This window comes from Marmota flaviventris, chromosome 3 (assembly GCF_047511675.1).
Source record: "Marmota flaviventris isolate mMarFla1 chromosome 3, mMarFla1.hap1, whole genome shotgun sequence".
NCBI classification, from domain to species: domain Eukaryota; kingdom Metazoa; phylum Chordata; class Mammalia; order Rodentia; family Sciuridae; genus Marmota; species Marmota flaviventris.
Window position 1 is genome coordinate 127,583,729 of NC_092500.1, and position 72,089 is coordinate 127,655,817.

Consider the following 72,089-nt stretch of genomic DNA (forward strand, 5'->3'; position numbering starts at 1 on the left):
ATATATTTTCTCTCATATGTGAAAAGTAGAAAAGAAAAAAGAAAAAATGGGGGGAGTGGAAACTCATAAAAATATAGACCAGTAGAGGATAGGAAGGGGAATAAGGGAGGGAAGAGAGGAAGGAAAGGGAAGGTAAAGGAAAGGCAAAAAGATCACAAATTTGAGTTCAGCTTGGGCAATTTAACAAGAACCTATATCAAAATACAAGAAAAAAGGTTAGGAATATAAGAGTGGTGGAGCACCCCTGGGTTCAATCCCCAGTACAACATAAATAAATATATAAATAAATAATTTTCATAGCCAATAGCTATAGAAAAAATATAAATGCATAACAATAAATGGGACACTTTAAACATTTAGATATTTTTTAAATATTTCAAGTAAAAGTTAACTTTTTTGTTCATGAATGTGCACATTAAACAAGACCTGTTATATCTTGGGTCCTGACTTGACTCTTCAAATCTTAAATTGACTGTTGAAAGATAGAAAAAGGGCAGGAAAGAGAGGAAGAGAAATCAAGAAAAGCAAACAAGTTTGCCTTGTTTATTTTTTCTTATTCTGCTTTTGCAAGCTTTGCAACAAACTATGTTGAGATTATATTTGTTTCACTTGATTTGTCATTTGATTAGAGAATAAAGATTCTAGTCATCTTGGGAGGACTATAGTCCTTGAGGTCAATATTGACATCAGAGATCAATAAAAAGTATTGGGCAGAGATCAATAAAAAATTTTAATCCTCCCTCCTTGGGTAAAGGAAAGCCTGAAATGGTTTAAGTTAAGATGCAGGATTCATGAATTCTATGCCACTACTCAAGGACTTTGGGATCCTGCCTCAATAATATACAAGTTGCAGAATGTAGATTATTTTTCTATATTAACATCAAAAATATCTCCACATACTTAAGGAAGCAGTCTTGAATATATGGAAATCTATTGTGAATAAATGCACACTGAACTCATAATATTGTGTTATAAAAAGAAATTTATATTTGTTCTTCATCCTCAGTTCTTGGCACAGAGCTTCTAACACCTTAAAACTTTCTGGGCCATAAGGGTGATAAAAGCATTTTTTGTTACAATATTTGGGTTTTCCACCCCAAATTCCCAAAATATCTTAGGAGCAAAAAGATGAAAGTAGCCTTTTTTGTTATTCATAACATGCCCCTCTCAACCATGCCTGAACTTAGGCCAATTATGTGACTCTTGATGGTCCTCAAGATAGTTCCAGAATGGGAGCTGCTTGCCAGAGGAACCAATCATGTGAGTAAACGGTTGAAACATTCAATCCCACCCAGGGAGTGAAAAGGACTGGAAACCAAGTGCCATCACCAATAGCCAATGATTTAATTAAACAGACCTCCATAACTGGACCTGCATAAAAAGTGGACTTGAACTCAGCAGAGCACTTGTAGTGATAGGAGAGTCATAGCTGTAGCACGTGGTGAAACAGACTTTGAGAAACAGGATAGAGACCCAGAAAGTTTCTCACATGGTTGTTTTGAGATAAAATAAATCATAAGGGGAGATGGAGGAAGTGGTTATAACATGTTGCTATATTTTTTCTAGTTCCCCTTAGAGATGAAGAAATAAACTCAATGATTAGGTCACCTGATTGTGCAGGAAGAGAAAACATTTTCCTCAGCTCTGTATAGGACAAGCAAGTTAAAGAGCTCTTGACTTCCTTACCCCTCTCCAATTTAACCTTCTCTATTGGTGTTCTCTAAGACATAGGTACAGGCAACGATTTTTCAGGTAGGACCAAAAGCTGGATATACAAAAGCAACACTGACAATGTATTATATCCAACTAAAAAAATTTCTACACAGCAAAGGAAAAATCAACAGGGTGAAGAGATGACCTACACAAAGGGAGAAAATCTTTGCCAACTGTTAATCTCACAGATGGTTGTTATCTGAACTATAGAAGGAACAACAAAAAAACACTTAAGAACAACAAAATACAATTAATCCAAATAAAAATGGGTATATGATCTGAATACTCACTTCTCAAAAGAAAAATACAAGTGACCAATAAATGTATTTTAAAATGCTCAAAGTCCTTAGCCATCAGGAAACACAAACCAAAACTGAAATGAGATACAATCTCACCCCATTATTATCAAATGACTATTATCAAAAACAACAAAAATTAATAAATGCTGGTGAGGCCATACAGAAAAGGGAACTCTTATATACTGATGGTAGAAATGTAAATTGGTACAATCACTATAAAAAACAATATAGAGATTCCTCAAAAAACTGAACATGGAACTAAAATATGATCAATCAATCTTACTCCTGGTATATAGCCAAAGAAAATGAAGTCAGCATACAAAAGAGACACCTGCATGCACTATTCACAATAGCTGAAATGTGCAATCAGCCTAGGTTCCCATTAACCAACAGAAAGATGAAGAAAGTATGATAATAATACACAATGGAGTATTATTTAGTCATAAAAAGAAAAATGTCCTGTAATTTTTGGCAAAGAAGCAACTGGAGGAAATCATGGTAAGCAAAATAAACCAGACATAGGAAGACATATATTCTCCTATTTAGAAAATGACATTAAAAGCTTGGCCTGAATGTAAAATTTTGATTACTAGCAACTGGGAAGGCTGCTGTGGTGGAGGGAGTATAAGAAGAACATAAGGATATGATCAGTCCAGGTTGTATGGGCTTAAGAAAATATCACAGTGAATCCTATTAATATGCTTGATTAATGTGTTGATTAAAAAATGGATATTTTTGAAGAAAATTTAGAATTAAAGGATAAAATAACTGAAATAAAGTACTCAATGACTGATTTCAATACAAATTAGGCTGTGAAACCCAGACAAGTAAAAACACATAGAGGCATAATAGAGATCCTGTGGGCACAGTTGCTAAGTTTGAAGGTTCCAGGACCTGTGCCCTTTAAATATGACAAATCCTGCCAATGATCTGTCCTCCCAGAATCAGTTCCCTGAATGGAAGGTTTTTTGGACAACAGCAGCCCAATGTAGAACAAGAACCCCAAAGCTCAGTTCTGGCCTTGTTCTTGGAGACTGGTCTCCAGGAAAGGGTATGGGAATGCTGCTGCAGGGTACTGTCCTTGCAACAGAAAACATCTTTCAGGTGTCCAAGTGCAGCAGTAAACCCTGGGCCTGGGTTCAGAAGGTGAGCAAGAGAAATGAATGCACATCCTGAGGTTGCTGCACAAGGCCAGTCTGCCACACTTCAGTGAGGCTGAGGATCTTTAGTTGCTACCTGCCCTGATTTTCTGTTCTGCCCCTTCCCCATAAGCAGGAAGAACATGGGTCTTAGGGACTGGTGGGCTATGACAGCATCCCTTTACAAACAGCATCACAATTCTTCCAGGTCCTTGAACAATGACTGTGTGACCCAACTTAATGAATCCACCTGTTGGTGAGAATCCTGGCAGAACATAACACCAAGAATTTTGTGACACAGAACCAAAATTGTTTGCAAATGGGGAATCTCTCACAAAGCCCTTCTGGCTGCAAGAGCAAGCTGCAGTTTATTTGGCAGGGAATACATGACCTGGTTGAGAAAAGACGTCAGCAAAAACATGGATGGGAGACTGTCCTGCACAGGGAAGTCTGACAACATGCTCCTTTATATTTTCCACATTATCTAAATGAGGCTTCGGGTTTTCCCTGCATGGAAATTTTAGAATTACAATGAAATAAAGTCTTACTATCTGTCAATAGCACATGCTTCTTTAGGATAGCTCGGAGAATGCTGCTTCTGAAAAACAATTTTTAGAAGATTTGTTAGCAAAACAGCTTTACCTCATGAATCTAATAGACTGTACACATCTAGTGTTCTCAGGTTTTTTGGTGGGAAGTCAGCCCCTCTGCTAACATCTGCAAACACTATTCTGTGCCCTGAATTACAAAGCACTAAAAAGCTAGGAAAAAAAAAAAACAATTTTGAGGGCTGGAGTTGAGGCTCGATCCTCAGCACCACATAAAAATAAAAAGATAAAAGTATTTTGGCCATCTACAACTAAACAAATCTTTTTAAATAAATAAAAGAATTTTGAATGATTTTACATAAATAAGTGATATATATTTAAGGAGACAGATATATTTAACTTGATTTAAGCAGTATACTATGCACACATATATTGAAACATATATGGTACCCCATACTTGCATACAATTTGATAATTTATGCATCAGTTAAATAAGAATTTTATTTAAATTTTTAAAATTAAATATTTCTTCTTAGTTTATTTTTTAATATTTTATTTTTTAGTTATAGTTGGACAAAATACTTTTATTTTATTTATTTTTATATGGTGCTGAGAATCAAACCCAGGGCCTCGCACATGCTAAGTAAGTACTCTACCACTGAGCCATATCACCAGCTCCTTAGTTTATCTTTTATGGAACTTGTGATTGTGGCTTTAAGGAGCCAACAAATAACACCCCTCCCTTACCTCATCACTACCCAAATAGATGAAGGTATATGACAAGATCTCACCATTACTTCAGTACTGACAAAACCTAGAAAGTATGATGTGACTTAAATGTCCAACATCAGTGCATTTCCAACACTTTTCCCTGTACTAAATATACCCAGACCATGATAGACAACTCTTTACCTATCCTGCCAAGACACTCATTTTCTCTTTCAATCAAGACTTACTGAGTGACAACTTGGGGCAAGATACTATGTAACCTCTGAGAACTCAACAGTGAACAAATCAAAGTCACTTCACTCAAGAAGTTTATGGTATAATTGATAGGGAGGAAAAGAATTTTAAAAAATTAGACACTACCACACACATATTAGAATGGACAAACTCCACAACACTAGCAATTCTAAATGCTATCAAGAATATGTAACAATAGAAGCACTCTGATTCAATGCTGATCAAAATGCAAAATGATAGCCACTTTGGAAGACAGCTTGGCAGTTTTCCACAATACTAAGCATAGTCTTAACATGCAAGTCAACCCAAATGAATTGAAAATATGCCCAAACATAAACTCATACAAGAGGTCAAATAAAAACTTCATCCATAATTGTCAAACATTAGAAGCAATCAACATATATATCAATAGATTAATACACTGTGGTAGAATATTTTCTGCAATGAATAAAAACGTCAACATGGAGCAAAATATAATGGATTAAATTAAATGCACATTACTAAGTGTAAGAAGACATCTGGAAAATCTGTGTAGGATCCAACTTATGACAATCTGTAAAAGACAAAAGCATAAAACCATAAAAAGCTCAATCATATCTAGGAGTTATCAGAGAGAAAGAAAAGCATAAATAGGTGAGACAGAGAAATTTTAGGCCAAGAATACTATTCTCTATAAGAGTGTGCTATGAATATATTCCACCTCTGTGCATATTTCTAAGAATAATAAATGCAGAGTTACACAAAAAGGCATGTAAAAGAAACAGCTTTATTCAGAATAGAAATAATTCAAAGTTTACCAACTGGAAATTAGATAAACAGGTCATATTACAATGAAATACAATTTCATAAAAAACTGAATCTACCAATGTAAAAACACAAACATATTGAGAAAAATAAAGTGGAAAGAAAAGGCAAACATTGTTATTTGGTTTATATGGAATTTGAGAGCTGGAAAAGCAGGTATCAGATCATTGCATTCATAGGGTTAACGCAGAGAACAATAGGCAATGATGGAAATCTTTATTGTAGATAGGCATGGTGTTTACAAGTTTGCATTCACTCAACAAAATCATGGAGCTATACTCTGAAAGTGTGTTCCTTTTACTCAAATAAACCATGTCTAGATAAAATCTAGTCACTAAATGTAATGTTTTCTTAAATCCATCAGGACTTAATCTGACAAATAATTAGAAATTTGTCAGTCTTCACAATAAAAAATCACAGAATGTTATACAGTGAAAACAGTCGATTCTGTGACTCAGAAAGAACTTAATTAACCAAATCCTTCTCATTGCTCTACTCTGCCATCCATGGTGTTTGTATATTTTGAAGGCTAGTTCCCCTCTTGGTTACAAAATTGTGAACAGGACTCTTCACAGGACTACTAATCTGTTTTAGTCAGCTTTTTTGCTACTGTGACCAAAATACTTGACCAAAAACAATTTTAGAGGAGGAAAAGTTCATCTGGGGCTCATTATTTCAAAGGTCTCAGCCAACTCCCATTGCTCTGGGCCTAAAGTGAAGCAGACCATAAGAGAAGATAGGTTTAGAGAAGGAAAGTGGCTCTGGACATGCCCACCAGGAAGCAGACTCCTTCCACCACAACAAAATACAAACCTGAAAGGCACACCTTCAGTGACTCACCTCTTTCAGCCACACCCTACATGCCTACACTTACCATTTATTTAGTCCCTATCAGGGGATTAATGCACTGATTGGGTGAAGGCTCTCACAGCCCATTTATTTCAACTCTAAACTTTCTTTCATGTCACACACATGAGCTTTTGGGAGACACTTCATATCTATACTGTAACAGAATCCATGTTTCAGAATTTAACTCATCTGAGTAAAATTTATATCCAAAGGGCTCTAGAGGGTTGTCAGTTGTCAGCAGATCTCCACTCTCAGAGAAATCAGCCAGCTTCAACATTATCATTTCTAGAAAATGATACTCATGTGAAAGTATTCTCCCCAGTACTGAACATTCTACCCAAAAACCTTAAAGCTTAAAACCATAACTACTGTGTTACTTCTTACATCTTTTTTATGATTAGCGCTCAGTAGGATGGTTTCTGATTCTATATCGATCTTTAAACACAAACCTCACATAAAACCTGTTCACACACATTGATGTAAAGATGCTCTAGAGAAAAATAAGTAAAAGACACAGAAACACACTCATACAACACAAGGGAGAGTGAAGAGAAGAGTTCCAGCACTGGCTAGACACAGGATAAAACATTTCACTCCTGTTCAGTTACTATCTTTATTGAGACAGTAAAAGGCATTTTGAGTAAAATGTATCTTTTGAAAATTCTGTACCATCATTATGGTACAGAAATAATATGGAGTAAACTCATTGTATATAAAGTAAAAAAAACCCCACAATTATTGTATTACATGCTCTGTAGGAAGTAAACTGATAAATTTCATACGCAACACTAACATTTCCTCAAAAGTGGAATAGTTGACCACATACCAAAAAGTCTATGAAATGTCTTTCATAAAGAAGAACTTATGAGATTGAACTAGAATAATGAATGCTAATTCAAACACATGTCCATGAAAAGTGTTGATTCATAAATAGATTTTCATCATTTCACAAACTGATCATTGAAGACCTTTACAAAGTATATATTCCAGCCCCATTGCAATGATAGAGGACGAGAATGTACTATAACACAACACTCTTCACTATGACTTGGTTCACCTAGATGCCAAAATCTGAAACAGAGAAAAAGGATGAAGTTATTCTTCCAAGACTGCTTTTAAAGGGGTTAAAGTCAGTTATGGAGTCAGAGGCTGGGCTGTAACTTTGTGGAAGTCAGGGTCTGATATGCCCAGACAAACCATTCCCAATTCTCATGCAGTTTCTCCTCCACCAACACCTCTGGCATTTATCTTGAAAATTGTGCCCCCATCACTCATAATTTCTCATACATTATTGCACTAAACATTTGACCAAAAGTTACCCATGGGCTCTCCTCTAAACAAAGACCCTGTTGCCAGGAGAATATGAATCCATGGGGCTTTCTTATATGATGAAGAGAAGTCACTACAGTCCCATGTATCAAAACAGGGTTTTTTTCCCTTTTTAATGAGATGATTTTGAAGTCTGAAGAAATGGTTAAATCTCTAGATCTACTTATTCCTGTTTTCTAGTCAAATAACTTAATTTCTTAGATTCTCAGTTTGCCCATCTAAAAGCTGGACCAGAGTAACAGCACTATATATTTCACAAAGAAGATATAAGGGTCAAAGGGTGTGAGTATACTAATGTATTTAAATGCCTTTAAAGATTACATAAATATGAGATATTGTAGTAGTATACAAATTTAGGATATTTGCTTTATGAGGAATATTAAATCACAATAATCCATAATGATTTAAAAACATGAATTTTTATTACAGAGAATAAATAGAGTTTATAAAAGCAAAGTAGAATCCACCTGGTTCTAAAGACTGTTGTTGGGTGACCTTAGCTGAAACTATCTATACTCTTCAAACTCAATTTCCTCATTTTTATAATAGGAAAAATATTCTGTGCCTCCTACGCTTCTGAGATAATTCAATGAGGTAATAAAATTGATTAACTGTGTGTGCAAAAGGACAAGAGTGAGCTGTTGTAGTTTCAAAACTGATGCTGGAACACTCTAAACTTCCTACATAATCCAGGACCCAGGATTCCATTATCTAATTCTGTACTCACGTGGCACTATGGTTGTATGGGGTCTGATCAACCCATTGCCAGTGTCCTTGACCCTCTGGATCTGATAGCCCCACAAAATAAGCAGCGTTTTTGTCCATATCCTGACTGATGAAATCCTAAAGGAAAGGAAAAAGAAAAGAAGTCATAGGCTTTAGATAGTCAGCTTGAACTGAGTTGTTTTTTTTTTTTAATTTGCCAAATCATGCTATGTACTGGTATTAATATAACAGAATAATATAACAAAAGCCCATTCTCGTGTGTAAATATGATTCACCAATAAAAATATTGGAAAAAAATTGGGGGATTTATTTCTTTTTTTCTTTTCTTTTTTTTAATTTTTTATTGGTTGTTCAAAACATTACAAAACTCTTGACATATCATATTTCATACATTAGATTCAAGTGGGTTATGAACTCCCATTTTTACCCCAAATACAGATTGCAGAATCACATCGGTTACACAACCACATTTTTACATAATGCCATATTAGTAACTGTTGTATTCTACTACCTTTCCTATCCTCTACTATCCCCCCTTCCCTACCCTCCCATCTTCTCTCTCTACCCCATCTACTGTAATTCATTTCTCTCCTTGTTTTTTTTCCCATTCCCCTCATAACCTCTTATATGTAATTTTGTATAACAATGAGGGTCTCCTTCCATTTCCATGCAATTTCCCTTTTCTCTACCTTTCCATCCCACCTCATGTCTCTGTTTAATGTTAATCTTTTCCTCCTGCTCTTCCTCCCTGCTCTGTTCTTAGTTGCTCTCCTTATATCAAAGAAGACATTTGGCATTTGTTTTTTAGGGATTGGCTATCTTCACTTAGAATAATCTGCTCTAGTACCATCCATTTCCCTGCAAATTCCATGATTTTGTCATTTTTTAGTGCTGCGTAATACTCCATGGTGTATAAATGCCACATTTTTTTTTATCCATTCGTCTATTGAAGGACATCTGGGTTGGTTCCACAGTCTAGCTATTGTGAATTGTGCTGCTATGAACATCGATGTGGCAGTATCCCTGTAGTACGCTCTTTTAAGGTCTTCAGGGAATAGTCCGAGAAGGGCAATAGCTGGGTCAAATGGTGGTTCCATTCCCAGCTTTCCAAGGAATCTCCATACTGCTTTCCAAATTGGCCACACCAATTTGCAGTCCCACCAGCAATGTACAAGAGTACCCTTTTCCCCACATCCTCACCAGCACTTGTTGTTGTTTGACTTCATAATGGCTGCCAATCTTACTGGAGTGAGATGGTATCTTAGGGTGGTTTTGATTTGCATTTCTCTGACTGCTAGAGATGGTGAGCATTTTTTCATGTACTTGTATGTCCTCCTCTGAGAAGTGTCTGTTCAGTTCCTTGGCCCATTTGTTGATTGGGTTATTTGTTATCTTATTGTTTAATTTTTTGAGTTCTTTGTATACTCTGGATATTAGGGCTCTATCTGAAGTGTGAGGAGTAAAAATTTGTTCCCATGATGTAGGCTCCCTATTTCCCTCTCTTATTGTTTCTCTTGCTGAGAAAAAAACTTTTTAGTTTAAGTAAGTCCCATTTGTTGATTCTTGTTATTAACTCTTGTGCTATGGGTGTCCTATTAAGGAATTTGGAGCCCAACCCCACAATATGTGATGGGAGCCAACTTTTTCTTCTATCAGATGCAGAGTCTCTGATTTGATATCAAGCTCCTTGATCCATTTTGAGTTCACTTTTGTGCATGGCGAGAGGAGGGGATTCAGTTTCATTTTGTTGCATATGGATTTCCAGTTTTCCCAGCACCATTTGTTGAAGATGCTATCCTTCCTCCATTGCATGCTTTTAGCCCCTTTATCAAATATAAGATAGTTGTAACTTTGTGGATTAGTCTCTGTGTCCTCTATTCTGTACCATTGGTCCACCCGACTGTTTTGGTACCAGTACCATGCTGTTTTTGTTACTATTGCTCTGTAGTATAGTTTGAAATCTGATATCGCTATGCTGCCTGATTCACAGTTCCTGCTTAGAGTTGCTTTTGCTATTCTGGGTCTTTTATTTTTCCATATGAATTTCATGATTGCTTTATCTATTTCTACAAGAAATGCCATTGGGATTTTGATTGGCATTGCATTAAACCTATAGAGAACTTTTGGTTATTTCTTCTTTATTATTTTAATTGTAACATCTATCAGGTAACATGATAATTTGATACATATACACAGTGCATAATGGTCAAATTGGCATAGTTAACATTTCCATCTTCTTTATATTTTCTTAAAGATTTCACTATCAACTAATTATACATATTTAAAGGTACAGTGTTATTTTTCAACCGAAATCTTTCTGGTCAAACAGAAATGACAACAAAAGTAGACAGTTCCATAAGAACCAGATGGGGACCTCAGAACTGCAGGTCTTTGAGCACAAAAGGATCAAAGACATCATCTGTGAGCCTTAATTTTATTAAATATGGAAGCAATTCCTATCTACAATCATAATGAATTTCCATCTCAAATTCACTTTCCCTCTTTTCTTCACTGAGAGAGCATTCTTCAAAGTTTTGCATAAAAAAATTCTTACAAATTTAATCATTTTATATTTGTGACATCATGATTTATTTTGTACCAGAAATTGAACCCAGGAGTACTTAACCACTGAGCCACATCCCCACCCTTTCTTATATTTCAATTAGGGAAAGAGTCTTGCTAAATTGCTTAGTGCCTTCCTACATTACGAAGGATTGCTTTGAACTTGAGATACTCCTACCTCAACCTCCCAAGCCCCTGGGATTAAAGCATGCACAAAACCCAGCACTTCACACATTCTTAAAATTTCATTCCTGATTGCTGATTGTGAGTCTGTTGATTTAACTTTGCCTATTCAAGTTAATTCTCCTTTCTGTTAAGCAGTTGATCATTCATAAAACAGTTAAATATTGAAATAACCAACTGCTGCTATACGCAGAAACATTTTTATCTTTTCACTAACCCCCCAGGTCCTACATGTTGAATGCCACAATTTCCTTGGGCGTAGATTAATTACACTGAAGAAGGAACAAGGTGTGGCATGTGAAGTCTGAGGGAGCCTCTCTCTCCTATCTGTCTTATGGGAAATCTTCTGCCACAGCATCAATATCCCTTCTTAGCAAAGACATGTACAAAAGTCAGACAGGCTCATGACTCCATTGTCCCTTAGAAAGTACCTGCTCTTCCTTGCTGTTGATCACCACCAGGTGAGCCTCCATTCTAGAGCAGTTCTCCTGACTGTTATTCCAAGATTTTGCATCAGTAGAAAAAAAGTAGCAACTGTAACTAAATGACTTCCAATTCTCTGGGCAACAGGTCCAGACTTTTCCTTTATAGGCAAGAAGGGCAAAGAAGTGTGTTATATAAAAATGTATTTTTAAAGTGTGTGTATTATTAAATTTAAAGACCTAGGGAAATAGCATGGAAGCTGCAGCTCCCATATTCACCCAGATATAACAAGGAGATCCCTTTCCTCACGTGCCAAGGAGGCAAGTTACTTCCACCAGGCAGTAAGGTGTCAGGGTCCCTTTCATCTGCTGGACTGGTATCAGGAAAAATAAATAAATAAATAGATAGATAGATAGATGAATAAATAATAAAATATAATGTTTAAATAAAACCTAGACTTCAAAACCTCAAAATGGAAATATCCAAGTTTCAACACAAAATAATTAATCATACCAAGGACCAGGAAGTTCTCAATTTTATTAAAAAATGATAATCAATAGCAGTAAACAAAAAAAAAAGATAATAAAAATGTTAGAATTATCTGACAAAGATTTTAAAGCAACCATGATAAAAATACTTCAACAAGAAGATTCAAACAATTTTGAAAAAAAAATAAGAGACCTAAGTAACTTAGAAAATTCCTGTGTCAAATTAAAAAAAAAAAATAGGGCTGGAATGTGGCTCAGGGATTTGGCAACCCAAGGTTCAATCTCAGGTACCCAACACAAACCACCATCCCCAAAAAAGAAACAAAGGAATGCTGACTCTCAATGGCATGGTGGAGGGGAGAGCATGGGAGTAATGAAGGAACTTTAGATAAGGCAAATAGGAGGGAGGAGAAGGGAGGGGGCAAGGGGGCAGGAATGACAATGGAATGAGTTAGACATCATTACCTAAGTACATATATGAAGACACAAATTTGTGTGAACACACTTAGTGTGCAATCAGTGACTTGAAAAATTGTGCTCTATATGTGTAATATGAAATTAATTGCATTCTGCCATCACGTATAACAAATTAGGATGAATAAATAATTTAATAAAAAAGAAAAAAAAAGTAGACTCAACAAAAAAAAACATGTAAAAAGTGGAAATTTTATCAATGAAAATATAATAACCTTTTAAAAGCTTAGCAGACTTCCTTTGGCCTCCATCTGACACTCCTTCCTGAGTCTTCAGCAGGAAAGTTACCCAGATCAAATTTTGGACTTATCAAGCCTCCACATTTCCATGAGTCAAGTTCTTAAAATAAATATCCATGTTCATATTGCTTCTTTTCCTCTGGAGAGCACTAACATAATACACTACCCTAATAAATGGGAGCATGATTCCTCTATCATAAAACATTAGCTGCATGTAGCAACCTCCTTATGAACTGTATAGTGTGGGAATAGGAGAGGGAAAAGTAGCTTCACAATGAGAAACCTGACAAACACTACTTCAGGTGATCAAGTTCAGCATCAATAGTCAACATTCACTTTGATAATATATACCCTTGCAATAATGTGATGAATAGCATTTTATATCTGTGACCTTCCTCCCCAAAACAAATAATCCCCCTATAATCATTAGAAAAACATCAAATTTAACACAAAGACAACCAATAATGTACAGAATGGTGTTCCCCTAAATGTCAGAGTAATCTAACAAGAAAGTTCTGAAAAAATATCATAGCGAAGAGGAACATAAAGAGAGATGACAAATAAATGGAAGGTGGATGACTGCACAGGATTATAGTATAGAAAAAGAACAAGAGTTAAAAATTGGGAAAATCAAGAATGTTGGACTAAGGAAGTGGCTCAGTGATAAAGACGTGCCTAACATGTGTGAAACTCTGAATTCAATTCCTACTACCAAAGGGAAAAACTCATAAATATTGGTTCACTTGTTGTAACAAATATCCTTATGTAGGAATAGCTTAATAATAATGGGCACTGTGTTGCAAGGTAGGGTTAAAATAGAATCTTTTAATATCATCTGCTCAAATTTTCTGTCAATTTAAAAATGTTTTTAAAACTTGTTATTTAAAGGTAAAAAATCACATTCACAATAATATATTCATCTTCACTTTTATCAAATTGTTTGACATGTGATAAAAACACTAGCCTTGCAGAAACCTCAGATAAAAGAAGTCTGAAGAAATACAGTAACAATATATCTTTTTTCAAAATCAAGCTTCACATGGATAACTTTCAATATCCAAATAAGAATGTTAGATTCTGGGCTGGGGCTACAGCTCAGTGGTACCGCGCCTACCTCGCACATCTGAGGCATTAGGTTCAATCCTCAGCACCACATAGAAATAAATAAATGAAAATATTATGTCCATCTACAACTAAAAAAGAAAGAAAGAAAGGATGTTAGATTCTATGATTGTACACTTGTAGCTTAGAATGACCAGGAGACTCCACTACTTAGTGTGTTCTACCTGGAAATCATAAATACTGATTTGGGAATCTTACATACTACAGTCATGTGAATTCTAGGCACATGAAGTTTTACCTTCCATGGTTGAATTGATTCTTACACACTTCAAGTTTATGTGAATCATTTCCTTTATAAATCTTTTATAATTTTTGTCTTCAAGCAGCTGAGAATTTTTTTGAAAGAAAGCTGGAAAACAGAACATAAACCAATCATTTTTCTGGTAGCATTAGGTCATTGCTGTTTACATTGCTTTCTTGAATTCTATAGACAAAATCTACACATCTCCAATTACCCAACTAGAGAGAGCCTGACAGAAAAAGATTACCTTTGATTCCTCAGTCAATGGAGTCTTAATTCTAATGCTTTGGAAATATTAGGTGTCTCCAGGAATAGCTAAAAGATGAAGAGTTGAAAGAAGACATGAAAGTGCCATCATACTGGGATCTGAAGGATGTTATCCATAGTCTCCTTCCAGAGTTAACCCAAGATGCAAATCATGGCTAAATTTTGTGAGAAGGGAGTGGAAATTATTTAAGGAAGTACACAACCTGGGATTTTGGGAAAAGGAAGAATTTGCTAATTTTAATCAATTCTGGATGATCTTAAAGAACAGAAAAAATGTTTTTCAAAAACCCAAAGATTGATCAAGAGGACATTTTTCTTCATCTCTTTTGTGTGTCTCTCCCAATGCAGAACCAACTCACCCCCACCTCTAGAAATTGGATTTTCTGGGCTGCAGTAGTATCTCAGTATCACAGCACTTGCCTAGACAAGGCCCTGGGTTAATCAACACTACTGCAAGAAATTAAATTTCTTCTTTCCCTCTAACTTCCTATTTATTAATTTACCCACTTCATTCAGGCTTTGACTTCTATCATGTCATTAAAACTATCCATGAAATTGATCGTTAGTAATTTTCTAGGACCACTTGTTAGTCATTTTTTAATGTTCTTCATGCAGTCATTCATCCAGGTCTTTCTCCTCAGCTCTTGGTACACTGTTCTCTCCTGTTCCTGCCTCACTTTTCTTACTGCTGTTTCTTATCTTCTTCCTTCAGCTCTCTTCCTCCATTCACCTTTTTTTAAATGTAGCATGTCCAAGAGTTCTTTCCTAATCCCTACTTATTGCTTAAAGTCCTCTTCTTGAGTGATAACATATATTCCCATACTGGGGCTTGCTATCATTGTACGAATGACTTTCAAAATTCCAGACTTTTCTCTCCTAAAATCTAGGCAAATATGCCTCCCACTGGACATGTACATTGTGGGTTAACACATTGTTCCCAAAACATAAATAATTATCTCTCAAAATAAACCCGCTATTAATCCTACACTGCCTATACCTTTGAACAACTTCTTCACTGCTGAGTTTAGTACTAGGCCAGAATATTATATTCACACTTAAATTCTCTGGGTTCTTTAATCCCCAATATTCATCAAGGATTGGCCTCCTTGATTATATCTTCTTTACCCTTCAAAGCTACCTGTTTTCTCTTTCTTCACTAACACTATCCTTAAATGAGGCTCTCAATGTTTTCCAATGGGATGATGAATTAGACTCTGTTTGGTGCATTATAATTATACATAATAATACGATGCACTGTTACATAATCGTACACACACATAACTATTTGGTCAATTTCATTCCCCAGTACCTCCCCAATCCCTTCCCTCTTCTGTCATCCCGGTCCCCTGCCTCTACTCTACTACTTTTCCCTCAATTTTCTTGAGAACTCATCCCTTCTACTCTACTTGCTCCCAAATTATCATATATGAGAGAAGATATACAACCAATGACTTTCTCAGTCTGGTTTATCTCACTTAACACAATGCTGTCTACTTCTATCCATTTTCTAGAAAATAACGCCTCTCCTTACTTTCACCTTTGTCCTCCTAAATCCATTTCCACACCTTGGTAAAAGCATGTCAAATTTGATTATGTCAAATCCCTGCCCAAAATTCAGCAATGGCTCGACATCACTGATACACTGCAAACTGGCCTCAATGTTCCATCCTTCTGGTATTTACACCTCTTTCAATGTGACTTTGTACCTTCTCCAATCAAGAAATAGGGTCAGTTTCATCAACAATAGAATGTGAGCTGCCTTTAAGACTCCATTTGGCCAACAGAATGTGCAAAACAATGAGGCTAGTTCTAAATTGAAACTTTAATGTGCTTGGTTTGCGTTCAACCTCCATCTTTGAAGCCTGCAAGTGGCCATGTGAACAAGCCCAGGCTGGCCTGATGCATAATGACAAAAATGTGGTAAAATTGCCCCTTTCATTCCAGTTGATATGCTGTTCTTCATAAGCCAAGTTACCTATTATGGGTCCCTAACATCATATGCATGACTGAGTTCAGCTAGGACTGAGGAAACTCCCATCTGAGACAAATCTAAATTGCCAAGCCACAGATGCATGAGCTAAATAAATAGCTGTTTTAATTCACTGTTTTAGACTCATTTATTAAGTAGCAAAGGATATTTTATAAAATAACCTTCAGGGAAAAAATCAAAAATTTTTTGATACTATGTAGCATTCTTCATGATCTGAATTCTGTTTATGTGGGCAACCTATAACTTCATTTCATAGTTTCTCATATCACACTATATTTTCCCAGTCAGGCACTTTTATATTGCCCTCCAAATCTTCCATGTTGTAATATAATCTGTCTATGTCATTTGGGTACAGATGTAGGTGTCTCCTCCTTCAGGAAACCTACCTCAGCCTCCTGTGCTCACTTCTTACCTGCACAACCCTTCCCATCTCGTGTTGTAAGCACTGGTTATTTTTTAATATTTTTGCTTGTGATGGACAAGATAACTTTATTTAATTTATTTTTATGTGTGCTAAAGATCAAACCCTGGGCTTCATATAAGCAAAGCGAGTGCTTTATCACTGAGCCACAACTCCAGCAATGTGCTGGTTATTTTGACAATTCTCTTAATATCTTGAGACCAGTGGCTGTGGTTATTTTTGGAATCTCTAACACAGCACCTAACAAATAATATGTATGGCTATTGTTACTTATCAAATGAATAAATTAATGAATTAAATATCTACCCTAATATATGCTGAGATTTATGACTTTTGAAAACTTAATAAATTCTGAAATACAGCATATGCATAAATCCACCCATTTGTTAAATTGATTTTTCCTGAGATCTCACAATGGGACAGACAGAAATTATTAAAAGGAAATTCACTGGGAACTCTTTCTGGAATATTTCCTTCCATCACCTTCATGTTCACCTGATCATCCAAAAATATGTCTGTGAAGTCACATAAGACTAGCCTTGTAAAAGCTCTTAAAGAAATACAGATGTATCCTCACACAGAATCTATTATAGAACTGATGACTCATTGGTTTCATTCTAACATCAGCCAATACACACATATCTACTCTTCAAATTTTCTAAATGAACATGAATTCCATTATTTGTGAAAAAACAAAATTCCCAATGAAAACACAGGAAATCTATCCCATACCTCAGAGAATATTCATTTTTCAAATGTCTGCATCATATTAAACTCTTAGGTTCTAATGGATAGTTTCTGTTCATGAAAGGCAGGCATTGCTAACTGACTCAGTTGGCATACTTACTGATAGGAGAGACAGACAAAAAGATTTCCTTCAGCAGGGAAAGTATCAGCAGCAAGGCAAGAAGCTTGGAAAAAAACAAAATTACTCAGATGAGGAATGATGTTTTCATTGTGATCTGAAGGCTAAATCAAATTAATTCATCAGAAAGCAATTCTTTCCTTATTTCCAAATCCTCCTCTATGAGTTGACTTTTTGTCACTGTGACCAAAACATTTGACAAGAATATCTTAGAGTAGAAAAAGTTCATTTGGAGTTCATGATTTTAGAGGTGTCAGTCTATGGTCAGTCTTCTCCACTGCTCTAGCACTGAGGTGAGGTAAAACATCACAGAATAACAGTGTGGTAGTGTAACATTGTTCAGCTCAAGACAGCCAGGAAGAAGAAAGAGCAAACAAAGATCCAGGGGGAAAATATAATCTACTGAGGAATAATGTTGATCAAATTATATTGTCATACCATGTACATGTATGAATATGGAACAGTGAACCCCACTATTGTGTATAATTATAATTCATCCATTGAAAATGGAAATGGAAATGAAAATATATGATCTAAGGCATGCCCAAGTGACCTAATTTTTTCAGCCACACCTGATCTGATTACCAAACCAGTAATCGATTCTAATTATTAAGCCATCAAATATATTAATTAATGCACTGATTAGGTTATGATTCTTATAACTATTTTATCACTGAACATCCTTGAATTGCCACATAAACTTTTCAGGGCACATCTCGTATTCAAACCTTAACATTCTGCCCCTGGTCCCCAAAAGTTCATGTCCATCTCACAATGGAAAATACATTTAGTTGATCTCGAAGAGTCCCCATAGTGTTCAAAGCTGCAAAATTTCCCAATAGATCAAATCCAAAGTCTCCTCTGAGACTCAAGACAAACTATGTGTTGTGAGCCTCTGTAAAAATAAAAAGTAACTTACATATTTCCAATATGTAATGCATAAAGTAAACATTCCCATTCCAAAAAGGAGGAATAAGGATGTAGAAGTAAGGGACAAAACCAAAACAACCAACATTCAGTCTGGCAGATATTAGTTTCTGTAACTCCATGTGCAGCATCTGGGAAATATTGTGGTGTGATATATTCTTCAAAGAGCTTCTGCAGCACCACCTAAATGGCCTTGCTGGTTGTAATTCACATGGTCTCTTTCTTAGGCTGACTCCCTCTACAGCCACCAGCTTTCCTCAGCAGACATTCCACTTTACTGGCGAATCTTAATCCCTGGGATCTCCAATTCAGCTTCAGCTTCCCCTTCACAGCTTCATGCATGCCCTCTCAAGGGAATCATGCAGGGATTCCAACACGGCTTCACTTTGCCTGAACAGTCAGATCTTTCTCTGAAATATCAGTGGAAGCTTCCATGATCTCCTGGCTGCCATCAACTCTCCTCTGTCATGCCCCACAACCATGATATTCTGCCTGACCTCAAGGCCACAGTGATGAAGCTGACTCACCATAGACTAACCTCAGAAATATTGATCCTAAAATAAGATTCCTCCTCTAAATTGTTCTTATCAGGTATTTTGGTTGAAGTGACAGAAAAGCTAATATCCTCCTCTTCTACTTTTCAATTTTTTTCCATAAAGCACAATCACTAATACTATGAATATTTGAAATCATATTAAAATTGAAATAAGAAAAATAAATGGTGTTTATTTATAAAAACTATAAAATACCCAAAACACATATTTCTACCATTGACAATTACTATTGCTAATATTAGTAATAATGGATTACCAACCAGTAATCCATTCTAATTATTAATCCATCAAATGTGTTAATTAATGCACTGATTAGGTTACGATTCTCATAACTATTTTATCTCTGAACATTCCTGAATTGCCACATAAGCTTTTCAGGGCACATCTCATATTCAAACCATAACATTCTGCCCCTGGTCTCCAAAAGTTCATGTCCGTCTCAAAATGGAAAATATCTTTAGTTGATCTCCAAGTATCCCCATTGTTTTCAAAGTTTGGCACATGTCCTTTCAGCAATTTTTGAAGTGTGTACAACATATATGCACATTTTTCCAATTCATTGACATATATATTTACTGATTTCTGACTCACCATATTCTTTTATACTATTTTACAAACATTTTTCATCATGATATTTATTAATATTTTTAACATGGTTCTTAATATTTCATTACATATTCAAATAATATTTTAGATTGTGTCCAAGTTATAAGTATGCTATAGAAGATAAAACTTTCTGGCCAAATTTCATATTGTTAAGATAAAGTCAGTCTTTTTAGTCACTGTTTCATGGTTAGAAAACGTTTTCTAGACTGAGGGTATAGATTCATGCTACAGCAATTTTGACTAGGATATACAAAACCCTGAAATTGGTCACTACCAAAGGGGAGAGGAATAGTGGGACACATTCCATTAAGATAATTAAGATTAAAACACCAAATAAAGAGAAACAATTTTCTTAAAATTATGTACATTGTCAATCTCAAGGAGGAAAAACTCACTATTATATTCTTTAAGTTCTGGAAATATAGGTACACACATTTTTTATATATTTATATCTGGAAGGATACACAAGAAAATCCAAACTCTGATCATCTGTAAATGATAATAGTAAAGAAAGTATTATGAATCTATTTTATCCCACTTTGCAACTCTACAACACCTTCATTCCTATCTACAGGCAGCACAATCCTCAGAGGTTCCTGGGTTTCACAGACATAATCGCTTCAGAGAAATAGCAACTAACATTACCTCTGCCCTGCTTATCAACTATCTCTTCATCCTTCACCTCACAATTCACTTTGACCACTGGAAAATGATTTTTACCTGCAGGAGAATTTGAGTTGGTGCCAGAGGACTTCTCCTCATTTTGCAAACTCACTTCAGCATAATTTCCCAAAGCCATCATGAGAGGAAACCTTCTGCCTTTTTTCAAAAATCCCATGTGATATTTTCCTTAAAACATACTGTAAGTGAGGTTCCAGCCTGAAAGCAAATTATTCTACCACTTAAATAGATGAGAGCCCAAGTAATAAATAGGCACAACCCCTAAGAGTGAAATCATGTGAAACCACTGGGCCACAAGGATCCAATCTTCATGACAACCATAAAAAGAATTATAGCATTCAAACATAGTCAAAATAGATAAACAAATGTAACAAAAGTTGGAACTCAAATATGAAGAAAAGAAAAAGAGGAACCAAGCAATTGGAGAAGTCTTTCCTAAGAAATTCATTTTATAAATTCACCAGCAAAACTGAAATGTGAGGGTGTCCACGTGCAAGTGTAATATATTAGCCAAACAACTTGTTCTGCTGCATTCACATCATCATGTCTGACTGCTAAGGCAGCTTTTTTTATTCACTCTTTTTTTTGGGGGGGAGGGGATCTTTTTATTGGTTTTATTTTTTAAATACATGACAATGGAATGCATTACAATTACACATTTAGAACAAATTTTCATACCTCTGTTTGTATATAAAGTATGTTCACACCAATTCATGTCTTCATACATGTACTTTGGATAATGATGTCCATCACATTCCACCATCCTTCCTAACCCCCTGCCCCCTTCCTTTCTGTCCCACCCTTTTGCCCTATCTAGAGTTCCTCTATTCCTCCCATGCTCCCCATCCCTACCTCACTATGAGTAAGCCTCCTTATATCAGAGAAAACATTCAGCATTTGTTTTGGAGGGATTGGCTAACTTCACTTGGCATTATCTTCCCCTTGGCATCAATTTACCTGCAAATACCATGATTTTATTCTCTTTTATTGCTGAGTAATATTCCATTGTGTATATATGCCACAGTTTTTTATCCATTCATCCACTGAAGGGCATCTAGGTTGGCTCCAGAGTTTAGCTATTGTGAATTGTGTTGCTATAAACATTGATGTGTCCGGCCACATTGTAAGGTGGTCATTGACACAATTCTCACATGACAACCTCCCCATGTTCAGAGCCACCTTCCTTTAGCATGGTGGGGAAGAAAAAGTCTGAGTGTGTCGTCTGGGCTCTCTGCGTTCCCTGCTGCTCACAATGAGCACCATCATGAACCTTCATTCATTCATTTTGTAACTGGTCACCTCCAGAACTCCTGAAAGCCATAATAAAAGAGGACGCTGCCTTTTATTCTACACTTATCTCTCCCTTTACCACCCACACCACCTTAATAATATGCTCTGGAAAGTAAATATGACTACACTTAACAGTTGGGAAAATTAAATGGAATCACGTGTAGAAGAGGATGAACTTAAATTGAGTGCCAAATCTATTTTCTTTTTCCCAAAGGCCAAAATGAAGACAGTCCAAAACCTAATCCATCTTTTTCCTTCCATTTCCTTCCCTCTCTCTCACCTCTATATTTGTTTCCATTCTATTTCTACATTTATTTTTATATCAAAATATACTGAAAACACTAAATTCACAATAATATTCCTAATTCTAATTCAATGCCTCAGATTTTATTTTTGTTTTCTCAATTTTCACATTTCTTTCACACATCAGTGACAGAAAGAAACTTGTGTTCATTATATTTAACTTTTTGTTAACTTATTAGATTTTACTCTGGATGTTACCAATCTCTCATTTTTTGTGCCATTCTTCCCTAAGGCACTCTTTTCTCCCTGATACATACCTTACTCCCTAGCCACCCTAAACCATAGACCTCTACACTCTAATTGAGTGTTCCCACACAGGGCCAGCCAACAGCACCCCACCAAATGGACATTCTCCTCACCTTGCTGAGGGTCTGACACCCTGTGCTAAGCCACACCTCAAATTTACAACATACATGAAAATAAGAGTCAGTGTCCTACAGGACAGTATTCACCTGGGCATTCTAGCCCAGGACCATTCATAGAGTTCCCTTAATTTGGCTGGTTTCTTGGAAATAGAAAGGGATGTTTCAGGGACATGGTGTATTACTGCTCTACTTTTCTTTAAGGATGACACAGACCAGATTGTTAAAGCTTATCTGTGGCCACTCTGGCCTGCCTGAGCTCTCACAGCCCACATGAACCTCCATTCATTAATTTTGCTCCAAGGTTACTCCCATGGATAGAAGTCCTTACCATGTAAGGATCAGTCTGTCCCTCTGGGGTTTGCCACCATGTGGAGAGCTCCTTTATCCAGCTCAGTTTCTGAAACCCACACCACATCTATCTTCTGTGTAGATAATTTCCTCATCCTGCTTGGGTTTTGATATCCTATGCCAGGTCCTCCGATGCCAACAAGAATGCCTTCTTGAAACAATCAAAAACATGGACAGAGATCCTACAGATTGGGAGAAAATCTTCACCACAAGTACCTCAGATAAGGCATTAAATTCAGAATATACAAAGAACTCAAAAAACTTAACTCATGAATATGAATAACCCAGTCAATAAATGGATAAAGGAACAGAACAGACACTTCACAGAAGAAGAAATATGAATGGTCAAAAAATACATGAAAAGCTATTCAGTATCTCTACCAATTTGAGAAATGCAAATTAAAAATACACTGAGATTCCCTCTCCAGTCAGAATGGCATTTATAAAGAATACAAGTAACAATAAACATTGGACAGGATATGGGGAGAAAGATGCTCTCATACATTGCTGGTGGGAGTGCAAATTGATGCAATCACTCTGGAAAGCAGTATGGAGTTTCCTTAGAAAACTTGGAATGGAAGCACCATTTGACCCAGTTATCCTACTCCTCTGCATACACCCAAACGACTGAAAAACCAGTATATTACAGTGACACAGCCATATCCATGTTTGTAACAGCTCAATTCACAATAGCCAAGCTACGTAAACAACTAGGTGTCATTCAACAGGTGAATGGATAAAGAAAATGCGGTGTGTATACACAAAAGAATATTAGCCATAAAAAAGAATTAAATATTGATATATTGCCAGTAGATGGATGGAACTGGAGGATATCATGCCAAATGAATAAACCAATCCCAAAAAATCAAAGGCCAATTGTTCTCTCTGATGTGTGGATGCTAACCCAAAACAAGAGAGGTTGGAGAGGGGAATAATAGAAAAAGATTGGACTAAACAAAGGAAAATGAAGAAAAGGGCGGAGGAGGTGAATAGGAAACAAGGTCTAATAAATTGGTCATAACTTTCCTAGGCTTGTACTTGTATACATGACTAGGGAAACTCCATATCACTTACGATCCCAAGATTGGGAACATCAAAATAGATTAAGTCATATTTATGTATGTATTTTCTGCTGAAATACATCCTTCATTTTACTGTCATCTATAACAAAAGTAAGATGTAACAAAAAAAAATTTTAAATGCTTTCAGTACCTTGCTTATGTGGTGAACTCCAAAACTGGACTGTCTACATGCAGAAACCCTGTTTATCCTGCCTGGTCTCTGAAATCCACATAGGTTTATCTTCCGCAAAAATGTCTTCCTCACCCCACTTAAGCACTGAATCCAAACTAACACTGTTCAGTAGTGTCTACTAGATTCTCCCAGATGCTGAGATTTTATGCCAGGCTGCACCTCTCCAGGGACTCACTCCTGGTCCAAAAGGGGCTCTGACTTCTCACAAAAAGTGACTGCATGCATGGATGACTTTTCAATCCTGCTTAACTTATATTCCCCATACCTGACCACACCACCACATACATGGCCTCTTCTCATGGACTGACATCTCATACCAGCCTTCCCCTATTGTGCACACTTCCTCAATTCTCCTGTCCTCTGCTACTCTGCTCTGGGCCACTGCCACTTGTGGACAGCCTTCTCACCATGCTCAGGCTCTAATTATCCATGCCAGAGGACACTCACCACCATAGTGAGGTTTTCTTCACATTTCATGAGCTCTAATACCACTGTCAATCTAAACCTCTTCATTGTCATCTTTCCCTGCTTGAGCTCTAAGGCCTTGTGCTACATTGATTCCACCTGCTCACCACATCCTACAGCAAACACCTACTTTTCCCTGTGCCATTTAGTGCTTAATTTAGGACTGAAAATTTTGGTAGGGAAAGCATGCTACAATGCACAAAGGAGTCTTATGTTCTCTCCATTTAATTTTTGGACTTCACAAAGTACATGCTATTAGACAGTTGTGTTTATACACACCCTCCTCCCAATAATAATAACTGATTGTAAGAGGCATTCTTTTCCAAGTTCCTTAAGCAAAATAGGTTTCTAAAGTTATGTCTCTCTCCCTATAAAGCCATATTGCAAATAAATTACATTGTGTCTGAAACAACCCCAAAGCTGAGTGGTTTATAACATTGATTTCACACACACAGTACATGTGGACTAAGGATGTACTTCAAGTTGACTATAACTTGACTTGGATACTTTCTGAATGTTTTGTCATTCTGAAACCCAGGTGGGAGGCATAATGAGGAGGATGTCCACACATGCATTGTCCCATAGCACTACCCAGGAACAAGAAGATTGAGAAGGTATCCACAATCATTGAGTGGCTCCTTGGAAGCTGAACTGTTCAGTAGCATACTCAATTTGGATCCAGGGGCCACCCAGCTGAAAGAAGATGAGCCTTATGTCCAAGAGCCTAGGAATTCATGTGGACCCACATGGACAAATTGGAGCTCCTGTGCAAGAAGAGATGTGGCTCTTATGGCAACCATGCCTGGCATGACTTCTGCTCCATGTGCTAGAGAGAGGAGTACCACAGAGCCCAAGAGAAGCAGATCTGGAAGGACTTCAGCAGGAAAAGGAAGAGGCCTTGGCCAGCAGCACTCAGAGCAGTCAGGAGGTTGGTTTCCTCTATTACATTTTCCAAATTTGAAGAAAAGAAAACCAGTGAGAAGTTCCACAAGGTAACCACAGTGAAGAAATTCTTCAGTGCTTGTTCTAGAGTTGGATCAGAAAGGTCAGAAATTCAGAAAGCAAAAGCTCCCAGTCCTTCCATAAACTGGCAGACCAGCATTGAAACAGTGCCTAAGGTGCTCCTAGAATTTCTCAAGACCTTCCACAAAATGAAAAAAGAGATCTATAAGCAGACCAAGATGTTTTGGGAAGGATGTATTACAAAAGGGATTTAGGCATTGAGGATCAGTCAGGGTGTAGTCAGGAGTTTTACAAGAATGTGGCAGACTTGTGGAATATTGACTCATGGAATAAGTGCCTCCAGAAACAGTTGAAAAAATAATGGATCAGATTGAAAAGTACATCATGACTCACCTCTACAAATCTGTTCAGAAGAAACTGATGATAAGAAATACTACACCATTCAGAAGAGGGTCAGATATCACTGATATGGATTCGAAGCCTGTGCCCAAGATAAGGTGGTCTGCATCACCAGATGTAGCAAGCACATCTTCAATGCCTTCAAGATCACCAACACTGAGCCTGCTTCTGTGGATGACTTCAGCCTTCTTCTGGTTCTTGCCCAATCTCATCTACATTGTGCTGAAGGGCAACCCCAACCCTCCTGTAGTCCTACATCCAGTACATCACCTGCTTCTGCAACCCCAGCTGGCTGATGATGGGGAGGACAGATGCTATTTCACCAACCTGTGCTGTGCTGGGGCTTTTATTGAAAAATTGGATGTCCAGTCTTTTGAATCCAAGTCAGGAGGATTTTGATTGCTACATGTCTAGCCACACCACTCCCAGGAGGCAAGAAACCAAGAGTTGGTCTCCTGATGTTTGCTTAGTTGTGAAGCAGATGTATAAGATCTTGAACCTCCTGTCTCAATTGAAGGAAAGACAGGAAAGAATCATGAATGAAACTGCAAAACTTGAGAAAGACTTAATAGATTGGACAGATGGAATTACAAAGAAGTTTAAGACATTATGGAGAAATATCCACTTAAAATTAAACCCCAAAGTCAAACATTAGCAGTTATTCACTCTGAAAATGTTGAAAATGACAAAATTCCTCCACCATTGCAAACTCAGGTTTATGCACAATGATAAACATTATGTGCATATTATTTATTTGAGCATCCATTGTAGGTAACAGTACTGCAGCCTGCAAGTGGTATCTAGAATATATTCAATTGCTTTCAAATGTCAGAGGATTTGTAAGGTACATTTCATGGGGGTTGTTTTGTAGGCTTTATTTTCTTTTTCTGGGTAGAAGAAGCTTAGTTAATAATAAAGTACTATTTATTTAAAAACACACACACAATGAGAAATCATCTCATCCTAGTCCAAATAGCTATTATCAATGTGAGCAAAAACTAACAAATCATGATGAAAATGCACAGGAAATGTAAGTCCTACACATTAGTGGTGGGAATATAAATTACTATAACCATATGAAACAAATAAAAATTTTCCTCAAAAATTAAAAATAATCTCACCATGTGACACAACTGTTGAAGGCCACAGCCTAGTTGGGATGACCCATGGCATTCTGCCAGAAGGGAGTGGTTGAGAGGTGATGCCAGTGAGCCATTGAGATGATGATGGTTATGTTAAGCTGTGTATTCAGTTGTATATGGACCCCTGCTGTCCGGCAATAGGGTGGCTATGGGAATAGGGCAGCTCCAGGAATAGGGTGGTTCCTGGTGCCTCCGGCACCTGCTACTTTGTTTTTGTTTTTTCCTTTAATTTTATTGTTGGTTGTTCAAAACATTACATAGTTCTTGACATATCATATTCACACTTTGATTCAAGTGGGTTATGAACTCCCATTTTTACCCATTATACAGATTGCAGCATCACATCGGTTACACATCCACTGTTTTACATATTGCTATACTAGTGTCTGTTGTATTCTGCTGCCTTTCCTATCCTCTACTATCCCCCATCCCCTCCCCTCCCATCTTCTCTCTCTACCCCATCTACTGTAATTCATTTCTCCCCCTTGTTTTTTTTCCCCTTTCCCCTCACTTCCTCTAGTATGTAATTTTGTATAACCATGAGGGTCTCCTTCTATTTCCATGCAATTTCCCTTCTCTTTCCTTTTCCCTCCCACCTCTCACCCCTGTTTAATGTTAATCTTCTTCTCATGCTCTTCCTCCCAACTCTGTTCTTAGTTACTATCCTAATATCAAAGAAAACATTTGGCATTTGTTTTTTTAGGGATTGGCTAGCTTCACTTAGCATAATCTGTTCTAATGCCATCCATTTCCCTGCAAATTCTATGATTTTGTCATTTTTTAATGCAGAGTAATACTCCATTGTGTATAAATGCCACATTTTTTTATCCATTCGTCTATTGAAGGGCATCTAGGTTGGTTCCACAGTCTTGCTATTGTGAATTGTGCTGCTATGAACATCGATGTAGCAGTGTCCCTGTAGCATGCTCTTTTTAGGTCTTTAGGGAATAGACCGAGAAGGGGAATAGCTGGGTCATTTCTTGGAAAGCTGGGAATGGAAGCACCTGCTACTTTGGAGTTCCCAAGTTCTTAAGTGGGTCCCAGTGGAATCGCGGAGCCTGGGGGAGAGCTGAGAGAGTTCCCAGGGAGTGTGCGTGGAGTGCTGGTGGAGTTCGGGCAATAAAGTTTCCTGTTTGTACATACAAGTGCTTTGTGGCTGCTTGGTGATTTGTGCCCAGCCAGACTGCGGCATTTGGTGGCCTGTGCGGGGCAAGCCTGAAGTTTGGGGGTAAGCAAAATTGCTCGCTCCTGAAGGAGAGCGAGAGAATGGGTGACCATTTCAAAAAACAATGTGTTCTTGTTTTGATTTGTTTTGGTTTTGTTTCAAGCTGCCTGTCCCTAGAACTTTCTCAGGCAAACTGGGGAAAATGGTTGGCTCAGGGTTTGAAATTGTTTGCCCCTGAGATAGAAATAGAAATAGGCCACGAATATACATTTCAAGAAAATAGGAAAATTGATACAATGCATTTTTGTTCCATTTTGGTTTCATTCTGTTTCGGTTTTGTTTTGTGTTATCATTATAGTAGAAATATGGGATCAGAAATTAGTAAAAAAAAAAACCAAAAGAGTGTTAAGTAAATTGTTAGAGGTTCAGACTATAGTAGAAAACATGTTAGATCAAGCAAAAGAGAAGGTCTCTTGAGCTGGTCAGACAGAGGAAGAAAATTTGAAGGAAGAAGGGCCATCAGGAGGGAAAAAGTTACAACAGGAGGCTGCTACTAATACATTTCTATCACCAGAGGGTGTAAGTGTCCAACCAAAAGCTCCATCTATGGAGACAACATACGCTGGGGGCCCCCCAACCCCCCTAGTTGATAGATGGGATCCTGAGACAGGACCTAAAAGATTAGCATGCCCTGTACTTGAGCAGGCAGGAGGGCAGCGAATTCACCATGCTTTAGATTTCAAAACAGTGAAGCAGTTAAAGGAGGCTGTATCAACCTATGGTCCCCAAGCACACTTCACTATAAGCATGGTCGAATCCATTATCAACTTGGACATGACACCAGCAGATTGGACTAGCATGTGTAAAGCTTTGCTAAATGGAGGGCAATATTTGTTATGGAAGGTTGCCAATGAGGAATTTTGCACGGAGACAGCTAGGAGAAATGCAGCAGCCAGTTATCCTCAGAGAAATCAAGATATGTTGTTAGGAAAAGGACCTTATGAGGGTCAGTGGCAACAAATTGAATATGATCCTGCCATATATTCACAAATTGCTGCAGATGTGGTTAGGGCATGGAAGACTTTATAAGGACATGGAGATTTACAAGGTCAATTATCTAAGGTAATACAAGGAGCTAATGAACCTTACACTGAATTTGTAGATAGGCTTATTCAAATAGCTACCAGAGTTTTGGGGATACAGAGTAAGCAATGCCTTTAATTAAACAGCTAGCCTTTGAACAAGCAAATCGTTGGTGCAAACAGGCCATTAGACCATGGAAACATGAAGCTTTAAACACATATATTAAATTATGTAGAGACATTAATGAACAGAGGCAAGTCTTGGCAGCTTCAGTACAACAGGTTTTAGATGCCAGGCCAAAAACATGCTACAATTGTGAATAAACAGGACATTTTAAAAGGAGTTGCACCATAGGAGGAGGGTGTAATGAAGCTAGGTATCAAAGGGGTGGAATACCGGATATTTGCCCACAATGCCATAGAAGGAGACATTGGGCTAATGAATGCCATTCTCAAACCACCATAGAGGGTACTCTGTTATCAAAAAATGGACAAGGACCAAACGTTTATGCACGATATTGTGGAGAAAAGCATTGGGCTCCATTGCCAAAAAATGGACGGGGGGGCCCTATGCTCCAGGGCCCACGACCACAAATATACGGGGCAATGGAGGAACCCAGCAACACCATCAGGGTAGTGCCCAGGACACATTATCCATTAGATCCCTCATCAGACAACCCAGAGGGAGCACAGGGTTAGACATCTGCACCTCCACCAGAGCAGTACTAACTCCAGAGATGGGAGTTCAAATCATTCCCACAGGAGTAAAAGGACCTCTTCCCCAAGGAACAGTAGGCTTATTATTGGGACCCAGTTCTTCTACTCTAAAAGGACTTATGATAAGTCCTGGGGTAATTGATCCCAATTATGAAGGTGAAATAAAAATTATAGCTAGCTCTCCAAGAGGCATATCAGTAATTTCACCAGGAGACAGAATAGCACAGTTATTAATAATACCCAGCCTACATGATAAATTTTCCAGTAGTACTATAGAAAGAGGTCCCAGGGAATTAGGCTCCACAGGTATAGATTGGGCTATGCTGTCTTTAAATTTAGATTCTCGCCCAATGCTAAAACTAAATATTCAAGGACATGAATTTAATGGGCTACTGGACACAGGTGCAGACCTTAGCATCATCTCTTGTCAAGAATGGCCGAAATATTGGCCATTACAACAAGCCACTCAAACGCTTCGAGGCCTAGGAGTGGCGACTAATCCCCATAGAAGTGCAATGGTATTAGATTGGAAGGATCCTGAAGGATGTGAAGGAACTATACAGCCATATGTATTGGATCATCTTCCTATAAATTTATGAGGACGAGATGTCCTAGATAAATTAGGTTTGACATTAACAAATAACATCAATTCAAATGTGCCCACTATTATGGCTAGACAAGGTTTTAGGAAAGGAAAAAGATTGGGAGAACAAGAACAAGGTATAGCAGCACCAATACAAAGAGATCAAGGAACAGACAGACATGGATTGGGTTTTCAGGAGGGGTCACCGAGACAATAAAAATTACTTGGAAATTAGAAAGACCAGTATGGGTTCTTCAGTGGACCCTGACTAAAGAAAAGATACAAGCAGCCCATGACCTGGTCAAACAACAATTAGCAGAAGGACATATACAACCTTTCATATCTCCCCATAATACTCCCATTTTTGTCATTAAAAAGAAATCTGGTAAATGGAGATTATTACAAGATTTAAGAGCTATTAATAATGAGATGGTTATTATGGGACATGCTCAATCGGGGATTCCTCAATTGTCTGCTTTGCCAAAAACCTGGTATGTTTTAGCTATAGATATTAAAGATTGTTTTTTTTTTTTTTTCAATTCCAATTCATCCTAAGGATAGTCCACATTTTGCATTTACTATCCCTGCAATGAATCATGAAGGTCTAGATCAGAGATATGAATGGAAAGTACTCCCTCAAGGGATGGATAACAGCCCAACTATGTGTCAAATTTATGTTAACAAAGCAATCCAGCCACTTAGAAATCAAAATCCTGAACTACAAATATTTCACTATATGGACAATGTATTATTAGCACACAAAGATAAAAACACATTGCTAGAATGTTATGCCACACTTACAAATTTATTAAAAAATTATAATCTAGAGATAGCAATAGATAAAGTACAATTAAATTTTCCAATTAATTATTTAGGAGTTCTATTATCCTCAACCATAGTCCATCCACCAAAAATTCAAATACGAGTAGATCACCCTCAACACCCAACTATCATTTCGGTTGCATATTTGGAAAACTGCAATTGTCATAAAAGAGATACATTCACTCTTTATTTATTGATGCACTACATACAATAGCCAGAATATAAAATCAGTTGTCCATCAACAGATAAATGAATAAAGAAATTGTAATATATATATTATTTGAATATTATTTAATAATATGAAAAATAAAAATTTTCTCATGTGTAGCAATGTGAATAAAACCAGAAAATATTCAGTAAAATACTTCATGTTCAGAAAGACAAATACTGCATACTCTCCCTCACTTGGTGGCTAAAAAGTTGATCTCATAGAAGTAAATTATATACTAGTTACCAGTGACTGAAAAAGAGGTTTCGAAAAGCAGGTAGTTAAAAGGTACAGGGGACATTTAGTACAGTGGAAAAACAACAGTTCACAGCAATGAACTGAGTATTTCCAAATAGCTGATAGAGAGAATTTTGAATTTTGTAGGAAAATGAAAACTTTAAAACATGTGTACTGAAGTATTTGGGGACAAGGTGCCATATACAAAACATACTCTCAGATGGTGCAACAAATATTTATGTAAATGTTAACAGTTCTCAGATATAGATGGTGGTTATGTGGAAGTTAATTATACATCTATTCGACTGCTGTTTGAAACTATTCATGATAAAAAGTTGCGGGTAAAAAAACAGTCTTTTTGCATAGGTTTGGATTGAGTGAAAATTTTATGTGACCTATAATAGGGAAAAGACTCCAAACAAACAATTTAATTCAAAAATTTGTCTACCTATGATAATAAACCAGAAAATTTGAAAAAAGGCAAATGCAAAACCACTTCAGAGTATTACTCCCTCAACCCAAATAGATTGAGATTACTCAGGAGGAAATCGACCTCTAAAAACATACTCATGAATAAAAAATTTTTAAAACATACCAAGAGAAACTTTAAGCCCATCAGAAAATCCACAAACACAAGTGAGAAAAAGTGAAAATGACAGTAACATGAGTGATGTTAAATGATTTAATGATGTTTAATGATTTAAGACAAACTGGAGAAAGAAGATGGCAGAGCAGACCAGTGCAGCAACCATCAACTCCTCTGCAGCCTGAAATCAAAGCAGGGAAAGAACAACTGACCAGAGAGCTGGGTGACAGAGCAAATACTTGAAAACTCAACATTGAACAACTTAATACTTGGGCAACTTGGAATTAGATTATTAGATAAAAAAAAAATAAGAAATAACTCCTTTACCCAGAGCTGACTATGGTAGGGCCAGGGGGAGGAACAAAGGCAGAAAAGCAGAGGCAAACTTGCTTCCTGAACAACACTAACAAAACAAAGCAAACAGAGTTTAAAAAGTCAGAAGTAGCAAAGACAATGAAGGATATTGCACAATTTAACTTAAATTGTTGGCAGAAAATGGTGCTGGGAAGGACAGCCATGTTGTGGAGACCACACCTAGACTTAGAAGAAACTAAATTTATAGACCTTCTCCCCATCTACAATTATACATACAAACACAGAGAATGCCTCAGAATGGGTTGTCCCAATAATCCATATAGAAGGACCTTGTAGATGGATCACAGTGCCAGGGGGTTAACAAAACCTCTCCCCCTCACCACAGTCCAGGGGCAAGAGGTGCAGCTTACCTGGGAGTCTAATGGACTGAGACCTCTGAATCTATGAGCCCTGAATAAAATCTTTCCTCCTTTAACAATGTTCATGTTGGGTCTTTTGGTCACAACAGTGACAAAACTGACTAAAACAGAAGTTGTTCACAAAAATGGTTCTCCATAGACTTTTTTTAAAACGTGCATAATACTAAAATTAGACATAAATATTTAAATACCTTCAAAATATTGAAATATTCAAATACCATAAGAGAAGCTTATCACAATTGTCTCCCAATATAAGCTTTAACTGTTAAAACATAGTTGTAATATCAGTTACTCCTATGTTTCTTTTATCTCTCATTCCCTTTTATTTGTCTTTATCATGTACTAAACATTATTGGGAGTCAAAAAGAGGAAAGAAATACAATTCTTATTGTAAAGAGATCAGGTCTATTAGACATGCATGTGAATAAATAATTTCAATACAGTGGGAGAGGCACAATATCACACTATGATCAATGCAGTTGTGGCAATAAAGGAGAAGGAAGAGACTGTTTCCACTTGAGCTTATCAGGAAAATTTTATAGTAGAAGAAGAAGGACCTATGCAAAAATTCTGGAGCACAGAAAGGAGATTTTCTGCAACACTGACACAGAATGTGAGGAGTACTAAAGTCATGTAGTTATTTGAGGCAGAAAGACCAGAGGGTAAAAAGGCACTGAAATAATGCAGCATATGATTGCATCTGAATGTCTGGAATATTAGGATGAACATGAAGAGTCCCTCTTTTGGTAATGAAGGCAGAGAGGTAGGCCACGATCAGTACATTAGTTATTATCTTTTATACTAACATAGTGGCACTTTAGGTACAGCAGATTGTTTTATTAACCCACCCAATATCTGTGTTCCTCAACTGTAAGACACATAAAACCATATTACCTCCCTTGGAAGGTTGTGTGAAGATTAAATGAGACTATTCATACAAATCACTTAGCTAGTGTCTAACAAATAACCACTGCTCAAAAAAAATATAGGATCAGGAAGTAATTGGTTTTCAGTTTCATTTTTGTTGTTTGTGGGAGATTTTTTTGTTTTGTTTTATTTTGTTTTCAATTTTTTAAATTCTTTCACATTTTTTATTAGTGTACTATAGTTGTACATAATAGTGGGATTAGGGAACAAATTTGTTCCAAAAACTTTTGAAACAGTACAGTCTCAGACTCCATAGATAAAGTGCCTACACAGAATCTTTATTTCTTTTTCCTTTTAAACACTTCTATTCTTCAGGAAATCTAAGCAACACAATTTTTGCTAGAGGGAGCATGCCCTCTAGTGGTCTCAAGCACTCAAAAATTGATCACTCCAACAATGAGAGAGTCCCTCTTTTTGTAATGCAGACACAGAGGTAGCAATAGATTATATATAAATACAGGTAGCAAAAAATTACCTCTTTGAGAGAGATAGAGACTCTGAAAAAAATACCAGTCAAAAATCCCTGAAATAAAGGATTAATAAATCAAATAAAAAAACTCACTAGAAAGCACAACCAACAGACGAGATCACTCAGAAGAAAGAAATTCAGATAATGAGGACAAAATGTACAATCTGGAAAATAAAGTTGATCACACAGTGAAGAAAGTTAGAAACCCTGAACAGAACATCCAAGAATTATGGGACAGCATGAAAAGAACAAATATAAGGATCATTGGGATAGAGAAGACACAGAGTTTCAAATCAAAGGAATGCACAATCTCTTCAATGAGATAATATCAGGAAATTTCCCAAGCATGAAGAACAAATTGGAAAACCAAATACAAGAGGCTTACAAGACACCAAATGTACAAAATTACAACAGATCTACACCAAGAAACATTACAATGAAAATGCCTAGCATACAGAATAAGGATAGGATCTTAAATGCAGCAAGAGAGAGGAATGAGATCACATATAGGGGGAACCAATTTGTATCTCAGCAGATGTTTTAAACCCAGACCCTCAAAGCCAGGAGATCATGAAACAACAGACCAAGCTCTGAAAGAAAATGGATGCCAACTAAGAATCTTATATCCAGCAAAACTAAGCTTTAGATTGGATGATGAAATAAAAACCTTCTATGAACAATAAAAGTTAAAGGAATTTACAATGAGAAAGCCTGCACTTCAGAATATCCTCAGCAAAATATTCCAAGAAGAGGAAATGAAAAAACAATGATGAAAATCAGCAGAGGGAGGGATTACACTAAAGGAAAATCTAATCAGAGGAGAAAGCAAGTCACATTAAATACCATAAATAAACAAAAATGGCTGTGAATACAAATCATATTTCAATAATAACCGTGAATGTTAATGCCCTAATCTCACCCATCAAAAGATATAGACTAGCAGATTGGATTAAAAAAAGGGGGGCCCAACAGTAAGCTGCCTCCAAGAGACTCATCTCATAGAAAAAGACATCCACAGACTAAAAGTGAAGGGTTGGGAAAAATCATACAACTCACATGGACTGTGGAAGCAAGCAGGGGTTTCCATTCTCATATCAAATAAAGTAGACTTCTAAAAAAGTCAATCAAAAAGGATAAAGAAGGACACTAGATACTGCTCAAGGAAACAATACACCAAGAAGACTTAACAATTATAAATATATATGCCCCAAAACAAAGGAGCAGCTGTGTTCATCAAATAAACTCTTCTCAAGTTCAAGAGTGAAACAGACGACAACACAATAATTTTGGGTGACTTTAACACACCTCTTTCATCACTAGATAGTTCTTCCAAACAAAAGATGAATAAAGAAACTATAGAACTCAATAATACAATCAATAACTTAGACTTAACTGACATATATAGAACATTTCAACATGCATCAAGCAGATACACTTTCTTCTCAGCAGCACATGGATTCTTCCCTAAAATAGACCATATGCCCAAAGCAACTCTTACCAGATACAAAAGAGTAGAGACACTACCAGGCATTTTATCACATTATAATGGAATAAAATTGGAAATCAATGACAAAATAAAAAATAAAAATTTCCCCATAACCTGGAGACTAAACAATAAGCTACTGAATGAACAATGGGTTACATAAGACATCAAGGAAGATATTTAAAAATTCCTAGAGTTAAATGAGAACACAGACACAACATATCAAAATCTCTGGGACACTATGAAAGCCGTACTAAGAGGAAAATTCATTGTATGGAGTTCATTCCTTAAACGAAGAAAAAGTCAACAAATAAAAGACCTCACACCACATCTCAAAGCCCTAGAAAAAGAAGAACAAATCAGCAGCAAAAGCAGTAGAAGGAAAGAAATAATTACAATTAGAGATGAAATTGAAACAAAAGAAACAATTTTAAAAATTGGCCAAACAAAAAGTTGGTTCTTTGAAAAAATAAATAATATCGAGAGACCCTTAGCTACACTAAAGAAGAGAAGGAGAGAGAAAATTCAAATTACCAGCATACATGATGAAAAAGGTAATATCACAACAACTATGGAAATATAGAGGACAATTAGAAATTATTGTGAAAACTTATACTCTAATAAAATAGAAGAAATTAAAGGCATCAACAAATTTCTTAAGTCATATGATTTGTCCAGATTGAATCAGGAAGATATAGACAATTTAAACAGACCATATCAAGTGATGAAATAGAAGACACCATCAGAAGCCTACCAACCAAGAAAAGCCCAGGACCAGATGGATACACATCCAAGTTCTACAAGATCTTTAAAAAAGAACTAATACCAATACTCTACAACTTATTTCAGGAAATAGAAAAAGAGGCAGCACTTCCAAACTCATCCTTTGAGGCCAATATCACCCTGATCCCAAAACCAGGCAAAGACACATCAAAGAAAGAAAACTTCAGAACAATATTTCTAATAAACATAGATGCAAAAATTCTCAATAAAATTCTGGCAAATCAAATACAAAACATATCAAAAAGATTGTGTGTCATGATCAAGTGGGATTCATCCAAGGAAGCAAGGTTGGTTCAACATATGAAAATCAATAATTGTAATTCATCACATCAATAGACTCAAAGATAAGAATCATATTATCATCTCAAAGATGCAGAAAAAGCATTTGACAAAATATGAAAGAAATCAAAGAAAACTTTAGAAGATGGAAAGATCTATCTTGCTCTTGGATAGACAGAATTAATATTATCAAAACGACCATACTACCAAAAGCACTAGACAGATTTAATGCAAGTTCAATCAAAATTCCAATGGCATTCCTCATAGAAATAGAAAAAGCAGTCATGAAATTCATCTGGAAAAATAAGAGACCCAGAATAACTAAAGCAATCCTTAACAGGAAGAGTGAAGCTGGTGGCATCACTATACCAGAGCTTAAACTACAGAGCAATAGTAACAAAAACAGCATGATAGAAACAAAACAGACTGGTAGACCAATGGTACATAATAGAGGACACAGAGACTAACCCACAAAATTACAATTATCTTATATTAGACAAAGGTGCCAAAAACATGCACTGGAGAAAAGATAGCCTCTTTAACAATGGTGCTGGGAAAACTGGAAATCCATATGCAACAAAATAAAATTAAATCCCTATCTCTCACCATGCACAAAACTCAACTCAAAGTGGATCAAGGACCTAGGAATTAAACCAGAGACTCTGCATCTAATAGACGAAAAAATAGGCCCTAATCTCCATCATGTGGAATTAGGCCCCAACTTACTTAATAAGACTCCTATAGCACAAGAATTAAAACCAAGAATCAATAAATGGGATGGAATCAAACTAAAAAGTTTTTTTTCTCAGCAAAAGAAACAATCTGTGAGGTGAACATAGAGACTACATATTGGGAGAAAATTTTTACCCCTCACACATCATTTAGAGCACTAATCTCTAGGGTATATAAAGAATTCAAAAAGCTAAACACCAAAATAATAATAATAATAATAATAATAACCTAATAAACAAATGGGCCAAGGACCTGAACAGATACTTCTCAGAAGAAGACATTCAGTCAATCAACATGTATATGAAAAAAAATGTTAATCATCTCTAGCAATCAGAGAAATGAAAATCAAAACTACTCTAAGATATCATCTCACTCCAGTTAGAATGGCATCTAGTATGAAGACAAACAACAATAAGTGTTGGTGAAGATATGGGGGAAAAGGTACTCATACATTACTGGTGGGGCTGCAAATTGGTGCAGCCAACATAGAAAGCAATATAGAGATTCCTTGGAAAACTGGGAAAGGAACTACCATTTAACCCAGCTATCCTTCTCCTTGGTTTATACCCAACGAACTTAAAAAAAAAAAAAAAGCATACTACAGGGACACAGCAACATCAATGTTTACAGCAGCACAATTCACAATAGCTAAACTGTGGAGCCAACCTAGATGCCCTTCAGTGGATGAATGGATTAAAAACAATGTGGCATATATATACAATGGAATATTACTCAGCAATAACAGAGAATAAAATCATGGCATTTGCAAGTAAATGGATGGCATTGGAGAAGATAATGCTAAGTGAAGTTAGCCAATCCCAAAAAAACAAATACCAAATATTTTCTCTTATATGAGGAGACTGACTCATATTGTGGTAAGGAGGGGGAGAATGGGAAGAATAGATGAATTCTAGATAGGGAAGAGGGGTGGGAGGGAAAGGCAGGGGAGAGTGGATTATCAAGGATGGTGGAATGTGATGGACATCATTATCCAAAGTACATGTATGAAGACACAAATTGGGTGTCAACATCCTTTATATACAAAAAGAGATATGAAAATTATGGTATATATGTGTAATAAGAATTGTAATGCAAAAAAATAGAATTCATAAATTGGATAGATTCAAACTGAAAAGTTTTTTTCAACAAAAGAAACAATCAATGAGGTGAAAAGATAGCCTACAACTTGGGAGCAAGTTTTTACCACTTGCACATCAGATAAAGCACTAATCTCTAGAGTATATAAAGAATTCAAAAGGCTAAACACCAAAAAATAAAAATAAAAAATAACCCAATTAATAAATTGGCCAAAGAACTGAACACACACTTCTCAGAAGATTATATATAATCAATCAACAATTACATAAAAAATGTTCAACATCTCTAGCAATTAGAGAAATGCAAATCAAAACTAAGATTTCATCTTCCTCCAGCCAGAATGGCAGCTATTAAGAATACAAACAACAGTAAGTGTTGGCAAGAATGTGGAGAAAAAGGCATACTCACATATTGCTGGTGGGACTACAAATTGGTGCAGCCATTATGGAAAGCAGTATGGAGATTCCTTGGAAAGCTGGGAATGGAACCACTTTTTGACCCAGATATCCCATTCCTCGTTTTATAACCAAAGGACTTAAAAACAGCATGATACAGGGACACAGCCACATCAATGTTTATTGCAGCACAAGTCACAATAGCTAAACTGTGGAATCAACCTACATGCCTCTCAGTAAATGAATGGATAAAGAAAATGTGGTATATATACACAATGGAATATTACTCAGCAATAAAAGAGAATAAAATCATGACATTTACAGGTTAATGGATGGAGTTGAGAATATAATGCTAAGTGAAGTTAGCCAATTCCAATAAATCAAATGCCAAATGTTTTCTCTGATATAAGGAGGCTGATTCATAGTGGGGTTAAGATGGGGAGCAAGCAAGGATTAGACAAACTCTAGATAGGGCAAAGGGGTGGGAGGAGGCATATGGGTAGGAAAGACAATGGAATGAGATGGACATCATTACCCTAAGTACATGTATGAAGACAAAAATGGAGTGAATATACTTCGTATACAACCAAATATATGAAAATTTGTGCTCTATATGTGTAATATAAATTGTATTGCATTCTGCTGTCATATATAACAAATGAGAATTAAAGAAAAATGTTAAGAGTTGGTTTTTTCAAAGAATAAACAATATTGATAAACTCTTAGCCAAACTAGTCAAAAGAAAGACAATAACTAAATTAACAAAATTCAAAATGAAAAAGGAATTAAAAACAAAAACACTAAGGAATTTCAGAGGACCATCATATAGTATTTTGAAAATTTACACTCCAATAAGCTAAGAAATCTTGAAAATGTTGACAAATTCCTAGAATCATTAGTCCTATCCAAATTGAACCATGAGGATATAGAAAACATCAACACATCAGTATCATATAATGACATTGAAGCTGCTTTCAAAAGAGTTCCAACAAAGGAAATCCAAGGACCCAATGGCTTCTCAGCCAAGTTCTACCAGACTTTTAAAGAATTATTACCAATCCTCTCAAGACCCAGGGAATTAGAGCAGAAACACTGCAACTGCTGGAGGGAAATGTACTCCCAACACTTCAATATGTTGGCATTGAATACTCCTAAAGAGCAAAAAAATACCAATACTCCTAAAGAGCAAAAAAATAAAATAAAAGTAAATATGTGGGATAGTATTAAAATAAAAGCTTCTTCACAGCAGAGGAAACAAGAGCTTAAAGAGACAGACTGCAGAATGGGAGAAAAGCTCTGCCATGTCCTCCTCAGAAAAGGCATTAATATCCAGAATATACAAAGTCAAAAAATTTAACAACCAAAAAAAAAAAAAAAAACAATCAATAAACAGGCAAAAGAACTAAACAGACACTTCTCAAAAGATAGACAAGTAGTTAACAAATATTTGAAAAAATGTTCAACATCTCTAATAAGTAGGGAAATGGAAATGAAAACTATATTGAGATTTAATCTCATTCCAGTCAGATTGGCAATTATCAAGAATACAAATAAGAATAAGTGTTGAGGAGGATGTCGGGAAAATGGTATACCCAAACATTGTGGGGGAGGATTTAAATTAATTCAATCACTGGCACAGGAAAAACAAATAAAAATACCCCCACCAAAAATCAGGGTATCCATTGGTTTTTGCTATATAGCTAATTACTGACCTTAAAACACATTACTTTCCATTTTGTTGAATATATTGAGGGTCAGCAATATGGAGTCCATATATTGGACAATTCTGCTTTGTGCTGGATTTGCTCCATCTCAGTAGGACTCACCCATGTGTTAAACAGAGTGAGAGATTTGCTTAATTTTGAGTTGAGTATTTAAGATATTCAAACAAATGCAAATCTATAATCAGAGTTATTCAGAAATCTAAAGCAAGAAAATGGCAAGTTTCAGGCCAAACTGGGCAAATGAGAGAGAACTTTATTCACAAAGCAAAAGAACAAAAGGGCTGGGGGTGCAACTCAGTGGTAGAGCACCCTTTTATCAATATTCAGTACTAATATGTGGGGGGTATGGATGTCTGTGTGTTTGTAAATTCAAGAAGATATTGGAAAAGAGTATTAGGATAAATAATCCCTGGGACATAAATGTTTTAGTGTGACAAAGTTATAAAAAGTCAAAGACTAGGAATTCAGAAATTGGATTAATAACAAAAGTTTTGTGGTTCTTTTGCAATCCTGTCCTTTACCTCCATTTTGCAGGTCACACTTGGATCTTACCGATTCTCTTGTAAGATAGACAACTTCTTGCCATTTTTTTCAGTAAACTTATTTCCTATAAAATGTTCATAAAGAAAAAAAGATGAATCAGAGGCCAGGGTTGTGGCTCAGTGGTAGAGTGCTTGTCTAGCATGTGTGAGGCAGTGGGTTGGATCCCCATAACCACATAAGAATAAACAAATAAAATAAAGATATTATGTCCATCTACAATTAAAACAACTATTTAAAAAAAGATGAATGAGTCTCACTTTCTTCTCCTATCTCTGTCCCCCTCTTTCTCTCCCTCCCCCTCCTTTTATTGACAGAGGTGGAACCCATAGCTTCACAAATACTAGAACACAGAGATACACAATAACCTCAAGATATCATTCACAGAAATGTTTACTCCTTTTGATTGACATGCACATGGAGTAAGATCCGTCCTTTTGCATCCCCTCAGTTTTTGATACATCTCTATTTTCATTCTGATTTTAAGACTAAATTGAGTCAAACACCTCTATAGTGGACGTGGGATGAAACTCAGTGGTAGAGCACTTGCCTAGCTCACAAGAAAACCTGAGTCTTGTCCCCACTACCCAAAAAAGGGAAAAGACAGAGAATCAGACAACTGACAACTCTTTGCCCCTATCCCCTGTCTTTTGTCCACCATGTGAAGAAAGAGTGGCCCACATCTGTCTGCAAGCCATAGAGAGAACTACATACCACATCAACCTGCTGGCACCCTCATTCCTGGGTGGCCCACATGGGGAAGGTGACAAAGTGGCTGGCCCATTTTGGAGAAGCTGTGGAATCTGTGTGAAGGAGAAGACTGCTTCTGGAGCCAAGCTTCTGCTCACTCAGGCCATTCCATGGACCAAAGGCCAGAAGTGGTTTCAACATCTTCAAACCATGGCTCCAATTGAGTAGACCACATGCTCAGAGCCATGGTCAGTTCATGTTGCAAAGAGAATGAGGCCTTCTTCGAAAGAAAATTACTTTCTTGTTTCTGGGCAGGAGTGGAGGGGGATGAAGGTGTTTAACAGTGGCATTGTCTGAATTCACTTTGTAGATTCATTGATGGCTTCTGCTACACATTCAGAGTCTGAAAGTCAAGTCAAAGTCATCCAAATCCTGCCAGACATCTTGCTCAAGTCTGTGATGAGGTGGATTTTAGCATCTCTCCAGGAAAACCTATGGGAACATTTTCTGAGCATTAGGCTGTCTGTTATAATAAAGCAGGCAGGGAAAACTTGGGTGCCCCTCCTGGGTGAGCTGACAAATGAGTGGACTCTTCAGTTTACAGTTGAACCAAGGCCAGCTCCCAGTCTCTCATCAGACAGAAAACTGTGCCATGAGGTAACTCCATTTATGACTGTCCAGGTGAAGCTTTGACAGGGAACTGGAAATGGAGTCAAAGTGTGGTTGTGTCTCAGGAGAATTTGGTTGACATTTAGGAAACTTGAATCTGTACCTTAAGTCTAAGTCCATAACTTAGGGATAAAAGACTTCAGATTATAATTTCTTCCAAAGATTATGAATTATTTCTTTTGTTTGGGAGAGTTAATTGTAGATCCCAGCACAGTAATTCTGAGTCCCTTCCCTAGGAGTGGCCAAAAAAGGACAAAATATCACCAACTGCCCTTGTTAGCTTCAGGGCTATATATACTGACATGAAAATTGACTGAACTTCTGCTTATTCATGGCCCTATGAGGCCTTAGAGGCTGGTCCCAGGCTCTTTCTCTATTTGAAGAAACTTAGTGGAATATGGAATGTTTTTATCTAAGGACATCAAATGAATGTCTGTAGGTAAAGGAGATAAGAGAGGGGCAATTATCATTTCTTTGAATTCAACTGCATATACACAGGGGCCATTTCCTGTTTCCAAATTGAATGGAGCCTCAAGGAGCATCAAGTCCATTACCACTCAGAATTGTAGATCTTTTTTCTGGTAACACCTCCCCATCTGCCATTCTCTAGCACATTCCAAAGAACACAGAAGCAGCCAGCAATGCCCTGTGCTGGGAGTCCTCCCACAGGAGTGATTTTACAGGTGAGTATTGATCTTCAAGTCTTTCCAGGATAGTGATCTACCATGTGTCTCTCACCTTTGGTGGCAAGGTAATGAGCAGCCACTTAGCACTCTTTGTATAATAAAGATGGACTTGAGTCTCCAGGGGTTGTTAGCTAATTTTTGAAGTTCCTTAAGTGAAGGGAAAGGCATCAACTCCTTCTGTTCCGTTAAATAGTGAGCAAAGGGCACTCAGCAAACATGCATCTGGTTAGTGAGTGCCCCTGCCAAGAGTGGCCTCCTACACCATTTCCATTCCTTAATGCTGAACTAACTATCCTCTGCTCAGTTGCCTTAGTTACTGATCAATATTACCTTCTGAGATGCTTCTTTGTTCTTATTCCTGAGGCCTCATTATCTTTTAGTTGGAAGAATATTAGAAAACTGTCTGTCTTAAACTGTGCACATGAAAAAAGAAGCAATGTTGGCTTGTCAGAAAGTCATGGAGTAGGAGAATCCACATATGTGCTCACTGCAATGCTACTGGACAAACTATTGCCCAGTTCACTCCATCCTTGCTCCTTGATATATTTTGTGCATCAGTGAATTTTATAATCGAATCTTTTCCACCTTTGTGAGGCACTAAGAAATAGAAGCAAAGGAACGTCAGCCCCTTGCCATTCATTTCCTGGGGTCCTCTGGTCTCTTCCTACTGCCACACCTGCTTTTCCCAAAAAAGTCTAGTATCCCAGCAGCATCTTCTGCTGTGGGTGCCCTGTCAGTCCTCCACTCCCTATTCTCACTGATGACCAAAGAACAAGGAAGTCTGACAAGATATGCTGCTGTCACTGTCACAAATATTAATACTTATTTTCAGGTATTTTTAAATTAATACCTATTGTATGAGGACTGATCAGTGATGACAGGGAGAGATATGAATTGGAGGAGTAAGATAAGCAGGGGAAGTTGATGCACAATCTGGCATAACCAAGTTTTGTCAGCTTTTTTCTTGCTGTGACCAAATACCTGAAAAGAAAAATTTTTGAGGAGACAGAGTTCATTTGGGTCTCACATCAGCCATCTCAGTGCATGGATAGCCAGCTCCATTACTCTGTGCAGAAGGTGAGGCAGAACATCATGATGGAAAGGTGTGGCAGAGGAAAGCACAAATCTTGTTGTGAGACAGGGGCTGGCCTACTCTCAGGAGTAGGAGTCTTGTGTGAGTTGGAAAAGTCCCAGGGAAAGGCAGTCACATTGGGGTCTTTTCTCCAGTACATCCAATGCCACCTCAACTTACAGAACTGTTTCCAGCATCAGAACCTAATTTACAATCTTAACTTTGGGACAGCACACAACTATATTCCCCTTGTTGGAGAAAGGGTAGCACAAAGGCTGGAGGATGGATCAACTCTGGCACCATCCTCACAGAGTTAGGTGGAGTCTCCAGAATCCACTGTGTACCTTGAGGGCCAGGAGGCAGCTCAGCTGCCAGAAACCAAGCTAGAGGATGGTCCACCAAGTCTTCAGCTGCTGAGCCAGCTGTGTCCTCATCATGAAAGAGAGCCACCTTCCTCTGTGGCAGTAGAAATTTCAGGCACTGAAAAGACAGAGGCAGGAGTTTGAGAAGCAGTCTGGTCAGAACCCACTATACTTTTGTGAAACATTTTCCTTCTGTCCTGTTTCCAAAGCACTATCTGGAACCTCCCTCCTTGTACGATCAAGAATGTGACCCAGTGACAGTCCCCTACCACAGCTTCCTTCCCATCCCCTTGGAAATTGTCCCCTTTATTTTTTTGACACTGACTTTTTCAATGTTTAGCATGGTATTTTAAGTATTTGTAGGAATAAAATTTTATTATTGACTCATTTAAAGTTGGATGCTCAGTCCACTCACCATGTTGTGCCACAACCAGCACTGAATAGCTGTTTGGTAACTTAGGGAAGGAGGGAGTCTTCATCACAGGTAAACCTTCCAAGTTTCCTGGGAGGGTTGACATCAGAGACACCTACAGCCTGGTGCCAGTACTCAGGACACACCTGTCCTAAGCAAGAGGAGTAGAGCTGCAGATGCTGCAAGTCTCAGAAATAGGAGGTCTGATGATTCCAGTGAGGCTGAGGGACACCCCATCCAATGCGCACTGTAGAATGACTTCCAGGAAGAACAATGTATTCAAATCAAGGTGGACCTGCCCAGCAGAGGGAAGAGAGTGGGCAGAGGCCAGAGCCCATGGCAGCAGTGGACTGATGGAGGTGGGAGAGACACATCAGCAGAAATAGCTTAGGCCCTCTGTTTCCCTGCAGGGGTTCATTACCATCTATTTCATTTGCACTGACTGCTCTGAAGATATCAGATAAAAAATGTAACGAGCAGCCCAAATAGAGTGATGTGAAAACTGAGTCTGCTAATGAGCCCCTCTGCCTTACAGAGTGACAGAACTGGGGTCTAATCCCAAGGCTATGGAACATTATGGGTCCCTCATTACAAGGGAGATGAACTGTGTGCCCTGGTATGGACCTCTTGGATCTATCTTCCAAGAACCTTTGCTCCCAATGTCTCAGAAAAGCCTTATCCTCCCCACAGATAGGCTAGACCTGGTACATGGAGAGCAGAGGGCTCAGGGGGGCCTAACTCAACCCAATATAAATGCAGGCAGTGATAATGGCTCTGCCACATGAATTCATAATGAGGGAAGAAAAAAAATCAGTTTTGTTTTGGTTTGGCTTGGTTTGGTTTGGCTTGGTTTGGCTCTTGAGGCATGGTGTTCACAGTAGGCAGTATCCTGATTGAGGAGAGAAAGAATTGAAGAGAAAATGCATACACCCTGTACAGGTGAAAACTTCCACTTACAAGAGGAGATTTCTTAAAACCAAGGAAGCAATTACCTGTGTTAATGCCTGTCCGTGTGGCCCAGAGGTTATACATGAAGATGCTATTCTTAACCATGATAAATTCCATCCTCAATACAGATGTCTTTACCTTTTTCAGCTTAGTTTCTTTGAGCCTGACTCAAGAGCATTAGGGAGATTAAAGGGTGTGGTGGTGATGGAGGGCCTTTGTGGAGCACTATGATGAAAATCAAGAAGGAATCTCAATGCACTTCTCATCATTCCACAAAGTCAAGACTTTATTGAACAGTGGAAGTTGTCATTTTAATAGCTTTATATCTTCAATATTAACTCTGTCCTAAGTTCTTCCATGCCTGAAACCTGCCTTAGAATGGAACAAGCTTCCAGACATGAATAATGAACACTCAAACTATAAAATTTCATTCTGAGGAATATAAATACAATATATATACAGCCAATATATAATACAGCCAATATAAATACAAGTAACATGAAACCCAGCTCACATCACTAGAGCCAAAATAGGAAAGGAAAAGCTTCAGTTTTGAAACAGCACATCACTGGCCTGTTCCAACCCACAGACATTTCACAGGATTCTTTTCAGAAATGTAGCCATGAATACTGGGTCTACATTCCATGTGTGGCCTTTAATGGTAAAATATGCTTTGCACTGGATGTGATGACTTGTGCCTGGAGTCACAGATACTCAGAAGACTGAGAAAGGAGGATGGCAAGTTTGAGAACAGCATGGGCAAAGTAGCAACCACTGGAAAAATATATCAAAGGGTGGCATTGCCTATCAGTGGCAGAGCACCCCTGGATGCAAACCCCACTATATCAGAAAACAAATTAAAGCAAAAGAGAAAAGTTGCATTGATTCTTTGGGGAAAACACAGGAGCAAGAGTAATAATGTGGTAATATTTTATTCTGGTGAAAAACACTTCACTGTTTAACAGTTTAAATTCATCAGAAAAGGTAAACCATCTACATGGGCCAGCATTAACTATACACCACACTAGGGCTGGGGATCAATCTAAAGTGGGCACAATGTTACAAACACTAAAAGCAAACATAAGATGCCTGCAGTATGCAAGTCCCTAGTTTACATAAATACTCCAAAAACTGTATTATTTTGAATGTTTCAGAGTGGACTTTCTGTTTTTAATAAAGATGCATATATTGGGGCTGGGGTTGTGGCTCAGCAATAGAGCACTTGCCTACCACATGCGAGGCCCCAGGTTCGATCCTCAGCACCACATAAAAAATAAATAAATAAAGGTATTGTGTCCAATTACAACTAAAAAATTATTTTAAAAAATACATATCGTGCTCGAAACAAGCTGGATCACACTCATACCTATGTCCTCACTTACTCATGCATCAGTCATGACAATCAGGATCTCAACAGAGGAGACTGCTTCAGCCAAAGAAGCCACTCCAATACAATAGTCAAATCTAACCTGAGGAGGAAAAGCTCTTAAACAGCAAGGAATCACAGCCTGTTATTATACACTGCACCACACACGACTTCAACTGCCAGTCTTCAACATTGTCCAACTGCCAGAATTTGTCTTGAATTAAAAGAGCAGCCACCATTTTCATACAGTTTATAACAGATCTTTCAGACCATGTCTGATACACTTTATTTGGTACATAACAGAGTTATCACCCCTCTCCCACACTAACAACAACAATGACAATTCAACTGTATCAAGAAAACATAATCTTCAAACATCAGTCATCACAATCTGGGTATATCCTGAGAGTTGGGAATTTTGTTCTAACAATACAATCTTAGTGTGGATATAAATGAGAGTTGACTTTAATGTGGGTAAAATTTTTCCAATATTTTCAATTTTTTTAAGTGACAGGGACTCCTTTGTTAAAGATGAAATGTTTCCTCCCCTGTAAGACATTTAACACAGCTAAGTAATATGAAGTATTTCGTGCACTCAGCAGGGCATATCCTTCCTGACTTCAGATCTCAGGATCAGCATTACCTGCTGAGGTGATCCAGGCTGCCTTAGTATTAGAATATGAGTTCATTTTCTTGCAAATTTGTCAGGAGTGCTCACATGCAATTAGAAAATGCAGTGTCCTCTCAATGTGATAATCAGGTTTGCAAAATCTAGAGTCAAACAAAATAAGTATTTTCTGAAAAAGAAAACAAGACTGATTATATGAAGCGATCACACTTAAGTCAACAGCATAATGTTGCCACATGAATTGAAAAATGCCTTCAACTATAGCACAGACCTTAAACTATACTACAGAGCAATAGTGACAAAAGCAGCATGGTATTGGCATAAAAACAGACTTGTAGGCCAACATTACAGAGTAGAGTACACAGAGACTAACCCACATAATTACAGTTATCTTATATTAGACAAAGGCACCAAAAACATACACTGGAGAAATGATAGCCTCTTCAACAAATGAAGCTAAGAAAACTGTAAATCCATATACAACAAAATGAAATTAAACCCCTATCTCTTACCATGCACAAAACTCCACTCAAAATGGATCAAGGGCCTAGGAATTAAACCACAGACCCTGCGTCTAGTAGAAGAAAAAGTAGGCCCAAACCTCATCATATCAGATTAGGCCCCTACTTCCTTAATAAGACTCCTATAATGCAAGAATTAAAATCAAGAATTAGTAAATGGGATGGATTCAAACTAAAAAGCTTTTTCTCAGCAAAAGAAACAATCTGTGAGGTGAATAAAGAGCCCATAGCTTGGGAGCAAATCTTTACCCCTCACACATTAGATAGAGAACTAATCTCTAGGGTAAATTAAGAACTCAAAAAGCTAAACATAAAAAAAAACAAATAACCCAATCAATAAGTAGGCCAAGGAACTGAACAGACACTTTTCAGAAAATAATATGCAATCAATCAACAATTATATGAAAAATGTTCAACATCTCTAGCAATTAGAGAAATGCAAATCAAAACTACTCTAAAATTTCATCTCACTCCAGTCAGAATGGCAGCTATTAAGAACACAAACAACAATAAGTGTTGGCGAGGATGCGGGGGGAAAGGCACACTCACATTGCTGGTGGGACTACAAATTGGTGCAACCGGTATGGAAAGCAGTATGGAGATTTCTTGGAAAACTGGGAATGGAACCATCATTTGACCCAGCTATCCCTCTCCTCGATTTATACCCAAAGCACTTAAAAACAGCATACTACAGGGACACAGCCACATCAATGTTTATAGAAGCATAATTCACAATAGCTACACTGTGGAACCAACCTAGATTCCCTCAGTAGATATATGGATAAAGAAAAAATAGTATATATACACATGTGGTACATATATATAAATAAGAGTTGGTTTTCTTGTAGAGATAAATAAAAATAGCAAGATTTAAATATTATATACAAAATGGAATATTACTCAGCAATAAAAGAGAATGAAATTGTGGCATTTTCAGGTAAATGGATGGAGTTGGAGAATATAAGGCTAAGTGAAGTTAGCCAATCCCCAAAAAAACAAGTACCAAATATTTTCTCTGATATAAAGATGCTGATTTATAATGGGGTTTGGAGGGTGAACGTGGGAGAATTATATGACCTCTAGCTAGGACAAAAGGGTGGGAGGGGAAGACAGGGGGCATAAGGGTAAAAAATATGGTAGAATGAGAGGGATATCATTACGACAAGTACATGTACAAAGACACAAATGGTGTGAGTATACCCTGTATATAACCAGAGATATGAATAATTGTGCTCTGCATGTGCGATATAAATTGTAATGCATTCTGCTGTCTTTTATAACAAATTAGAATTTTAAAAAAATTTTTTAAGTCCCCAAGGACATTGAATCAGAGAAGGTATGTACCAGATATATTATGATTAAATTATCAAAAGTTAAATACAGAATTATTTTAAAAACAGCAAGAGAAAAAAAAACTCATACAAGGGAACCTACATGACAGTGTAAAGAAATTTCTCAGCAGAAATCTTGAAGACAAGGAAAGAGTGAGATAATACAGTTAGGATATTTTTAAGGAAAAGTAAATTACTAACAAACACTATAAACATGCTGTCCTACACAAATGAAAAGACAAAGACTTTCCCAAACAAATAAAACCTGAGGAAGTTAATAGCCACTGGTTCTATCTTACAAAAAAAAAATAATAAGATTTCTTCAAACTAAAATTAAACAATATTAACTAATTCCAGCAATGTATAGGAGGTCATTTGGACAGAAAATCAAAGAAGCAACCTACTTTAAAAATACTGCATGCCAAATGGGTTAATGGACAAATACAGAATATTGAATGCACCAGTACTACAGTAAAAAAATAATTCCCAAGAACACATTGAAGATTCTATGGGACCAGGCAAATGTTAGGCAAAAAAATAAGTCTGAGCACATTCAAGAAGCCTAATATCATATCAAGTATCTTTTCTGTTCAGAGTGGTATAAAACAAAAAACCAATAACAAGAACAGATTGAAAAATCCAAAATAAGTGGAAATTAAACAACATTCTCTAGAAAAATCAATGAAGAAGAATTTTTTTCAAATTCTATACTATATATATATATATATATATATATATATATATATATATATATATAATTAAGAAGTTCTAAAGAACTTCCAAAGAACATTTAGAGCTAGAAAGACCTGTATTAAGAAAATAGTTATCAAAATCACAACTTAAAGAACTGGAGAAAAAAATAAACTAAGCCCAAAGGTAATAGAAGGAAGAAAAAAATTTAGAATAGAAATATATGATAAATAAACAAAAATAAATGAGAGACTAGAAAAAACAATTGAAAAGAAAAAGAAAAAGAAGGGGCTGGGGTTGTGGCTCAGCAGTGGAGCACTCGCCTAGCACGGGCAGGGCCCTGGGTTCAATCCTCAGCACCACATGAAAATAAGTAATATAAAGGTATTTATCCAACTACAACTAAAAAATAAATATTTTTTAAAAGAGTTGGTTTTCTTGTAGAGATAAACAAAAATAGCAAGATTTGACTAAGTATCACAAAGAAATAAAGAAGAGAGAACTTAATTAAAGTTGTAAATGAGGTTAGTAATTTGCCACAATGTGGATGAATCTTAATTTTTCTTCACTTAATCTAAGTGAAAAAGTCAGGTAAAGAATGGTAAATACTATATAATATTTATATTATAAATATAGTGGGGAGGCAAAGAAGAGAACTTCAGTAGATTAGAAAAAGGGGAATGAAGTGAAGGGAAGGAGGATGGGAATAGGAAAGACAGTAGAATGAATTTAACATAATTTTCCTATTTACACATATGAAAATACCTGAATCCCACTGTCATACACACCCACAAGAAAGGGATCCTAATTAGAATAAGGTATATTCTATGCTTGTGTAATTTAACAAAATGGATTCTAGTCATGTATAACTAAAAAGAACCAATTTAAAAAAGTGGTAGCCAGGCATGGTCATGCCCCTCTGTCATCCCAGCAGCTCAGGAGGCTGAGACAGGAGGATCATGAGTTCAAAGACAGCCTCAGCAACTGCGAGACACTAAACAACTCAGTGAGTCCCTGTCTCGAAATAAAATACAAATAGGGCTGGGGATGTGGCTCAGTGGTCCAGTGCCCCTGATTTTAATCCCTGGTAAGAGAGAGAGAGAGAGAAAGAGAGAGAGAGAGAGAGAGAGAGAGAGAGAGAGAGAGAGAGAGAGAGAGAGAAAGAAAGGAAAAAGGGTGATAAATATTGTATGAACCCACTAACGTGTGGAATCTAAGAAAGTGAATATCATAGAAAGAAAGCAGAACAGTAGTTGCAAAGAGTAGGACTAGGGGTAGGAAAATGAGAATAAAGGGTACTCTTGCCTCTCCCAGCCACACTGTGCCAGGAGTTCTGAGTGTTTCTGTTACCTTCCTTTTTAATAAAATTCCTGCTCTCTTGCTTAAAAAAAAAAAAGATAAATTCTGAACATCTATAGACAACATTGTGACTGCAGTTAAAAATATCATATTGCATAACTGAAATTTACTGTTTTAAAATTTTTATTGGTTAATTGTAAGTGTATATAATAGTGAGATTCATTGTGACATATTCACAAACAGGCATCAATTGGTCTCCTTAAGAAAGAACATTTAAGAAAAGTATTCTTGCTAAACACAAAAATGTGAACTATATTAAGTAATGGAAATGTAAACTAACAATTGTAGTAGTCATTTCACAGTATATGGGTATATCAAATCATCACTTTGTAATTTAAATATATAATTTTTCATTTTTAAGTTATGCATCAAAAAAAGCTAAAGGGGGATGGAAACAACAGATAAATGGACAAACCACATCATATATTTTTTATTAGTAAATAAACCATCAGTAATCAGACAGAAATTAGGGAACAAACTCAAGTGCCTTCTTTGTGTGTACAAAAGAAGTCTCCAGTGTACTCTCTGATACATGAAGAATGCTCATTTTATGAATCAGCAAATGAATTAATAAACAAACATATGTGGAAAGTTTTCTCAAAAGTGGAATAGTGGACCACTTACCTAAGTGATTTTGGAAATGAAGTTCATATAAAGAAAAACTTATGAGTTAGCTCTAGAATAATGGATACAAATCCAAACACAAGTCCATGAAAAGTGTTTGATTCATAAGTAGATCTTCATCATTTCACAAACTGATCGTTCAACACTTTCACAAAGAATATAATTCCAGCCCCATTGTCTACGATAATTTACCACAACACAATGCTCTTCACTATTACTTGGCTCACCTAGATACCAGAATCTGAAACAAAGAAAAAGGATGAGTTTATTCTTTCAAGACTGCTTTTAAAGGGCTTAGAGACGGGGCTGGGGGTTGTGGCTCAGTGGTAGAGCACTTGCCTAGTATGTGTGAGACACTGGGTTTGATCCTCAGCACCATATTAAATAAATAAATAAATAAATAAATTTTAAAAGAGTTAAAAGTGCAGGGGTTGGGGGGTGTGAAAACAGGGGCCAGAAGCTGAGGTGGAACTGTGTGGAAGTCAAAGTCAGATATGCACAGATCAACCCTTTCTTGATTCTCATCCAGTTTCTCCTCCACCAACACATCTAGTATTTCCCTTGAAAAATTGCACCCATATCACTCATATTTTCTCATACCCTATTGCACTAAATATTTTACCAAAAGTGATCCAGAGGCTCCCCTCTAAACATAGATCCTGTTACCAGGCGACTGTATTTCCATGGAGTTTTCTTATATGATGAAGAGAAGTCCCATCTTCCCATTTATCGATATAGTTATTTTTTTCCCACTTTAAATGGGATGATTTTGGAATCTGAACAACTAGTTGAATCTCTAGATCTTCTACTTATTCCTGTTTTCTTGGTCAGGTAATTTAATTTCTTAGATTCTCAGTTTGCCCATCTAAAATTAGGGCCAGAATAACAGCACCATATATTTCACAAAGAAGATGTAAGATCAAAGGTGGAAGTATACTAATGTACTTAAATGCTTTTAAAGATTATTACATAAATATGAGATATTGTAATAGTATACAACTTTGGGATTATTGTTTTATGAGAACTATTAAATCATAATAATTGCAATAATCTTTTAAAACATGATTTTTTAGAATTTTTATTTATTTTTAAATACATGACAATAGTTGAATGCATTACACTCATTATTACCCATATACAGCACAATTTTTTGTAAGTGTATATAAAGTATGTTCATGCCAAATTATGCCATTATAAATATACTCTTTTTTGCATTATAATTCTTAATACACATATATACCACAATTTTTCATATCTCTGTATATAAAGTATGTTGATTTTTAAAATATAGAGAATAAATAGAGTTTTTAAAAGCGAAGTAGAATCCACCCTGACCCTCTGGATCTGATAGCGCCACACAATAAGCAGTCCCTTTATCCATATTCTGAGTGATGAAATCCTAAAGGAAAAGGAAAATTTAAAAAGTCATAGGCTTTAGATATGCAGCTTGAACTGAGTTTCAGTTTTTTGTTTGTCAAATCATGCTGTTTACTGGTATTAATAAAACAGAATGAAGTCCATTATCATTTGTAACTATAATTCGCCAATATAAATAGTTTTAAAATAATTTTGGTGATTTATTTATTCTTTATTATTTTAATTGTGAAATCTATCAGATAACATGATAATTTGACACATACACACAGTACATAATGATCAAATTGGCATAGTTAACATTTTCATCTTCTTTATATTTTTGAAGATTTTACTAACCACTAATAATTATACATATTTAAAGGTACAGTGTGATTTTTCAACTGAATTGTTTTTTTTTAATTTTCTTTAGTTGTAGTTGGACACAATACCTTTGTTTTTATTTATTTATTTTTATGTGGTGCTGAGGATCGAACCCAGAGCCTTGCACATGCTAGGCGAGTGCTCTACTGCTAAGCCACAACCCCAGCCCTTCAACTATACTCTTTATGGTCATACAGAAATGAAAACAAAAGGAGACGGTTCAGAAATAACCAGATAGGTACCTCAGAACGGCAGGTCTTTGAGCACAAAAGGGTCAAAGAAATCAACTGTGAGCCTTAATTTTATTAAATATGGAAGCAATTCCTATCTATAATCATAATGAATTCTCATCTCAAATTCAATTTCCCTCTTTTTTTCACTGGGAGAACATACTTCAAAGTTGTGCATGAGAAAATTCTTACATGCTGTTTTTGTTACTATTGCTCTGTAATATAGTTTTAAGTCTGGTATAGCTATACCGCCTGATTCGCACTTCCTACTTAGAATTGCTTTTGCTATTCTGGGTCTTTTATTCTTCCATATGAATTTCATGATTGCTTTATCCATTTCTACAAGAAATGCCGTTGGGATTTTGATTGGCATTGCATTAAACCTATAGAGAACTTTTGGTAATATCGCCATTTTGATGATGTTAGTTCTGCCTATCCATGAACAGGGTATATTTTTCCATCTTCTAAGATCTTCTTCTACTTCTCTTTTTAGGGTTTTGTAGTTTTCATTATATAAATCTTTCACCTCTTTTGTTAGGTTGATTCCCAAGTATTTTATTTTTTTTGAGGATATTGTGAATGGAGTGTTTTTCCTCATTTCCGTTTCAGAAGTTTTGTCGCTGATATACAGAAATGCCTTTGATTTATGCGTGTTGATTTTATATCCTGCCACTTTGCTGAATTCATTTATTAGTTCTAGTAGTTTTTTTGTAGACCCTTTTGGGTCTTCTAGGTATAGAATCATGTCATCTGCAAATAGTGATAATTTAAGTTCTTCCTTTCCTATTTTTATGCCTTTAATTTCTTTCGTCTGTCTAATTGCTCTGGCCAGTGTTTCGAGAACTATATTGAATAGAAGTGGTGATAGAGGGCATCCCTGTCTTGTTCCAGATTTTAGGGGGAATGCCTTCAATTTTTCTCCATTGAGAATGATGCTAGCCTGAGGCTTAGCATAGATAGCTTTTACAATGTCGAGGTAAGTTCCTGTTATCCCTAGTTTTTCTAATGTTTTGAACATAAAAGGACGCTGTACTTTGTCGAATGCTTTTTCTGCGTCTATCGAGATGATCATATGGTTCTTATTTTTAAGTCTATTGATGTGGTGAATAACATTTATTGATTTCCGTATATTGAACCATCCTTGCATCCCAGGGATGAATCCTACTTGATCATGGTGCACAATTTTTTTGATGTGCCTTTGTATCTGATTCGCCAGAATTTTATTGAGAATTTTTGCATCTAGGTTCATCAGAGATATTGGTCTGTAGTTTTCTTTCTTTGAGGTGTCTTTGTCTGGTTTCGGAATCAGGGTGATGTTGGCCTCATAGAATGAATTTGGCAGAGCTCCTTCTTTTTCTATTTCCTGAAATAACTTGAAAAGTATTGGCATTAATTCTTCCTTAAAGGTTTTGTAAAACTCTGCTGTATACCCATCCGGTCCCGGGCTTTTCTTGGTTGGAAGTCTGTTGATTGCTTCTTCTATTTCATCTATTGTTATTGGTATTACAGAGCAATAGTAACAAAAACAGCATGGTACTGGTACCAAAACAGGAGGGTGGACCAATGGTACAGAATAGAGGACACAGAGACTAATCCACAAAGCTACAACTATCTTATATTTGATAAAGGAGCTAAAAGCATGCAATGGAGGGAGGATAGCATCTTCAACAAATGGTGCTGGGAAAACTGGAAATCCATATGCAACAAAATGAAACTGAATCCCCTCCTTTCGCCATGCACAAAAGTTAACTCAAAGTGGATCAAGGAGCTAGATATCAAATCAGAGACTCTGTGTCTGATAGAAGAAAAAGTTGGCTCCGATCTACATATTGTAGGGTCGGGCTCCAAATTCCTTAATAGGACACCCATAGCACAAAAGTTGATAACAAAAATCAACAAATGGGACTTACTTAAACTGAAAAGTTTTCTCTCAGCAAGAGAAACAATAAAAGAGGTAAATAGGGAGCCTACATCATGGGAACAAATTTTTACTCCTCACACTTCAGATAGAGCCCTAATATCCAGAGTATACAAAGAACTCAAAAAATTAAACAATAAGAAAACAAATAACCCAATCAACAAATGGGCCAAAGACCTGAACAGACACTTCTCAGAGGAGGACATACAATCAATCAACAAGTACATGAAAAAATGCTCACCCTCTCTAGCAGTCAGAGAAATGCAAATCAAAACCACCCTAAGATACCATCTCACTCCAGTAAGATTGGCAGCCAATATGAAGTCAAACAACAACAAGTGCTGGCGAGGATGTGGGGAAAAGGGTACTCTTGTACATTGCTGGTGGGACTGCAAACTGGTGCGGCCAATCTGGAAATCAGTATGGAGATTCCTGGGAAAGCTGGGAATGGAACCACCATTTGACCCAGCTATTGCCCTTCTTGGACTTTTCCCCGAAGACCTTAAAAGAGCATACTACAGGGATACTGCTACATCGATGTTCATAGCAGCACAATTCACAATTGCTAGACTGTGGAACCAACCCAGATGCCCTTCAATAGATGAATGGATAAAAAAAAATGTGGCATTTATACACCATGGAGTATTACGCAGCACTAAAAAATGACAAAATCATAGAATTTGCAGGGAAATGGATGGCACTAGAGCAGATTATGCTTAGTGAAGCTAGCCAATCCCTAAAAAACAAATACCAAATGTCGTCTTTGATATAATGAGAGCAACTAAGAACAGAGCAGGGAGGAAGAGCAGGAAGAAAAGATTAACATTAAACAGAGACATGAGGTGGGAGGGAAAGGGAGAGAAAAGGGAAATTGCAGGGTAATGGAGGGAGACCCTCATTGTTATACAAAATTACATATAAGAGGTTGTGAGGGGAATGGGAAAATAAACAAGGAGAGAAATGAATTACAGTAGATGGGGTAGAGGGAGAAGATGGGAGGGGAGGGGAGGGGGGATAGTAGAGGATAGGAAAGGTAGCAGAATACAACAGTTACTAATATGGCATTATGTAAAAATGTGGATGTGTAACCGATGTGATTCTGCAATCTGTATTTGGGGTAAAATTGGGAGTTCATAACCAACTTGAATCTAATGTATGAAATATGATATGTCAAGAGCTTTATAATGTTTTTAACAACCAATAAAAAAAAATTAAAAAAAAAAAAGAAAATTCTTACAAATTTAATCACTTTACTTTCATTATATCATGAATTTTTTTTTTTTTTTGGTATCTGAAATGGAACCCAGGAGTTCATAACCACTGAACTATATCCCTACCCTTTCTTATATTTCAATAGGTAAAAGGTATTGCTAAATTTCTTAGCTCCTTGCTACATTGCAAAGGATTGCTTTGAACTTGAGATCCTCCTGTCTCAGACTCCCAAGCCCCTGGGATTACAAGCATGCACCACAACAACCAGCACTTCATAGTTCTTAAAATTTTATTCCTGATTGCTGATTGTGAGTTGTTGATTTAACTTTGCCTATTCAAATTAATTCTCCTTTTGGTTAAGCAGTTGATCATTCATAAAACAGTTATATATTGAAATAGCAAACTGCTATTATACACAGAAACATTTTCATCCTTTCACTAAACCCCTAGGTCTTACATGTTGAATGCCACAATTTCCATGGGGGTAGCTTAGTTACACTGAAGAAGGTACAAGGTGTGGAATGTGAAGGCTGAGGGAGCCTCTCCTATCTGTCTTATGAAAAGTCTTCTGCCACAGCATCAATACTCCTTCTTAGCAAAAACATATACAAAAATCAGACAGGCTCATGACTCCATTGTCCCTTAGAAAGTACCTGCTCTTCCTTGCTATTGATCACCACCAGGTGAGCCTCCATTCTAGAGCAGTTCTCCTGACTCTCCTTCCAAGATTTTGTATCAGTAGAAAAAAAGTAGCAACTGGAACTAAATGACTTCCAATTCTCTGGGCAACAGCTCCAGACTTCTCCTTTATAGGCAAGAAGGGCAAATAGGTGCATTATATGAAAGTGTATTTTAAAGTGTGTATATTATTAAATTTACAGACCAAGGAAAACAGCATGAAAGCTGCAGCTCCCGTATTCACCCAGATATGTTATATATTAGGAGTCTCCTTGCTAGGAGACCCCTTTCCTCAGGTGCCAAGGAGCCAAGTTGCCTCAAACAGGCAATAATTTGTGTGAATCCCCTTTCACCTGCTGGACTGGTATCAGGAAATAGAACAGCTAAAATATAATATTTAAATAAAACCTAGACTCCATAACCTCAAAATAAAAATAACCAAGTTTTAATACAAAATAATTAATCATACCAAGGACCAGTAAGTTCTCATCTTAGTAAAAAAAATGATAACCAATAGTCACCAAAAAAATTCAGATAACAAAAATGTTCGATTTATCTAGCAAAGATTTTAAAGCAACCATGATAAAAATGCTTCAACAAAAATATTCACACAATCTTGAAACAAAGGAAAAGCCCAGAGTAACTCAGAAAATCTCCATGTCAAAATAAAAAATAAAAGGGCTGGAATGTGGCTCAGGGGTTTGGTAGCCCACGGTTCAATCTCCAGTACCCAAAGTATACCACCATCCCAAAAAAGAAACAAAGGAATGCTGACTCATAATGGCAATGGGGTGGGGGGAGCTAATGAGCATGTGAGTAATGGAGGAACTTTAGATAGGGCAAAAGGGATGGTGGGGAGGGGAGGAAGAAAGGGATTAGGAATCATGGTGGAATGAGTTAGACATCATTACCCTAAGTACATGTATGAAGACACGAATTGTGTGAACATACTTAGTGTGCAATCAGTGACTTGAAAAATTGTGCTCTACATGTGTAATATGAAATTAATTGCATTCTGCCATCATGTATAACAAATTAGGATGAATAAATAATTTAATAAAAAAGAAACAATAAAGTAGACTCAAAAAAAAACATGTAAAAAATGGAAATTTTATCACTGAAAAATATAATAACCTTTTAAAAGCTTAGCAGACTTCCTTTGGCCTCCATCTGCCACTCCTTCCTGAGTCTTCAACATGAAAGTTACCCAGATCAAATTTTGGACTTATCAAGCCCCCACATTTCCATGAGTCAAGTTCTTAAAATAAATATTCATATTCATATGGCTTCTGTTCCTCTGGAGAGCACTAACATAATACACCACCCTAATAAATGGGAGCATGACTCCTCCGTCATAAAACGTTAGCTGCATGTAGCAACCTCCTTATGAACTGTATAGTGTGGGAATAGGAGAGGGAAAAGTAGCTTCACAATGAGAAACCTGACAAACACTACCTCAGGTGATCAAGTTCAACATCAATAGTCAACATTGACTTTGATAATATATACCCTGGAACTAATGTGATGAATACCATTTTATATCTGTGACCTTCTTCCCCAAAACAAATGATCTTCCTATAAGCACTATAAAAAACTTCAGATAACACAGATAACCAATAATATACAGAATGGTGTTCCCCTAAATGTCAGAGTCATCTAACAGAAAGATATGAAAAAATATCATAGCAAAGAGGAACCTGAAGAAATATGACAAATAAATTAAATGTGAGGGACTTCAGGGATTCTGTAGAGAAAAAGAACAAGAGTTAAAAATTTGGAAAATCAAGAACATTGAGCTAAGAAAGTGGCTCAGTGATACAGATGTGCCTAGCATGTATGAAACCCCAAATTCAATTCCTAGTACCAAAGGGGAAAAAATCATTAATATTAGTTCATTTATTGTAACAAATATCCTTACTTAGGAATGGCTTAAAAATAATGGGCACTGTGTGTGCAAGGTAGGGTTAAAATAGAACCATTTAATATTATCTGCTCAATTTTTCTGTCAAATTACAAATGCTTTTAAAATTCCCTAATTAAAGGTAAAAAAAATCACATTCACAATAATATATTCCTCCTCATTTTTATCAAATTGTTTGCCTGACATGTGAGAAAAACATTGCACAGAAAACTCAGAAAGAAGAACTGGCTGAAGAAATACAATGGCAATATATCCTTTTCCAAATCAAGCTTCACATGGACAACTTTCAATATCCATATAACAATGTTAGGTAGAAACAGTTCTTATAGGGCTGGGGCTGTAGCTCAGTGGTACAGTGCCTGCCTCACACGTGTGAGGCACTGGATTCGATCCCCAGACCACATAGACATAAATAAATAAAGATATTGTGCCCATCTCCAACTAAAATTTTAAAAAAGAACGTTAGATTTTATGATTGTACACTTGTAGCTTACAATGACAGTGAGACTCCACTTCTTAGTGTGTTCTACCTGGAAATCATAAATATTGATTTGGGAATCTTACATACTACAGTCAGCAACTGAATTCTAGGTACAAGAAGTTTTACCTTCCATGGTTGAATTGATTCTTACACACTTCAAATTTATGTGAGTCATTTCTTTTATAAATCTTTTATAATTTTTGTCTTCAAGAAGCTGAGAATTTTTTTGAAAGAAACCTGGAAAATGGAGTAAAAACCAATCATTTTTCTGGTAGCATGAGGTCATTGCTCTTTACATTGCTTTCTTACATTCTATAGACAAAATCTACACATGTCCAAATACCTAATTGGACAGAGCCTGATAGAAAAAATTTCCCCATGACTCCTCAGACAATGGAATCCTAAAAATGTTCCCCATGAATCCTCAGACAATGGAATCATAATCCTACTGCTTTGGAAATATGAGGTATCTCCAGGAATAACTAAAAGATGAGAAGTTGAAAGAAGACATAAAAGTTCCATCATAATGGAATCTGAAGGATGTTATCCATAGTCTCCTTCCAGAGGTAACCCAAGATGCAAACCAAGGCTAAATTTTGTGGGGTGGGAGTGGAAGTTATTTAAGGAAGTACACAACCTGGGACTTTGGGGGAAAGAAGAATTTGCTAATTTTAACAATTATGTGTGATCTCAAAGAACAGAAAAAAAGTTTTTCAACAGCCCAAAGATTGATCAAGAGGACATTTTTCTTCATCTCTTTTGTGTATCTCTAGCAATTTAGAACCAACTCACCCCCACCTCTAGAAATTCAATTTTCTGGGCTGTAGTAGTATCTCAGTATCACAGCACTTGCCTAGAATATGCAAGGCCTTGAGTTAATAACCACTACTGCTAGAAATTAAATTCCCTCTTTCCCTTTAACCTCCTATTTGTTTCTTGACCCACTCCATTCTGGCTATGGCTTCCATCATTTCATTAAACCATGCATAAAATGGATCATCAGTTATTTTCTAGGACCATTTATTAGTCATTTTCTAATGGCCTCTTGCAATCATTCACCCAGGTCTTCCTCCTTAGCTCTTGGTACCGTGGTCTCTCCTGTTCCTGCCTCACCTTCCTTACTGCTGCTTCTTATCCTATTCCTACATTCACCATGTTAAAAAATGTGGTGTTTCCAAGAGTTCTACCCTAATCCCTATTGCTAGTTTAAAATCCCTTCTGGAGTGATAGCATATATTCCCATGGTAGGACTTGCTATCATTATGTAAATGACTTCCAAAACTCCAGACCTCTGTCCTAAAATTCAGGTAAATATGCCTACCACTGGACATGTACCTTGTGAGTTAACACATTGTGCACAAAATGTAAATAATCATCTCTCAAAACAAACCCGCTATTCATCCTATACTGCTTTACCTTTGAACAACTTCTTCACTGCTGAGATTACAAGGTCAGAATATTACATCCACACTTAACCTCTCTGGGTCCTTTAATCACCAATATTCATCAAGCCTTGGTCTCCTTGATTATAACTTCTTTACCCTTCAAAGCTACCTGTCTTCTCTTTCTTCACTAACACAATCCTTAAATGAGATTCTCAATTTTTTCCAAGGGGATGATGAATTAGCATCTCTTTGGTGCATTATACTTATATGTCACAATAGGATGCACTGTTACATAGTCATACACGCACATAACATTATTTGGTCAATTTCATTTCCCAATACCTCCCAATTTCCTTCCCTATTCTCTAACCCTGATACCCTACCTCTACTCTACTACTTTTCCCTCAATTTTCATGAGACCTGACCCCTTTTTCTCTTTTTTTGTTCCCAAATTATCATATATGACAGAAGTCATACAACCAATGACTTTCTCAGTCTGGTTTATCTTACTCAACACAATGCTGTCTACTTCTGTCTGTTTTCTAGAAAATAATGCCTCTACTTACCTTCACCTTTGTCCTCCTAAATCCATTTCCACACCTCAGTAAATGCATGCCTCCTTAAGTCAAATTTAATTATGTCAAATCCCTGCCCAAAATTCCACAATGGCTCCACATCACTGACACACTGCACACTGGCCTCAATGTTCCACCCTTCTTGTACTTAGACCCCTTTGCAATGTGACTTTGTAGCCTCTCCAATCAAGAAGTAGGGTATGTTTTTTCACTAATAGTATATGAGCTGCCTTCAAGACTTCATGTAGCCAATAGAATGTGCAAAAGCAACCAGGCTAGTTCCAAATTAAAACTTTAATGTGCTTTGTTTCCATTCACCCTCCATCTTCAAAGTCTGCAAGTGGCCATGTAAACAAGCCCAGGCTGGCCTGATGAATATGATGAAAATGTGGTAAAATTGTCCCTTTCATTCCAGTTGACATGCTCTTCTTCAAAGTCAAGTTGCCTTTTATCAGTCCCTAACATCATATGCATGAGTGAGTTCAGCTAGGGCCAAAGAAACTCCCATCTGAAACCAATTTAAATTGCCAAGCCACAGATGCATGAGCTAAATAAATAGTTGTTACAATTCACTGGTTTAGACTTGTTTATTAAGTAGCAAATGATATTTTATAAAATAACTTTAAGGGAAAAAATCAAAAAAAATTGATAGTATATAACATGATCTGAATTCTTTTTTTTATTATTGTTTGTTCAAAATATTACAAAGCTCTTGACATATCATATTTCATACATTTGATTCAAGTGGGTTATGAACTCCCATTTTTACCCCGTATACAGATTGCAAAATCACATCAATTACACATCCACATTTTTACATATTGCCATACTAGTGACTGTTGTATTCTTCTACCTTTCCTATCCTCTACTATCCCCCCTCCCCTCCCCTCCCATCGTCTCTCTCTACCCCATCTACTGTAATTCAACTCTCCCCCTTGTTTTTTACCTTTCCCCTCACATCCTCTTATATGTAATTTTGTATAATAATGAGGGTCTTCTTCCATTTTCATGCAATTTCCCTTCTCTATCCCTTTCCCTCCCACCTCTCGTCCCTGTTTAATGTTAATCTTTTACTCATGCTCTTCCTCCCTGCTCTGTTCTTGGTTGCTCTCCTTATATCAAAGAAGACATTTGTTTTTTAGGGATTGGCTAGCTTCACTTAGCATAATCTGCTCTAATGCCATCCATTTCCCTGCAAATGCCATGATTTTGTCATTTTTTAGTGCTGAGTAATACTCCATTGTGTATAAATGCCACATTTTTTATCCATTCATCTATTGAAGGGCATCTAGGTTGGTTCCACAGTCTAGCTATTGTGAATTGTGCTGCTATGAACATCCATGTAGCAGTATCCCTGTAGTACGCTCTTTTAAGGTCTTCAGGGAATAGTCCAAGAAGGGCAATAGCTGGGTCAAATGGTGGTTCCATTCCCAGATTTCCCAGGAATCTCCATACTGCTTTCCAAATTGGCCACACCAATTTGCAACCCCACCAGCAATGTATAAGTGTACCCTTTTCCCCACGTCCTCACCAGCACTTGTTGTTGTTTGACTTCATAATGGCTGCCAATCTTACTGGAGTGAGATGGTATCTTAGGGTGGTTTTGATTTGCATTTCTCTCACTGCTAGAGATGGTGAGCATTTTTTCATGTACTTGTTGATTGATTGTATGTCCTCCTCTGAGAAGTGTCTGTTCAGGTCCTTGGCCTATTTGTTGATTGGGTTATTTGTTATCTTATTGTTTAATTTTTTGAGTTCTTTGTATACTCTGGATATTAGGGCTCTATCTGAAGTGTGAGGAGTAAAGATTTGTTCCCAGGATGTAGGCCCCCTTTTTACTTCTCTTATTGTTTCTCTCGTTGATAAAAAAAAACTTTTTAGTTTCAGTAAGTCCCATTTGTTGATTCTTGTTTTTACCTCTTGTGCTATGGGTGTCCTATTAAGGAATTTGGAGCCCGACCCCACAGTATGTAGATTGGAGCCACCTTTTTCTTCTATCAGATGCAGAGTCTCTGATTTGATATCAAGCTCCTTGATCCATTTTGAGTTAACTTTTGTGCATGGTGAGAGAAAGGGATTCACTTTCATTTTGTTGCATATGGATTTCCAGTTTTCCCAGCACCATTTGTTGAAGATGCTATCCTTCCTCCATTGCATGCTTTTAGCCCCTATATCAAATATAAGATAGTTGTAATTCTGTGGATTGGTCTCTGTGTCCTCTATTCTGTAGCATTGGTCCACCCGCCTGTTTTGGTACCAGTACCATGCTGTTTTTGTTACTATTGCTCTGTAGTACAGTTTGAAATCTGGTATCGCTATACCTCCTGATTCACACCTCCTGATTCACACCTCCTGCTTAGAATTGCTTTTGCTATTCTCGGTCTTTTATTTTTCCATATGAATTTCATGATTGCTTTATGTATTTCTATAAGAAATGCCGTTGGTATTTTGATTGGCATTGCATTGAACCTATAGAGAACTTTTGGTAATATCATCATTTTGATGATGTTAGTTCTGCCTATCCATGAACAGGGTATATTTTTCCATCTTCTAAGATCTTCTTCTATTTCTCTCTTTAGGGTTCTGTAGTTTTCAATGTATAAATCTTTCACCTCTTTTGTTAGGTTGATTCCCAAGTATTTTTTTGAGGATATTGTGAATGGGGTGGTTTATTTATATATTTTAATTTGGCTTGTTTTTCCTCTTTGGTTATTTCCCCCCCCCCTTTACTGAGTTACCTCCCACTGTTAGTTTTGGGTGCTGTTTTTCATTTCCTCTTCTTGTAGTGTTTTGCTCAAAATGCTTTGTAGTGCTGGTTTTCTGGCTGCGAATTCTTTTAACTTTTGTTTATCATGAAATATTTTAATTTCATTGTCAAACCTGAAGCTTAGTTTTGCTGGATACAATATTCTTGGTTGGAATCCATTATTTTTCAGCATTTGAAATACGTTGTTCCAGGATCTTCTCCCTTTCAACGTCTGTGATGAATAATCAGCTGTTAACCTAATTGGTTTACCCCAGAATGGAATCTGCCTCCTTTCTCTTGTAGCTTTTAATATTCTCTCCTTGTTCTGTATGTTGGATATCTTCATAATAATGTGTATTGGAGTTGGTCTATTACGGTTTTGTATGTTTAGGGTCCTGTAGGCTTATAGAATTTGGCAAATCCATTCCATCTTTCACGTCTGGAAAGTTTTCTAAGATTATTTAATTCAATAGGTTGCTCATTCCTTTGGTTTGGACCTCTATACCTTCTTCTATCCCAATGACTCTTAAGTTTGGTTACGACATCCCATATTTCTTGGATGTTTTGCTCGTGGTTTCTTACCAGCCTTTCTGCGTTGGCTATAGTCTTTTCGAGTTGATAAACTTTGTCTTCATTATCTGATGTTCTGACTTCTATTTGATCTAGTCTATTTGTAATATTCTCATTTGAGTTTTTGATTTGGTTTATGGTTTCCTGCATTTCTAGGATTACTGTTTGATTTTTTTTTAATCTCTATCTCCTAGTAGAGTTCATTTTTTGCTACTTGAATCTGATTATGTAATTCATTTTCAAAGTATTCTTTCATTGTTTGGACTTGCTGTCTAATGACTTCTTTAAGATTCCATTCCATCTGAGTCAGGTATGCCTTGAGTTCTTTCTCTGTCCATTTTTATGATGCCTCTAGGTTATCCTGTAAATTTAAGTTATCCTGCATTGTTGGTAATCCTTTTTTCCCTTGTTTTTTTTTTCATGGTGCTCACATTACTTTCCAACTCTGTTTGACTACTGTGTTTCTGTTTTCTCCTATAAATTTGTTTTGGTTTTGTATAGCTCCAAGATCTCTCCTTTGTGTTGGGAGACAATGTTTAGAGATGTTGGATTTAATTGTGATTTAAGGTAAATTCATTAGATTCATTAAAGGCCTACAGATTTTGATGGCATATAGAGAATTGAGGTTTGAACTTAGGATTTTATGTTAAGGTCGGGCAATTTGATGGTATGGAGATTAGTATATCTTAGCTTCTTTGGGGGGTTGCTCAAATGCAGTCGGATATTGACATGAGAATAGGCAGGAGTACTTGGAGGTAGTTAAGGGCTTAGGCGGACTATAGACCATCTTGTAATATTCATCTATTTGCATTTAGTAAATTACACGTAATCAGAGTGGTCATGCTTGGGAGGAAAGATAGGGAAAAGGTAAGGAAGCAAACCAAAAAAAGAGAGAGGGAGAGAAGAAAGAAAGAGAAAAAATAGAAAAGAAAAAGAAGAAATGATAAAAAATAATAAAATAAAGTAAAATAAAAATTACAATTTAAAAAAAAAATAAAATAAAAAAAGTAAAAGCACTGTTAGGCTTCTATTTTCTTCGCTTCCAGTAGGTGGTGCTGTGCCTTCCGGACCAAGATTTTGCCCTCCAGCTGTAGGAAACAATCCGTATGAGGCTGCTCCCTCCTCCCCCAACTGGTGTCTCTCCAATCCTGTTCAATTAGGTTTATTCCTAGGCTCTAGTATCCTCACTTCTCCCGCTAGACAGGCCTTCCCCAGTGTGATACCACTCCGTAGTTCAAGCTACACTCTGGGCCTGCAGTGTCCTGGATGTGGAGCATGGCTATTGGGAACCGGCCCCCTATTGTTTTGATTCCCTCCGATAGCCACTCCTCCGAGAGCTGGAGACAGGTTTCCTTTTCACCACTGGTGGGAGGGGGGAGTTGGAGGTCAGGTGGCTTTACCTTTCCCCACGCCTCTATTCATGCTCACTTGGATAATCACACCCGCGGAAAGCGGGGAGAGATTTTATGCAATTTCCCCGCTGTATGGGAGAAGGGCTAAATGTCCCACACCTGTTCTATCTCTGAACTTGTGTGGAAGAGGTTGGATCTGTCGGAAACTGGCGATGGTGACGTCAGCTCTCCAAGATGGTGGCCACTGGCTTCCTCGGTGGGGTGTCCAGTGTGGAGGGCAGATCTGGACTGTTTCTTTCCCCCATCTCAAACCCAGAACTCAGCCTGGAACACTGTGAGGGCAGAGTTGGCAGGACTCCACAGAATCCGTAGCACTATTTCTCTGCATTGCTGGCATGTAAGCATGCAGGCTCCAGCTGCAGGGCTGGCCGCTGATCAATCAGCCTGAATCTCCAGGTGCACAGTTCACTCACGATTGAGCCACAGTAACTGATCCTCGGGTGTTGGAAATCCTTCCTCTAGGTTTCAGTGCACCCCAATTTTGCTGGAAATTCCTAACAATATAGCTTCTGGCTGTTCTAAACTCGCTATTCACCTGTGCAGTGATGCGGTACACGGGGGTGACGCACTCTATTTGCTGCCATCTTTTTCCTTCCCTTGATCTGAATTCTGTTTATATCGGCCACCTACAACTTTATTTCGTAGTTTTTCACATCACACTATATGTTCCTAGTCAGGCATGTTTATATTGCCCCCAAATCTTGCATATTATAATATCGTGTGTATGTCATTTTGATACTAACAGATGTAGCTATCTCCTACTTAAGAACACGATCTCAGCCTCCTGTGCTCACTTCTTACCTGCACAACCCTTCTCATCTCGTGTTGTAAGCACTGGTTATATTTTTTAAAATATTTTTTTGATTGTAGATGGACACAATACCTTTATTTATTTAATTTATTTATTTTTATGTGTGCTGAAGTTCGAACTCAGGGCTTCACATAGGCGAGATGAGTGCTCTACCACTTAGCCACAAGCCCAGTACAGCACTGTGTATTTGACTATTCTCTTCATATCTTGAGACCAGTGGCTGTGGCTATTTCTGGATTCTCTAACACAGCGCCTAGTAAACAATATGTATGACCATTGTTACTTATCAAATGACCAAATTAATGAATCAAAGATCTACCCTAATAAATGCTGAGTTTTGTGACTTTTGAAAACTTGATGAGGTCTGAAATATGGCATATGCATAAATCCACCTATTTGTTAAATTGATTTTTCCTGGGATCTCACAATGCGCCAGACAAAAATTATTAGAAAGAAATTCACTGGGAACTCTTTCGGGAATATTTCCTTCCATCACCTTCATGTCCACCTCATCACCCAAAAATATGTCTGTGAAGTCAAATAAGACTTGCCTTATAAAAGCTATTAAGGAAATACAGATGTATCTTCACACAGAATCTATTATAGAACTGATGACCAATTAATTTCACTCTAACATCAACCCATACACACATATCTACTCTTCAAATTTTCTCAATGAACATGAATTCCATTATTTGTGAAAAAGTAAAATTCCCAATGAAAACACAGGAAATCTATCCCATACCTCAGAGAATATTCATTTTTCAAATGTCTGCATCATATTAAACTCTTAGGTTCTAATGGATAGTTTCTGTTCATGAAAGGCAGGCATTGCTAACTGACTCAGTTGGCATACTTACTGATAGGAGAGACAGACAAAAAGATTTCCTTCAGCAGGGAAAGTATCAGCAGCAAGGCAAGAAGCTTGGAAAAAAACAAAATTACTCAGATGAGGAATGATGTTTTCATTGTGATCTGAAGGCTAAATCAAATTAATTCATCAGAAAGCAATTCTTTCCTTATTTCCAAATCCTCCTCTATGAGTTGACTTTTTGTCACTGTGACCAAAACATTTGACAAGAATATCTTAGAGTAGAAAAAGTTCATTTGGAGTTCATGATTTTAGAGGTGTCAGTCTATGGTCAGTCTTCTCCACTGCTCTAGCACTGAGGTGAGGTAAAACATCACAGAATAACAGTGTGGTAGTGTAACATTGTTCAGCTCAAGACAGCCAGGAAGAAGAAAGAGCAAACAAAGATCCAGGGGGAAAATATAATCTACTGAGGAATGATGTTGATCAAATTATATTGTCATACCATGTACATGTATGAATATGGAACAGTGAACCCCACTATTGTGTATAATTATAATTCATCCATTGAAAATGGAAATGGAAATGAAAATATATGATCTAAGGCATGCCCGAGTGACCTAATTTTTTCAGCCACACCTGATCTGATTACCAAACCAGTAATCGATTCTAATTATTAAGCCATCAAATATATTAATTAATGCACTGATTAGGTTATGATTCTCATAACTATTTTTATCTCCAAACATTCCTGAATTGTCACATAAGATTTTTAGGGCACATCTCATATTCAAACCTTAACATTCTGCCATTGGTCCCCAAAAGTTTATGTCCATCCCACAATGGAAAATACCTTTAGTTGATCTCCAAGAGGCCCCCTAGTATTCAAAGCTCCAAAATTTCCCAATAGACCAAGTCCAAAGTCTCCTCTGAGACTCAAGACAAATTCTTTGTTGTGAGCCTCTGTAATAGTCAAAAGTAAGTTACATATTTCCAATATGCAATGGCACAAAGTAAACATTCCCATTCCCCAAAGGAGGAATAAGGATATAAGGAAGGGATGAATACAAAACAACCAAAATTCAGTCATGCAGATATTAGTTTCTGTAACTCCATGTACACCATGTGGGGAATATTGTGGTGTGATGTAATCTTCAAAGGGCTTCTGCAGCACTCCCTAAATGGCCTTGCTGGTTGCAGTCCATGTTTTCTCTTTTTTAGGCTGACTCCATCTACAGCCAACACCTTTCCTCAGCAGACATTCCACATTACTGGCATATCTTAATCCCTGGGATCTCCATTCCAGCCTCAGCTTCCCCTTCACAACTTCATGCATGCCCTCTCAAGGGAATCCTGTGGGGATTCCAACACAGCTTCACTTTGCCTGAACACTCAGGTCTTCCTTTGAAATCTCAGTGGAAGCTTCCATAATCACCTGGCTGCCATCAGCTCTCCTCTCTGTGCCCTAAAACCATGATGTTCTGCCTGACCCCAGGACCACAGTGATAGAGCTGACTCACCATAGACTAACCTCTGAAATATTGATCCCAAAATAATATTTATCTTTTAAGTTGTTCTTATCAGGTATTTTAGTCAAAGTGACAGAAAAGCTAATATCCTCCTCTTCTACTTTTCAATTTTCTTCAATAAAGCACAATCACTAATACCATGAATATTTGAAATCAAATGAAAATTGAAATAAGAAAAAATAAATGATGTTTATTTATAAAAACTTTATAAAATACTCCAAAACACAAATGTCTATCATTGAAAATAACTATTCTTAATATCGGTAATAATAGATTACCAACCAGTAATCCATTCTAATTATTAATCCTTCAAATATATTAGTTAATGTACTGATTAGGTTATAAATCTCATAACTATTTTATCTTTGAACATTCCTGAATTGCCACAAGCTTTTCAGGGCATATCTCATATTCAAAACATAACATTCTTCACCTGGTCCCCCAAAATTCATGTCCATCTCACAGTGGAAAATACATTTAGCTGATCTCCAAGAGTCCTGATAGTTTTCAAAGTTTGTCACATGTCCCTTCAGCAATTTTGGAAGTATTTACAACATATATGCACATTTTTCCATCTCTTGACTTACATATTTACAGATTTCTGATTCACTATGTTCTTTTATATTGTTTCATGAACATTTTTCACCATATTTTAAAAAATATTTTAATATGGTTCTTAATATTTCATTACATATTTAGATAATATTTCAGATTGTGTCCAATTTGCAAGTATGCTATAGAAGATAAAACTTTCTGACAAAATTTTATATGTTTAAGATAAAATCACTCTTTTTAGTCACTGTTCCATTGTTAGAAATCATTTTCTGGACTAAGGGTATAGCTTCATGGTACAGCAATTTTTCCTAGGATATACAAAACCCTGAAATTGGTCACCACCAAAGGGGAGAGGGCCAGTGGGGACACATTCCATTAAGATAAAAACACCAAAAAAGAGACACAATATTCTTAAAATTATGTATTGTCAATCTTGAGGGATAAAAACTCAGTATTATATTCTTTCAGTTCTGGAAATATAGGTACACACAGTTTTATATATTTATATCTTGAAGGATACACAAGAAAATTCAAACTCTGATCATTTGTAAATAATAATAGTAATGAAAGTATTATGGATCTATTTTATCCCACTTTGCAACTCTACAACACCTTCATTTCTATCTACATGCAGCACAATCCTCAAGAGATTCC

General features: G+C 36.8%; 2 pseudogenes; one reads left to right on the top strand and one right to left on the bottom strand.

Moving 5' to 3' along the window:
- Window positions 1–7,239: 7,239 nt before the first annotated feature.
- LOC114080737 (C-type lectin domain family 4 member A-like) lies at window positions 7,240–20,531 on the bottom strand (annotated as a pseudogene).
- A 4,476-nt stretch (window positions 20,532–25,007) lies between these two features.
- Window positions 25,008–26,529, top strand: LOC114080738 (rab5 GDP/GTP exchange factor pseudogene; annotated as a pseudogene).
- Window positions 26,530–72,089: the final 45,560 nt, after the last annotated feature.